The sequence below is a fragment of the Thalia democratica genome, chromosome 5, assembly GCF_965202585.1.
Source record: "Thalia democratica chromosome 5, ktThaDemo2.hap1.1, whole genome shotgun sequence".
NCBI classification, from domain to species: Eukaryota; Metazoa; Chordata; class Thaliacea; order Salpida; family Salpidae; genus Thalia; species Thalia democratica.
In genome coordinates, this window is record NC_139169.1 from 19,012,692 (window position 1) to 19,084,780 (window position 72,089).

Genomic DNA, 72,089 nt, shown 5'->3' on the forward strand with positions numbered 1-72,089 from the left:
CTTTTAGTTTTGTTGGATACTTTATTACTGTTGTAGTTTCATTGTTATAAATGCTTGCAGCAAACATAAAGGATCACCGTTTGCACAAATTGCTTTTTTAACTGTTATATAAGGCAAGATTGTTTATAGTTCTCAAGAATCCGCAGAATTTTTATTTATTTCGTAATCAACAAAATCAATACTTGGTTGCAATATTTAGTTCTATTAAATCTATTTGGACTGACACTTGTTTCTATTTGTTTATCTCGGATCACTTTTTGTATAGTTGCTCTACATTCTTCAGTTTTGCAAATGGAACATTGTTTATCCTTAAGATAGTTTAAAGTAGATTCTTATCACAAAGACAGACGTGCTGTTAGTAGAAAACTTATTGAAAACATTTTTATTTCACCAAAGTTGAAGCTGACCCAGTCATTTGCTGCATTAAAAACTTTAATTTCTGATATAACATGCAGTTCAGATAAAAAATAAATTTTCCCTAAAGTTTGAAATCTAACTTTAAGAAACAGTTTGTTTTATAAATTATGGTAAAACAGCGTTCAATATTAGTCGTACACACATCAGTTAAATTTTTTAATTCAGTAACGCATGAAATCTTGCAAAAAAGGGTCAACTATGTGAAAATTTGTTTCATGTTCCAAACATTTGAAAATAAACTAATCAGGTTTTTTACCTTCAAAAAGTTTATTTCTTTTAAGAGTTTGAATAAAATAGTTGACTTCGTTTTTCTTGCTGAAAAAAAACTTAGTATAAATATGATTTTTTCAATAAAATTTAAAAAAAAATTTTACTAAAAGTGTTTTAACAAAGTTTTTACCTGAACAAACAGAAGTAAAAAAAAATTAAATAAAATTTAATTTCTGTTTTACGTTATTTAAAACTATTAAAACAGTTCAAAATTTACTGTTTTACTTGACTATTTTAATTTAACTATTATACTTGAAAATATTATAATTTGTTCAATCATTCTTTTTTTTTATGTTATAAATAACTTCATACAAGCGTTATTTTTATACAACTGTAAAAATTGTTACTTTTTCTAATTTTATTATTTGCATTTTGTTCATACCTAATACTTTTAACCACAAAAAAATCACTAAGTATTTAAAAGGATATAATAAATTTAACTTACCTGTTTCAATGAGTTCTTTTAAACTTTTCATTCCTGTTGCTTTATCACACTCTACAACTTTTAACTTTTTTATTATTAAAAAAATGAAAATCTTTAAAGTTAGTAAAAATTTCAAAAGCATTTTGTATATTAAAGTTTAATGCTCTCTTAGTATTTACACATTTCACTATTTTTCCTGTGCTGATTTTGTTTTTTGTCTAATTACACATTAACTGCTATTCTATTATCATTATTATTTTTATTATTGTTATATTATTATTTTGAAACATGTTAGAGTTGATCAAATTTCTTTAATATTATTATAAATTTAATAATAAATTTGTGTATTAAGTTTTCATAGTTTTTAAAAGTAAGTAGAAAAATTAAAAATTTATTTATAAAACTAAGTGTTTAGTTAACTAACTAAAAAAATACAAAAGTTAAACACAGAACTTTACCAGCATTGTAGGTATAAGATTTAAATAAAACATAACTTATTTTAAGTGTTTAAATCTAAAACCTATTTTTATTTTGCGAGATTGGGCATAAACTTATATTTAGTTATAATGATAAGCAGGGGTGACTTTTAAAATAAAACGGATTAAAAACCAAATATTTAATTTATTTTTATTAACGCAGTATGTAAAATGAATAATGTTTTTATTATATTTCCCCTTTTATAAGTTGATTGAAAGTTATATATATCTTTAGTTCTATGTTACTAAACAATATCTAAAGTACATTTTTATACACAAAACTCCATTAATTTTCGTTTATTTGTTTTTCTTTCATTTCATTTAGCTGATTGTTTTATTACTAAAGATTTAATTATTTAAATGATAAAAAATTAAATCTAATAGCTCGAAAGAAGTTTTATAAGCATGTGAAATAGAACTCAATGACCAAAAAGTTTATTTGTACTTTAGGTCCTTAGACTAAACTTTCTGAGCCCTTTTTTATCGTTCAATATACAATATATATTGTTATAGAACTTGTTTATTACAATGAAAAATAACAGAGTAATGATAAAATAATCGAAATTACACATGTTTAAATATTCTTAATAGCTTCTAGTGCTTTATAATTGAGATCTGAATGAGACAAGTTCGTTTGAACATGAAACAACCATTATAAAAGTAGCCAATTTATTAATACTAAGCAATGTTTATATGTGTTCTTATCTCTGATTAGTTTTTAGTTTAAAACAGGCCAAAGTTAAGCGTCAGTTTTTATTAAATGTTATATTGCTAATTATTGTTATTTAGTTGAAAAAATATTTATTCTATTCCATTGTATAAAAAAAGCTAATACTTAATTTGTTTTTGACATTTTTTGTTAATTTTTTCAATTTCTTACTTGTACTCTAACATATTTTTATACTCAAAGATAACGATATCATTTTAACTTGTACTAAATGATCATTCTTTGAAGCGAGAAAGTCACCCTGAGTGAATAGAAACCAACCGGAGTTACATTAAACATGTCATTATCAGTTTAAGCCTATGATACGGTTAAAAATTAGTTGCAAAATTATAATAAACTTTTATTTAAGATTGTATACTAAAAAATAACTGTAGAACTTAGTTTTAATAGAATTTTATAATAGTACTGTTCGCTAAACTTATTTTAGCATACTGACACAATCACAATATAAGTTTAGTATCATTAAATAATTTTTGTTTAAACCATAGTTGTTTATTCGGACTTTTAATTTTGCACCCTAATGTGTTACTCTTAGCTACAACTAAGTTTTATAAGAGTCCTTTTTATAAAATCTTTTATTTAGTTTTTAAATATTCCTGTTAAAATCTCTAATTAGATTGAACGAAAAATATCTTCTAATACTTAATTATAGTTTATTTTTTATGAAAGTTTTTACTGTTTAAAAAAAAAGACTTCTTAACTTAATTTATTAAGAAAATTCCAAAAACAAGACTATTAATTAAACTTCATTAATTAAAAACATATATAATAATATAAAGACTGTTCCTAGTAAAAATTCGACAAAAATGCAATTATATCTAGTAAGAGTTTTAGAAATGTCTGATACAGGCCGAATTTTACACGAAAAATTCAAACCAACAGGAGTTTAAAAAAGGCTTGAAAAACCAAAAAAGACACGAGTTGACTTGTAAATTATTATCTTTTCTTTGAAGGAATTTTTTTTAAGTTGATTAATAACCTAGCATAATTAATTTATATATACACCTAATTAACCTTATATTATTTCCTTACAGTATTTATTGTTAAAGAGCTCCGTTGAAGTGTGTTTACATAAAGAAACATGTGTAAGTTTACTAGAGAAAGAACACTGTTTAAATTTGTTATTCCAGTGAACTTGTTTTGCTAGGATTTTTATTGGCAAACGATTAACTTTGAATAGTCTAACTGAATATTTCCATTTATCAAATTTCCATGCATCAAATGCAAAGTGCTGACCTTTTGTGTTTCTGTAACTAGTTTTACATAAAATCTTATAAATTTAGATGGATGAATTAATATTGGCTGCGTAGGAATTTTTTTGTTTATCACAAATATCTTTGAAGTTTGACACACATTTTATAATATTAAAGCTAGTTAGATTTTAACACGCACTTGTACCAACAAACTTTTTCAACGGTTTCTTTTTGTAGCATAATTAAATTATAGTTAGTGTAATTCTAAAGACTAATTTTGAGTTTAGCTTAAGTGCACTAAAAAAAAACAATATTTTTCTACTTTGTAGTAAAGAACATATCTTAAACTTTTATCTTTTTTAAGATTAGTATAGGTCCAAAGTAGATGAAATCTATAAAGTTAAAAACTCATGACAATCACAAACCAACTTTTTTCGAGCAAAGTCAGTTTACTTAAAAAAAAATAAAAAGAGTTAAACAATTATTTATACAAAGAAAAAGGAGATCTTGTCTTGTAGAAATTGATTTTTTTTCTAAAAAAGTTTTAAGCTAAAAGCACAAAAATAAACATAGATAAGGCAATGATATTCAAAAAATATTTATAAAACTAGTTAAATACAACTAAAGAGTTCTAAATATAATTTAACTAAAAAATAAAAAGTTCATCATACGAAAAAGAGTGAAAAAAACTAGTTTAAAATAAGAACTAAGTCTAGAAAAAGATACTTTTCAACAAACGCAATAAAATAAAAACAAGCTTCAAAATTATAGAATGATACACATATATATCGAAAAAATCTATTATCAAAGATGTTTTAGAAGAAAACTGAACAAAAAGGACACTAAATAAGTATTATTTTATATTATAAAAATATAAAAAAATTAAATTTCTGTAAATATTACTACTTGTTAAAGATTTTCTATTTCAAATTAAGAATAGAAATATTTGAAAATACATTTTACACCAGTAATTTTACAATTATTTTTACTCTAATTGATGTTCATGACTTTCAGCTGATTTTGCAAATTGTTCAGGTGAACTTGCTTCTGTTCAACTTCAACGTGAAACTTCTCGACCAATGACAATCGAGCACTCACCTCCTCCGTTGCCTTGGTAACTTGCATGAACTTCTCCGCAGTTTCAATTCCACCTTCCTCCTGAGATGAATAAGTAGTTGAATGTTGAATGTCAGATATTGTAAAAATTGTTTTTTTTTTAGTTTTTGAACAAATAAACTCATGTTAGTAAAGTTGTGAGCTCATTTTAACTTTTTTTCAAAACTTGTTTAAATATTCTATTTAGTTTGTACTCTTTTACACACACTACTTATATTTCTTTAATAAATTAATTGTTTACTTACGACAATTATTTGGTACACTTTAAAAAAGTAAAATTCATACTTTAAAATATAAATAGCTGCATTTTAGAAATATTTACTTATTCAGACATATTTAAACATGTAAGTCTATTATTAATATTATAATAAATATTTTTAATGTAGCTAAAATATGTCTAAGGTATTTATTTACTTTAAACTTTTTTGCAATTCATAATCAAACAGATACCAAGTTTTCAAGTTAATAGAAGACTTAAAATAAAAAAGGCACTGTGTTCTAAAAGTAAAGATAAAGTAAATTTTTAATCATTAAAAATACTATTTTTATTTAATTAATTCTCCGTTCTTTATGTACGCTAGTATACTTGTCTTTTACAAACTAAAACAGCATTAACTACTATTAGTAAAATACATATTAGTGAAAAGTTTTTTTTGTTAATATATAATACTTATTCTTGACAAATGGTAAAAAGTACTACATTTTTTTGCATCAATAAGCAAAACAACAAGACTAACTAAACTAATAAAGTTGTTAAAACGCAAATGTAGCCTTACAAGCTCATGAGCATATTCTAACACAAGTACAAACCATGAGTTTGGTGAACGGTTTGAGCAGCAGAACGTTACATTCGAGCTTGGCGAGCGCGCCTTGCAGTTGCTCGGTGTCCGGTAGGATGATGTCATCAGTCGGCAGGACGTGCCTTGTCGACTCTATTCCCGTTATAAGGTTGTGCAGGTTGTCTGTTGATTACTTTCTTGTAAACTTCATTTTTAAATCTTAAAACTGCTATTTAATGATTAATTGCTTACAAAGTTATAAAGGTTTAAGTGTTGTTGGTGAGTGTTAATTTGAGAATTCAAGCAAAAGCTGGCTGTGTTTAGAAGAAAGTTCTGGAAGGTTAATCTAATTACTTTATTGCACAGCTTTCAAAACTCTTTAATATCAATTACTTAAGCTACTGAATGAGAAGGAATTAAAAAAAAAAATTAAAAAATATTTTAATGTGGTTTAAGGTATTTAAAAAATTAACCATATTTAATCTCAGAATTTAAATAGTAAAGCAAACTCAAAATCTGAAAATATTTTCTTACACAAGCAGTTATTACAAACTAAAAACTTTTAAAAAATCTACTCGAGAAGAAAAACTTAAAATTGAAAACTAAAACCCAACAATATGCAAAAAGCTAAAAACTGATATTTTATCTATAAGTTTGTACGTTTAAACATAAAATAACTGGATAGTCCATTAATACAATAACAAGACCGTCTCTCAGAACAAAGTTTTTTTGAAATTGTAGACAAAATAAATATGTATTTCCAGAAACAGTGTTAAATTTAAGTAGTTATTTGCTTAAACTAAATAAAAAAGGTGCGCTCTGTTATTTAGACAAATTCACGATATCTTACCAACCAAAGTAGATGAAACTAAAATAATAGCCAAAATAGATAATCAAATAAGAAAAAATTGTACTTGAATTAAAAAATAGAGTGAGAGCCGAAAAATTTACCAAACAAACAGAAACAACAAGTAAATCCAAACTAACTAACTAACTACTTCTTAAAACCAAAAATCGTTTAAGTTTTTGAAAGTAAGTACTAATGAACAAAAATCAATACTTGGTTAAAAGTATAAAAATAACTGTAAATTATCAGTGGTGAAAAAAGGTTCAAAATTATAAACTACAACATAAGTGAAGATAAAATCAAACTTATGTAACTCAGTACCTTAGATATCTCAGAAAAAAAACTTGTACAAATGTAATACCTACATTAAAAAGTTATTATCACAGTTCGAACACCTAAATTCATACAGCAGAATATAAGAGTTGTAAATTTTATGGCAATGATAAAAGTTAACAACCAAAATGTCCAGTCAATTTCTATCTACAATAAACACACCAAAATATTGTCTAGCTCAGGAGTCGGCAGCCTTTTTGAAATCGCGGGCTGCACTCTATAAAAAAAATTCTTCCGCGGGAGGCACTTGTTTCAAAATGATTGTAGAAAATAATGTAAAAACATTGTTTTAAACGAAAAATTATATAAACTAAGCAACAAAAGAGCACTAGTGAAGATTAATCATTAAGTTTAGAGGCTAATTGTAAGGTTTTATCACAAAAAATTGAGTTTTTATAACATGTATATTTTTAGCTGGAAAGTACCTCCCGGGCCGCAGTTTATGACTTTGAGGATTAAGCCCGCAGCTTGCCGACCCCTGGTTTAGTTAAATGGTCAGAAAGAAAACGTGGTCAATGAGTTTATACTTAGGAAAACACCAGTTGAACAAAACTTTGTTATATTGAAACAAAACAAACCGACGGACTCATCTAAATTTTTGATAATTGGAACCATCAGATTGTGCTGGAGGTGCAAATCTTCACACAACTTCTTCTCATACTCGCTCTTCATAATTTCAACTTCAATGCTAGTGACTTCTTGCTGAAGTTCCACTAGTTGCTTGGTAAGGTGCGTCAGCGCCTTCAACCCCTGGTTGAAATTTTTATTGTTAAAGTAAAAGGTGCTCATACAATTAGTTTTTTTTAACAATTCTTTTTTCAATCCAATTAATTTTTAAACCTGTTTAATTATTTTTAGTTAAACGCTTGAGAAGCAACTATGAGATAATTAATCTTCAGTTGTACGGGTGTATTTCAAAATACATTCGATACAACTCGATAGTACTCATCACTTTCATAACTATTAATTTTCTAAAAAAACTTAACTGAAAAAATTTATTTAAATTACTTTTGACATAGCTAGACTTTTAACAATCAGTATAAAAAGTTTGGTAAGTTTAAATTACCAACAGGACGCGTTTAAACTACACATTTATACTCAAGAAAACCTTCATTTACTCTAGAAGCTGAACAAATTTATCACATACCTCCCTCTGCCGATTTTCGTACTCGTTCTTCATAGCTTTCTCAATGAGCCTGGTTCTGAGGTATTGCGAGTATATGACGTCATAATCGACCTGCTGAACTGCTTGCTGCTGTTTACCTTCTTTGCCGTCACCGGCTGCTGCTGCAACTGGCTTGTCTGTTCGACACAATTTACATTTTGTGTTTAAACTTGGATATTAAATAAAGTTCTCAAAATTCTTACTAAAAGTACTGTGAGAAACTGCTGATAGTAAGAATTAAACAGCGGTCTCTCGCAACTAATTCTGACTGAAAGATTTTAATTTGGACAAAACCACACGTAAATTGTCTTTAGTTGATGATTGTGAAGGTGCTAATTGTATGACGGCGAAAAGTATTACAATTAGATTTCTAACCACTGCAAATGCTATGTTTTTAAATATTGTCTTTTTTAATTAAATAAATTTTATGCTTTTTATAATCCCTTTATTTGTAAAAGGGACTAAGACTATTATTAAAAATAAATTTATTAAGATAATAGAAAGGTAAGGCACTTTTTTTACATACTGATTTTATTTTAAAGATATTTTAGTTTAATAACAGTTTCTTTTTACGGTATTGTATAATTCAAATTATTTTTTGAGACATAGGGTACAAAATCGGAAAGCACAATAGGTTTATTATGGAAGGACCAAAGTAAAAATGCAAAAAAGACTATTTCATTAAAAACATATCTTCTCCTACAGTTTTCAAGCAATCTTTTTGAAACTTTCTCAGTTTAAACTTAACTACAGTAACCTCTCGCTTTTTTAAGCACATTTTGTCCACTGAAAAAATGCGTAAAGATACGAGATATCGTAAAGATACGAGAAGTACCAAATTTACTTACTATAATGGTTGTTTTTTGATATTGCTTCTAGTTAAAAGCAGACTGGGGTCTTTTCCACTTTTAACATTTTGTTTACTTTATTTATTAATATGAAAGCAAAAGATAAAACTATAAATATATTTAAAAAAATATAAATTAAATTTATATAAAATAATAATACTTGTAGAAAAATTTTACAATTTCAATAATATGTAAAATTTATCTTTATTTTTATTTATATGTGACTTATTTGATACTTAACATTTATATTATATTCTACTTAACAGAATTTTTTTTAAATGTTTATTCATATATAGGACAAGAGTGCTGTATTATTTATTTGTGTTTTAAACTCTCGTTATTTCACTAGACTTTCATTATTTAAAACAGTAATATTTCTTTCGGAATATTAATTTAATCTCTTATTTTTAACAAAATTTCTGATATACTGAGGTATAACTAAATGTTTATCAATTAGTCAAGGAACATAAGTTTACAAAGTCTAAAGATATAGAGAGATGAGTAAGCATTTAATAACATATTTTAAATTAAAAATATACAATAAACTAAATTTTTGCAATATTAAAAAAAAAAATTGTATTTTTGAATATTTCAGAATTCTAAAATACGTAACGTCACGGGTGCATAAAGATTCGAGAGGTTACTGTAAATAATACACACTTTTATTGTAAGATTTTTTGTTGAGTAAAAGTATTTTTTCATTAATAAAAGTTTAAATTTTTTTTTGATCATATAAATTTTAACTTCCATTTCGTTAAATTCTTACAATAGAATTTTTCTAATAATGCAAGCAGCAATTCCTGAAAACTTGAGGTTAAATGACCAAAAAATAAAGGAGAAGATAGATTATTAGTAAACTTATCAAAATTCCGAGAAAATTGGCAGTAAATAGTTTTTCTCAAATGTTTGTATCTTAAACTTTTCACAAAACTAACCTACCTCAAAAGTCATTAGATATTTTTCTATTCTATCAAAAGTATATTATAGTATATAATTAGATCTTGCGTTTAAAGTCTAATGATAATTTTCGTAGAAAAAATGTTGGATCCCCTATGTCCTTAATTAAATAGATATACATTAATGTATACTGAAATACATTAAGAGTCTTCCTAAGCAAGTTATAAAACTGTATATAAAACCGATAATTAAGATTCTGTCATTGACAAGAACATAAATAAACAGATGTGAATCTTTTAAGTACACTTGCATTTTAATTACCGTATAAATGTTATAACTATTTACCCATTAAAAACAGAACGTTCAGATAAAAACCAAAAAACAATTACTACAAAAGATAAACCAGGCCGAAAACTAATTGAGTTACAATTAGTTTGTTATTAATTTAGAGTGAACAAACTTTTTTTCTCAGGCATGACCACCGACAGATCAGGTTCGAACATGGTCTTGTTCCTGGTTTTATTCGGCGTCGACGTCTTCTGCTTGATTGTGACGTCATTGAGCCGAGTCATCGTGACGTCAGCTGACTTCGAAGCTTTTCCTGAAAAATGTCGTTTTTTGTTTAGAAATAAAATTATAACTCAACTTTTTGAAAAGCTTTTCGTTACAATACTTCGAAAATTTTAAACAATTAACTCTTTTCAAAATTACTAATACAGATAAACAAAAACACAGATTTTTCAAAATTTCATACTTTTAAAACTTTTAAAGTGATAATAAACAATTATAATTTTATTAGTTGAATTTATCAACGGCTTGCAAACAAAACCTTATGAAACTTAAACCAAAAAAATATTACATTAAATATATTTTACTACCGGCTGTTGCAGGCCTTTTGGCATTTTTGTTTGCTGTAGTTTTCACAGGAACCGGTTTCCTTCCTACCCTGGGTGCGGCTGATGTCGGACGCCTGAATGTACTAAAATAACAAAACAACAAAAAAATTAATATTTTAAATCATTATAATATTGTAAAATTGTAACTATTTATAGTATTATGACAACAAACAATGATAAAGTTTTGAAAACATCACTAATAAAGTATTTAGAAATAAGTATCATATCAAATTAATTAAACTTATTATGTAAACTTTAATAGTAAAAATATTAATGTAGTTTAATGTACAGTTCACAGTTAAAAGTTTAACTTTTTTTTTTAAATCAAGTGATTGCAATTTTCTAAAGAAAATAAAAATCAACTTCAAGTGTTACCAACTTTGTTTTTTGAAAAAGACAACTAAATATCCATTTAGTACAGTACATTATTTAAAACGAATTCACTTAACAAATAAAATAATATACGTTTCACCTGTTCATAGTAGTGTTCATGGATGAAGCTGACTTGGCCGCTTTTGTTTTGCCTCCATGCAGTGGCTGCCTGATCCTAGGCTGGATTGTGGCTGAAAATATAAATATTTCAAATTACAAACACTAAATATTATCAACAATTGTTATAACAGCGTTTTGAATTCAATAAAAAATATGAAAAACAAAATAACAAAGTATCAAGTGACTCAATTGCAAAAATGCATTACTTTCAGCTTTTTGCGTACAGTTCAACGCTAAACAGGAAGACTCAGTGAAAGTTGAATCAACAGAAACACTACTGCTGGCTTTCACCACTCTGTTTGACAAAACTCTAAACTTGTTTTTGTCTGCACTAGCCGCTGACCTGAAGTACTTTCTTACCGGAACTTTCAGCGGGTTTGAATTGAAGTAAGTGTGACCTGATCGCTTGCTGGTATATGTTTGCTGTTTGGCTGATAGTGAAGTATCTACTATTTCTGTTTTACTGTCTGTTTTTTTTTTTTTAATTTGATATTTTCGGTACTAGTCTGCTCTATTACTGTTAATTTTGCATTTGATAAACTATATTTTTATAAAGTCATAGCTAAACTGAAACTGAACAACTTATACTTGCTATCTAACATATGATCAAAAATTCTGCTCAAAACTGTATTGTAAAAAATGGTCGAACCACAACTACTCAACAAAAAACTAAGCTTTTCTTTTCAAACTTAAACTCTAAACTAAGGCTATTTTAATAATATCTTTTTTATTTTATTAAATTGTGCTAACCTACCTGCTTGTAACCGAACATGCTTTACTTGATTCTTTTTCTCAACTACAAATAAAATTTATTTGTTTAAAATTTCAAACCTTACTTAAACATTTTACATGGTAACACAGGTAAAGTTTTTTTTTAATAATAACATTAACTTCTAAAAATAAACGGCTCTAAATTTTTAATCTGACATTTTTTAAATGTTTTGGATTGAATTGCAAAGTATATTCATTCAAAGTTTTTTTTTTTTGTTTTTAGTAACTAGCAATAACTAACAATGTCATAAATTAACAATTTAAAGTATTATGACATATTATTCAAAAAATTTAAAGAGATAAATTTAAGTAGTTAAGCTGTTTAAAACAACTTAATTTATTTTTTCACAGAATGGTCTTCAGATACCAAGAAATGAATTTAAATATAAACTTTACATTTATAGTCACAGGGTTGCCACTTATTAAGTTAGAAACTGCCCTGAGTTACCAAAATCTTCTCTGAGTCATCCTGAGTTTTTTTTGCCTCTGGTGAACACTACGTATACCTCATGTTAATTTTTCTCTATAATAATTAATAGTAAGGTTGTATGTGTATGCTTCTGCATTAGATTTTTACTCAACTTAAGAGAATACTATTTTCAAGGATATTAATATTTAAATAAGCATTTCAAAACCAATCAATACCATGTTCTGGAACAAAACTGGTTACAAAAATAACAAAATATTGACACTGGATCAAATAAGTCTAATTCTAGACTTGGAAAAAAATTTGCCTTGAAATTTTATAGAAATCTTCAAACAGGGTTCGTGCGCGAAATTTTTTTCATTTAGCCTGACTGAGAACAATTTAGCCTGACATTTTTTCAAAGTAAGGAATATCCCCTTTAGAAGTCAATTTAGGTATTGGTAACTACTTGATTACTACTATTGTAGTCTCTGACTTCAACCAGCTTTATCTCAAAAATATTTTGAGCATTAAAAATCTGCAAAAAGGAACTCATAGCTTAATTACAACTCAATAAAATAAGACTAAATTGTAAATAAGGTGATTTGACCCCCATATACCCGTGCATTGTCGTGTTTTATTAAAATTTAAAATGAAACGCATACACGAGTATTAAGTATTAAAATAAGCAAAAATGTTTATTATAGTATTTTGACTAATACTTAAAGAGATACATAATTATAGATCCTAAAATCTAAATAAATACAGTGATTGTTGACGTCGTATTGGATTTAAAAAGCTTACACTTAAATAAAAAAAAAACCTTAATGTTTTGTTCTTGTAAAGAAAAATTAATTATACCTAAAATTTGTAATCCCACAAAACTTAGTACTTATATTTTAAAGCTAATTTTTAGTGTTGTGAATATCTCTTATAACTTTAAACAAACAGTAAAACTAATAAATAAACTGCTAAGAGTTTTAATCTAAAAAGTATTTGGTATAGTGCCTTTAAATTAGAAATTAAAACAGTGCAACTAACTAAGCTCTGAAAAACATAGCTGACGTAAACAGTTTCAAACAAACAGCTAAGTTGTTGAACTAAATTGTAATGTTAAACTGGTTTTTTTTTAATGAAGTTTCATAATTATGACGTATATAATCTACTCAATACAAAATAATGAAGATTCTTAAAAACTTTTTAGATATTCAACAAAAGGTCTTAAGCATTTATATTTACAAATATTGAATGATTTTGTCTTTAATAACTAAATCTTTGTTTAGAAACATATTCACATTTCAATTTGATCTTAAAAAGATTTCTCAATTTTTTCTAATCAAAAATTTTCAAGCATTTGAACTGAGAAAAACTGAGATTCTCAAACTTTAAAACAAAAAAAACTGATTTAGCCTGACGTTTTTCAACTTTTTTCAAATAAACTGATTTAGCCTGACTTAGCCTGACGCGCACGAACCCTGTTTAAACTATCCTGAGATTTATATAAAAAAGTGAAATTTGTCCTCAGTCACCCTGAGTTTTTAAAAAGTCAAAATATCCTGAGAAATCTGAGATTTCCTAGAATTTCAAAATACCCTGAGTTAAACTGAGTGTGTGGCAATAATAATACATAAAAACTAAGAAACTATTTTTAAATACACATTGTTTAAAAACACAGTTTAAATTTTTAGAACAAATGTTATACAATTTTTAACTAATTTAAAAAAAAAAAGATAATTAAAATATACAACTAAAAAATTTTCAGTTTTTGTTTTTTAAAATAAGAAATCCAAAACTCACATATATACAATCATTTTATTAAAGCTTAGAACAAATATCTAAAATAATATATACATAAGTAACTAATTTTGTTGCAAATAATAATAAACTCAAAACTTTAAAATCACTAATTTTCAAAAACAAACCAACATTTTGTGCTTGAAGTAGTTTTTTTAAGAAGTCCTTTTCTAGTTCCCTGTAGAAATAATTCACATATTAAAATATTTAACTGCTAAGTTTATTTAATTCATAATAAGAAAACATATTCAGGTTTACACATTAACTGTAAAAACTGTAAGTTGAGTGAAAATAAATTATCATAAAATTGTAGCTGTAATTTTATAAGATTCTGTTTAATTATGATCTAAAATAGTAAAAACTAATGAATTCCTGAAACTTTTTAAAATTAATAAGTATAAAACATTGACATAAAACTAAAATGATAATACACAACTATAAGTTAATATAACTCAGACTAAAATTATGAAATTGCTTTTTATATTTAAACAGTCCAGAACATTCAGAAAAATAAAAAATACTTCTTACTAATATTCAAATAAAATTTTATCTAAAGAAATTACTAAAAGTGTACTTCAAAATGTTTAAATAACAAATATAAATTTAAATTGCAATCATACAGCAACTTGTTTACAGATCTAAATAGTACAATATATAAAAATTCTTGTCAATTAATTAAACTTGTTTAAATAAAATTGCATTAACTTACCATAAAAAAATACTTATAAACACAATTACATATTTTAAATATATTTCAAATAGATTGGCTACTTATAGATTGCTCAGGACAATAATAGTAAAATAACAGTTTAAACAAAAAAACTATTCAGGGTTGCCACTTGTTTTTTCTAAAAATTTTCCAGGTTTTTAAAAGTAAACATTTTTGGGTCTATTTTTAGTTTTAAGTTAATTTCTATAAAAGAAACTGTGTTAAATAGTACAAAAACATTTAAAATATGCTGTAAAGTTACTTTAAATGTGTTTTTTAATATAAAAATTTTTGAAGATGACAAAAAAATCTTATTTACATGATCAGGGTTGCCACTTGTATTTTCAAAATTTTTTCCAGGTTTTCCCAATTTCTTGCATGTTTTTAAAAGTAAACATTTTTGGGCCTATTTTTAGTTTTAAGTTAATTTTTATAAAAGAAACTGTGTAAAATAGTACAAACACATTTAAAAGATGCTGTATAGTTACTATAAATGTGTTAACTAATAAAAAAATGTCTTGATGATGACAAAAAAAATTATTTATATGATAGATTTTTAGTATTGAAATTCTAGTACTGAAAATGTTAAAATTATTAAAAATTCCAGGTTTTTCCAGGTTTCAAATCAAAATTCCAGGTTTTTCGAGGTTTAATTCAAAATTAATCAAATTCCAGGTTTTTCCAGGTTAATTTTGCCTAAATTGTCGAATTCCAGGTTTTTCAAGATTTTTCCAGGTTTCCAGGTAAAGTGGCGACCCTGTATGATAGATTTCTTGTGTCAAAAATGAAATCAAAGTACTGTAAATGTTAAAATTATTAAAAATTCCAGGTTTTTCAAGGTTTTTTGATCAAAATTCCAGGTTTTTCCAGGTTATTTTGCCTAAATTGTCAAATTCCAGGTTTTTCAAGGTATTTTTAGGTTTCCAGGTAAAGTGGCAACCCTGACTATTACAAACATTTTTTTTCCAGATTTTTTCAGCATTTCTTATGAATATAAATAACTAAAATACTTATAAGAAGTAAAATACATATAATCAAAAACCGCAGTAATATAATATGATATAAAAATATAATCATTAGAAACGAAACAATTTCTTAAAACTTTATAACATGTGTAGTTTAAAATTATCAATTTCTATAAACTTATACAATCTAAATTATATGTGTGATCAGGGTTATTTTATCTTTTACAAACTGTGTTAAACATATTCAATCCAATAGGGAAGTTAGAAAAATTTTATCTTTCATCTTTGCAGATTTTTAACTATGCTATAAAAGTTAGCTTTTTACTAACTAATAAGAATAAATTTAGGATACAACAAATTTAAGTTGGGGAGTTCAGTAGGTTCTTAATTGAATAATCAAAATAAAACAGTTAAAATACTATTTAAACCTACATTCTCTTCAGTTTTCCAGCTATTGTTTTCAAACATTCTTAGTGTATTCCTTTTAAATAACAAACAGTTGTTTTGTAAGACTTTAAATATAACTTAATTATTAAAAAAATAACTTGGTGATATTTTTTAGTAATAAAACTGTTATTTTTTATATATCTTAAAATGATAGTCTATGCTTTTTGTAATCTATGCAAGAAATGTACTCTTAGATTTAAGGTTTTAGTGTAAAAACTTAGGAGGACTTAATAGGATTATTTTCTGAATTTCCACAAAAACTGGCCATAAAATAACTATCATTTTTACGTCTGTATCAAAATAAATGACAACAATGACTATATCTTGAAGTTAATCTTAAGTTTAATACTATGTAAAAATAAACTTATAATAAGACTTTCATAAAGGATAGTATTTTTTAAGTTTTTACACCTATAACTTTTTATTAAACCATTTTGTAGTAAAAATATTTACGTTTCTTTTTTTGAGTTTTTAATAATGTTGAGTTTTTTAATATTTTTTAAGTGTTTTCCAAAATAGTGAGAATTATTTTATAAGTGTTTTGTATTTATACCTAATAGATTATAAGTTGTAAAGATAATTTTGATTTTTTTTAATTTTGATTTTTTTATTAAAACTCAAGTATTTAAAGATTACTGCCAGAATAACAATTTATTAATGTTATTACACTAAACTTTAATATTGTAATAACACCATATTAGATTAAGGTCATAAGGGGTTCGCAATTTTTTATGTTTAAATTTTTTGAAAGTTTCTAAGATAGCTACCAATTGATTTTACTATTTTTCAAGTTTCAACTCAAAACATTACAAAGTTTGATGGTACTTTATTTAGAAAAACAAACTTAAGTATTAAAAAAGTGTTTTACAGAAAAAATATATCCTCTTCTGCAGTTTGAAAGCATAGTTTATGAACTTATATGGCTAAATTTTGTTACACAAAAGTTTTAAAATATTTTAGTTAAAAACTATGGATTTTTTTTTGCAAAAACTTAATAATAAATAATGAAATTAACATTTTTTTAATTTAAACTCTTCAGCTTTAAAAACCTAAGTAGAAAATATGCATTTCATAAATTTTTTAAGTAGAAAATGAAGAACTACTCACCAATTGTTTCTCAGTTAGAAGCTTATTTACTTAACTGACAATTTATCAAAAAACAATTGAAGGTTTTATTATCTTAAATATCAAAATAAAGTTTATACTAAACAAAAACCAAAAATTTTGAAAAAATAATTTGATCTTTATCCTTAAATTAATTTTTATTTGGTCAAAAACTTTGCTGCTTTTTAAAATCGTAGATCAAATAAAGTCAAGTTCATGGTATATAAAGTTTAAATAAAAAATTTCAAGTATTTTTTAGAGTTCTTGTGAATCCAAAGAAAGTATTAATTACGCATGTACCAAATTGCTTTTGAACACAACAATTTTTCACAATACCTATACCATTAGGAAAAAGTAATATGTCTTTCTGTTTACTTAAATAACTGAATTCAAATGTACATTATAAAGTGAACATTAAATTTATTATGCAGTATTTCAAAATTTTCTTTAAGTAGCCATAGTAACACAGAGAAAATGCTGTACTATACAGAAAATATCATAAAACTATCTTGAAAAAAAGTGTTTGTCATAACAATTCTACTGAGAATTCATCAATTGAAAAAATGTCACTATCATTAAATTAATTTCTATTCAATATTAGTTTTAATGCTAAATTAATAAAGCTGTATTTATTTAAATAATTTTTAAAATGAGGCCATAGGGGGTAAGCCATGTTTTTTACTAGTTGATGTTACTTTATAGAGTTTTTATAAACAGGGTTGACACTTCTTTTTTCCAATATTTTTCAGGTTTTTCAAACTTTCTTCCAGGTTTTTGCAAGCACATTTTTTTTGATAATTTTTGGTAGTAAGTTATTATTTAGTTTAAAAAAACTGCTGTTCAAAAGATATAAATTACAAGAGTTACTGCAAGTATTGCAATTTATTTTATTATGTTGGAACCTGTACTATATTCATTTAAGATGGTTGTTCAAAAGCTGTTATGTTGGTTTAATACAAATAACTAAAAGTCTACTTAAATTTTTTTTAGCTTGAATGTGTTAACTTTTATTAATTCTTGTTTAAATATATTATTAAATGATTATTTGATATTCTAAAAGTTGCTTAAATATAATTAATAATAAATATAACATAAATTCTTAATAATTAGTTAAAATATTATATTTTTTTACAGATACAGCAAAAAAAAACAGTAATTCAATCACCAATATGTCACCTCTACTGCTCTTTTTATAGTATTATATCTTTCTCCGAAGGCTTACCATACTTTGGAAGTTTTTGTTTTAATAAGAAAAAATTTTTTTGATGGCATCCCATAAAAAGTTGCTCTTTCAGCAACAGCGTTATGTTTAAGACATATAGTACCACAGAAAACTTCTGAGAAAAAGTACTGCTCCTGTTGTTGAAGTAAAAAACGCTCTTTGTGCTGGTGCTTCTTTGAAAAACTTATAAAGTATTTGCAATCTTTTATGGAGTTGGTTTAGAACCATTTTCAAAAGCTCATGCACTATGAGCAGAGCATGGCTGCCAATGTTAATAAGTTGTAGTAAGTTTTTAAGATTTCTTTCTTCTTTGAATTTTTTGAATAAAGCCGAATTAACGTTTGGACTGTCCATTAAATCTGTGGCATTTTTTTGTCGTCAAGATCATTTAAAGCTTTATCAAAAGATTGCTTTAAAGCCTTTGCATTATTTCTCTCTGATCAAAAATAACTGGTTTCAACTGTTTTTGTAATTTCATTTCAGAATCTTATAATAAAATCCATCTGATTTTTTTCAATCTGATCATTGAGACTTTTATTGAGTGAAATTGCAAAAAAAAGGAGATTTTTTACAAAAGCTCTGAAAAGAATAATGGTGGTAGACCAAAATTTATTGAATAAGCAAATTTTGTCCTTTGCATTTAAGCATTTTTAGCAATAAAGCTATTAGGAAACATTTTTTGAAACAGCAAAAACTTGTTGTCACAACTATTTCCAGAAAAGTTGCTTTGGACCATTTTTAGTGCCCATAGAATATCAGCAGACCTTGTATCATGGAGAACACCAGATAATCCAGAGATACCATATCAAATACTACTACTAGTAGAAATTCCAGCAGTAAAGCAACTATGGATTTTGCCCAGTTAAATTATTTTATATTAACCATTTTAACCAAATGAAACATCAAGTGAAACTGCTATTTCATTAAAATATACATAGTTTGTAACTAACTTAATAATACTTTTCAAGCTTTATAAAACTTTTTTTTTAATTTAAACAAAAAATATTTGTTTAAAGTATATTAAATTCATCTTGTGCTAAAATAGAAGAATGAAAACATACAAAATGTGCATTGTTTAGTTTACTATATTTTTCGCTAAAAAATTTGAAAATTTTTGAGTTCACTTCATATTTTTATGCAAAAAAATTGTGACATTTTTGTTATAAGTACAAAGTAATGTTTTTATTTCTTTCCTAATGACTTCAACTCACTAATAATATTAACAAAAAGTTAATGTTAAAACATTAATGTTTCCATATCAACAAAGTTAGCTAAAACTACAGATTTATAAGTAATAAAAACTATAGGTATTTTAATTTTATCTATTTTATACAAATTAAACAAATACTTGAACTTAAAAAATTCCAGATTATTCTAGGTTTTTTGTTCAAAATTCTAGGTTTTTTAAAAATTTCTCAAATTCCAGGTATTTTCAGGTAAATTAGCAACCCTGTATTGCTTCAAGTTGCTTTTTACTGTTTAAATAAATTCAAATTATTTTTTGAGATATGACAGTCAAAGCTGGGCTCTATAATAGGTTCCCTGTGGTAAGGGAAAACTAAAACAGCAAAAAAAGACTATTTTATTTAAAATATATCTCCTTCTACAATTTTCAAGCTATCTTCTCAAAACTTTCAGTCTAATCTTTATACAATAACAAAAAAAAACCATACTTTAGACTTTTTAAATTTTAATAAAAGAAATAATAATTATTTTAATTTTAGTCATTAAATTTAAGATAAGGAAAAACTTGAAATAGTGTTTTATATATGTTATGCACTTAAATAAAAACTAATAATGTTTAAAGTTTCAAAATAAAAATTTTATTAACAAAAAACTTGCTTTTTTTTTCTATTTAAAAATTTTATTTTTCAATATTTTGAAATTGCAACATTCAAAGTTTTATAAACTATAAAAATAACGTTTTCTGAAAGTTTGAGGTCTCTAGCTCAAAAAATTAAGGAGAAGATATACTTTTAGTGATTTTCTGAGAAAAATGACCCCAAAATATTTTCAGTTGCATATGTTTGTATCGGATATTTTTAACTAAATTACAATATCTCAAAAGTTAAAAAAGAATTTTTAATTCTATAAAAACTGGTTTGGAGTTTGTATTTAAAGCTTTCATGTAAGAGCCAATGTTATTTTCAGTTTAAAAAAATGTTTGTCCCCCTTCCCTATGACCTTATACTTTTCTCTGGGATATAAAAGTTTAAATTAGTATATGTCTTATTTCTATTTTTCATATATAAAGACATTAAATTTCAAAGAAATATTCCTTAAATAGTTTAAAAAAATTTTCATTTGGAAGTTTTGAAGTATTAAAAAATTAAAACTTTGGATTAGCACAATTCAAAATATAGGGTAGTCTATAAACAAAAACATTATTTTGTTATTAAAATATTTCTTATATGTACGTTGATTGACTACTATTGTAAAAACATAAAAAAAATTAGGATGAAAAATTATTGATTTAGTTTTTTTTGATCTATAGTTTGTGCTTTTTATGAAGTACCTTTTGAACTCAATAACTTTGATATAACCTTCATTTTTTCCTGAATTTTGTTATTATTTTTTTTATTTTACTAACTTTTTCTGACTTAACAACCATGTAACTATTAATATTTAACTTTAAATTATTCAAAAATAAAACAAATAAGTTACTTTCTTTTAAAAATAAAACACCTTTTGTGACACATCATTTAAAGAACACTTACAACTCTAAAATATCAACATTAAAAACCACAAAAAGTAAGAAAACTATGAATCTTGAATCACAAGCAAGTGTTCACAGGCGCTACAATAACAAAATCATAATCCAACCATGTGATCACCATCACCAGAGTGAACTCACAATCAGTTATCAGAAAAAAAAACAATATTAAACTGGTATCATAATGAATGCATTAACAACTAATAACTATCTAAAAACCTATTAAGCAACTATTTTACTGAAATGATATTCAAAATAACAAAATAAATTTTAATTTTTTTAGAAAAACTGAAGTTTTTGAAACTTGTGTTGATAAAATAAAATATAGTCTACTACAAGTAAAAAAAATCAAGTTACTCAATAGTAGATATACATACACAGCTAATAAATAAAACTCAAAAAACTGGAAAACAGCAATTAAACAATTATGCTTACCCATGCCATTACCATTATAGTTATTTTTCCATGTCAACAGACCAAAACTAGAAAATCATAACTAAATTGGAGTAATTTAGTCAATAAAGTAATTAAAACTTACATTAGTAGCTATACAACTGGTGTTCGTTTCAATCCCTTGTACAAGTTTCTTAGAAGCAATAGTGTTTTTCTTCTGAGCAGAAACATATTTAGGTTTATCATCAGACATTTTTTTCAATAATGGTTTAAGTATTATATGACTAGATAGTTTTATAAATTTGTTTTGAAAGATGCTAGTTGATAAAATGGACTTTACTCTTTTTATTACCTTGTTTCAAAAGCTATTTACAACATCAATTAGACTGTATATTTTCAAACTTGTTAAATAGATTAAGTTAACTAGAAAATTTGAAAGTTACACTTAGTATGGATTGACAAAGACTTTTTAAGGTGATTCAAGTTAAAAAGTATTACATGTTAAGAAAAGCACTACTAAAATTAAACTCTAAATTTAAAAGTTCTTACAAAAGACTGCATCAGCGTTCGAATTATTTTTTAGCAACTAATACAAGTAAATTGCAAAGTTAACTATCAACATGTTACTGTTATTAGATAAATGAATAATATATTAACTTATATATTAGACCATTATATAAAGTAAATAGAAGTTAAAACCAAAATAAATAGTTTCAATAAAAATCAAATGTTAAACTAAATACCTTCAGTGTTTTTATTGTTTATGCAAAAATGTTTTCATCATAATTTTAATTGTATTAGCCAACCAAAAATAGTTTTCACTCACGAATTACGGCTTAAAGATTGACGAATTCAAAAAAAAACGTATAAAAAAGAGCAAAATTTTCTGCTACAATGTTTCATTCTTTAAAATAACTTTAATGTTTATTAAGTGTAATAAGACAAGTCTACATTAATATAAGTAAGCTTAAATATAATTTTAATTTCTTATCAATTTCAATATTAGAAAAAAAAGAGTAATTTTGTTTTAAAAAGAGTTTTATTGTACCGATTTATAATTAAAACATTGACACTAAAGATTTAACCTAAAAACAATTTGTTCAAACATGTTTCAGATATTTAAAACTTATCAAAACCTTTCTGTAAAAGATTAACACGAGTTGTAAACTAAACGTTTCTTTATTTACTAGGTCCTCGGACTAATTCTATTCTACGTTCAATAAACTGTGTAACAAAAAAAAACTAAAAACATTATACACTTTTAACTGTATAACTTTATGCAACTAATAGACAATTGGTAAAAACAACCTTGTAGTTTATTTTTTGAAACGGTAAGCACCAGATAATGATAAAAAATGCAACTAAAACTAATGTGAAAATTAATAATGTTGACAATAAAGCTTATGATAATGCTTTGAGAAACTTAAAAAACTTCATTCTGGCAATTGCTGTGATGATTATAATGTAACCAAAAAAAAAAACTTTGTTTAAGCTTTTTAGATTTTTTAAGAATGAATTATTTCGAATCATATTGTAATCTTTTTTTAAATACATTTCAAAGCAGCGAAGAGGCGTTATAAATGTAGTTTAATAAAACATAGCTTTTTTGAATAATTTTACTTAAGCACATCAAGAGTTGATGCTTAAAAATCTATGAAAAAATTGAAAATAGTCGTTAGATTCACGAGATACTAAATACTTGGCATCTTAAAGTTAAAGAATATCTTTTTAAATGTTTAATAGATAAGTATTTAAGTTTGTTAGTATGTTTGTTATAACTGCAATTTGTTTACTAATTGTAAGACATAGTACTTTGTACTTTTGGATTTTCTTGGTTGCAACTGAATAACGAGTTACAATAAAAACATTAAAAAAGTTTTCTAATTTCATGAAATAGATAAAAAGTATAAAACAGTTTTCTAGACCTTATTTAAATAAAGACTATTTGATGCTTTTACTCGTATGAAAACTGACATAGATAGTTTGAAAATAAACTGAGTTAGAACTTTTTAACTTAATTTGTTATATTTTTTCTAAAGTGTGCAATAAATATTAATTTACTAAATAATATGACATACGTCTTACGTTTAAAATTAGGTAAAATTTTTAAAGGCCTAGAAAAAAAAGTCCTGTTGTGTTTGCATATATTGTATGCATGTTGAAATAATAAACACATTAAAGAACACTTAAATGTCAAGTTAAAGTATAATGGTTTTTGTGAGTTTTAGTTACGACAAAAGTAAAAGAGAAAAAAAGTTTAAATTAAACTAATAACCAACTATAGCTAGATAATCAAAAAAAATTTTTGAGATTTACATTGGCATAAAAATGCTAAATTAACGTAAAATTTTTAATATATTTTTAAAATTTTTAACTGTACTAGTATTGATAATCAAATTGATTCGTTTAAAAAAATTGATTCTCCCTAGTTTAAACTAATAAAATTAATATGTTTTTTTAAATTGCTACATTAAAACAGAAATACGATCAAAAGTCATGCTTTTTAGCTTGTTACGTTATTGTGTTCATTACGTATAACGTACTAAACTTTTGAAAATGTTTTGGGCTATGATTGAGCTATACTGAGTCAAAGCAAAATAGAAGTAATCTAACGATCTACTAATTAGGATACATCCGGATCCAGTTCCGCATGTTTTTTAAAATTTAAGATCCTGCCGGACCCGGATCTTTTTTAAATTAGGATCCGGCCGGATCCAGGTCTAAAACATTTTGAGCTTTATATAGTGTTTATAGAAAACAAACTTTAAAAAAGTAAATTTTATAACACTTCAAGTTTAATAAAAAATATCTTACCATAAGTCTTGTTAAAAAATAAAGAAATTGTTACTGTTGAACTATTTCATTTTTGTATACTTACAGATTCCACCTTAAAAAGTTTAAGTTTGAGCTATTATTTGTAGTATACAACCTTTTTTCGAAAGCTCCTTTCGCAAAAACTATCCGCTTTATAATTAAAAGTAATCAGTACTTCTGCATGCCGAAATCCACTTGACAGTAGTGCGTTGTTTCTACTACACTGCTGCTTTACTGTGTATAAAGGTTCAAGCAGTTCAATAATGTGGCTAACAACCTGCTATTCTTTAGCTGTATTAATACATTTGGAGTCAAATTTACTGTAAACCACGTAGTACAGGATGTTTTTATTTATTTTTCAGGTTTTTTTTTCCAGGCAAAGTCAAAATTGTCAGGTCAAGTTCAACTTTAAAATTATATTTTGTTTATTCAACGATAAAAAAACGCACTTAAAAGGTTTGGTCTAAGGTCCTGGTGTACAAAAAAAAATCATTCGGTTATATATTTAAATGATAAAAATCTATATTCTTGTTTTCTTTTTAATAAAGTCAGTATTTACAAAGTTTTTACAAGATTTCACACTTCTTAATTATAATAATATTCTTAATACTATCCGTTTTCTTTTATTTACTCAAGTATTTGAAATATAATTTAGTTTTTTTATATGCAGGCTTCTTTAAGATAAATGCTTATAAATAAAAAAATCATAAACTTTCGACAAAAACAATTTTAATTTATTTTTAAGAAATTTAAAAGGCGCTAAAAAGCAATAAAAATTTCAATAAATAAAGTTTCCTAATCAAAAACACTATAACCTAAATATAAAATTGAAAGCCGCTGATCTCGGAAAGCTAAGTTTTTCCAATCAACTGGATTCGAAACCGAATCTTTTTATTAAATCAGGATTCGGTAGATCACTACAAAACAGTAGGAGCTACTACGAAAATTGCAAACTTTACTATAATTGATAATAATATAAAATTTTTATTTGTTCTGTAACAAAAAACTAAATACACTTTATTATGAAACATGGTCACTAAGTTTATTTGTTTTAAAGTGCTGAAATTGTCGTATAAGTATAGTCCGTTTCTGATGTGTATTAGAGCTTTTCAAACTTGTTAATGCCACCTACACTTATTCTATTTTCTAACAAATTGACGTGAGTTAATCGTTTCTTAGTTGTACCGTACCTACTTTTAGTACAAAAGCACTTAGGGTAGTTTGGTTTGAATGAAAAAACAGTTCATTGTGATTATGTCTGCCTGAATAGTCTTAATTGATACGAAAACAGGCATCACAATGTACCTTAAACTGCTGCTTATGGTCGTGCGGTGCAGTCTTAGTGCTTATTTACTGATGTCGTTAAAAACGTCTTAACTGGATTAGCTTGTAGCTGAAGACTGTCAAAAACGTTTAGTTATATAGTAAGGAAACTTGTTTATATAAATAAGCAAAAATGTAAAATGGTATTTTAATTTCAACCAAGCTGATTTTTAATAACTAAAACTTTTATACTAAAAATAGTATATAGTCTTTCTAAGTTAACAACAATAAATATCATATTTTTATTCTATGTTTAGAACATTAAGTTAATAACAATTTAACCGTTTTAACTTGAGATAGGTTTAAATATTTAAATTTTTTATTAACCAATATCAAATGTTTTAACATTAATTACATTGATTGTGTTTTGAACTTATCTATTTTTAAATTCAAAATACTTTTAAGTACTTATATACGTATTAAATACATTTATTAGTTCTTATTATAGTTTTTTTGCATTTGTTTTTTAAGTACTTAAAAAGTCATACACTGTAGTATTATTTCTTCTACTGTTTGTTTTTATTAGTTGTTAAATGCTTATCATCAAACTTTGATTATTAAAACAAAATTTTTAACTTTTTATCATTATTTATGAGTAATATGTACTAAATATAGTATAATACAATCCTAAAGTTTAAAAAACTTAATTATGTCAAATATAAACGATCTGTTTTACCAAACTCTTGATAATTATTATAATAAACAAGCTTTTACAGCACCTTTTTAAGCTTCGTTACTTGGTAGCTTATTTCAATAGTTAATGAAAATGTATACTATATAACTAAACTATTTATCTTTTTCATTCTTGTCAATTCGCATAAAGTTGTTTTTTAAAATTTAAAATTTAACATTTTTTTGAATAATTAACATTTTTAGTATTAGATTTATATTTTTTAGAAAACAACTCTAATGTAGTAAGTCAAGGTCTTTTATTAGTACTTTGTCATTCTGTATAGTACAAAGTTTAGAACTGTTTCCGAACTTAACAAAGTGAGCTACGTTTACTATTTTGTTTTTGTTTTTTTCTAAGCTTTTTTAGCAAATTTCGCTTGGACTTTGACTTTACAAACAAAAGTATTTTTTTTAGTACTACTTAAATACTTGCTAAGTTGGCTATAATCTAAGATAGGGAATATCATTATTGACATTCTAACAACAAGTTTGTTCGTATACTTGAAACATTTAAAATTTATAAATTATTTTATCGTTTTTGACAGTAGAAAATGTAATTTAAAAAATAAAGTTTGACCTAGAAAGACATCAATTAATTCACAAAATACCTAATAATTAAAATATTCAAGTTTGATTTAAAATAAACTTTTATATATAGCTATAAAAAAGTCTTTCTGTGTATGTTTTAAACTGAAATTATTTTCTATGCAAAAACAATCTTAATTTGAAAATAAGAACTATAATAAGTATTAAACTACAAAGTGATTATTTTGTTCGAAGTAACTAGTAATAGTCGTTGTTGAAAAATTTAATGTTAAATTACAAAACACTTCCAACATATTGTAATTTCAGTGTAGATCTATTTTTAAATAAGTTATTTAGAGCTCTTTTTTATTAAATAACAAAGTAAAAACAAAACAAAATAAGCTTATACTGAAACTATTTGTTTTTGACTACTAATTTCATCAAACTAGTAAAGTTCTCATTTTATTTCTAAATAAAGAGCACATAATTTTTGTCAAATAAATTGTTTTTTAAAATAAGTCTATTAAAAGTTAAAAAACTAAACTTTTCTATTATAAAAAAAAATTGTGGGTTTATTTTCAAAAAGCTGTTTTAAAATAAGTTTTTTTTAAGTAAAAATTTTCTTTGACAGAATGTTTCATAAATATACTTTAAAAACAGAAAAGACCCACAAAGAAATTCAATTGCATTTCTTCCGTGCAAGCTCCATCTTGACCTCGTCCGAAATCATACCGATGATGTCCTGGTGTCCTTCAATGCTCGCCACCACTCCTCCGTAGGGGAATTCACCCGATTCGCAACTGTAATCCACCATTGCACCGTCGCAAGTGGTCAGCCTCCCACCCGCAGCCTGCAGTATGGCCTGCGGGGCGCACAGGTCCCATTTCCTGCAACCCAGCTTTGGGTGAAGCCACACGTCCGCGTCCCCCTCCAAAACCTTGAGAAGTGTTTAAACGTGTTGAAAACAATCAAATTGTACAAGTGTGTTAAATTTGAATAATTAAATGAAGAGAGAAAAAAATGCAGGTTATTAAGTTTACACGTAAAACGGAATAATAAATTGCATCAAATTTTTGTGATTTGTTATTGAATTAGCTAAAAAAAATCTTTTTACATTAACGCTTTTCCTAATGCCAAATTTTTTGATCACTCAGCTAAACTAACATTAGAACAAAAACATACTGCTTTATATAGACAAAAATAGACGCATTAGTATTCAACGTACTACCTCATCTCAGCAATGCAATTTACTCATTATTATTATTTTAATATCATGGTTATATTAAATACTCAATTTCTCACCTTCAGCACCTTGTTCCCAGCTCCTCCCTGTCTTATTAGCTCAACGGAAATTTGTTTGTCTTCAAGCTTCTTCACAACCGAATCCACAGCTTCGATGTCCCTGAACATGGACGTGATGATCCGTTTGCGTTTCGGGGATCTCCCGTCACGATCGCGGACTTCCACCAACCCGCGAACGCCAAGCCCCTTCATCCCCCACACGCACCTGTTCCCGCCATTTCTACAAAAAGGCCGGTTGATCACCCCCGCCACGGGCTTGCCGCCCACCACCAGTCCGATCATGACGGTGACGTGGTCCAGGAGCCCGGTGACGAAGCACGCGGTTCCGTCCAGCGGGTCCACCCACAAGGTGATGTCCTGCTCCTTCACATGCTCGTACTCGGCAGGGCACTCCAAGTCGCGAATGATTTCTTCGGAGTTGCACGCCTCAGTTGGAACGTGCGTCGGGTCGTACGGCTCGTTTTCTTCACCGACGAACGTCACCTAAAGTGGAATTGTGTCATTGGTTTGTTTTAATCCCTTAAACATAATGAAATTGTTTAAATTTTGATGAAAATGTTACCTGAATTAGACTTTTGCATTTACGTCTGGACTTTATAAATATTGTTTAATAAAGAAATTTTAAAAGTCCTTCATTAAGAATTAACGAGTTTTAACGTTTTTTTATGACTATGATAAGTTTTTTTATGCTATAAAGGTTAAATTAAAACTCTCTAAACATTTAGAAACGTGTTTAAATTTTATTTTGTGCGGTTTTAGTATTTTGTGTTGTCAAATGTATTTTTTTTCAAATATAAGCTGCTGAACTTCGTAAAAAAAAAATTTTGACTAAGCTTATTTAAAAAGCAAAAATGATGCTTCATAAATGCACACTAACTACTACACGATTTGTGTTAGGACTATCAAAAACATAAAACAATTAGCAATTAACATAAACTAATTAAAATCACATCAAGAAACCTGTGGAAATTGTGACAGCAGGGCGGCTTTTATGACGCGTTCGCACGAGCGGTCGGCTTCCGTCTGCACGTTCATTGGTCCACCCTTCTCAACTTGCGCCAACTCGTGGCCACCAGAGTGCACCCGTCTGATGGCACCGGCCCCGATCTCAGCCGCTTCTACGCAGGCAGCAAGCACTTTCATTATGGGCGAATTTTGTTTTGTTTTCATAATATTTTGTCTTTAAAAGTTATACTAGTTTAAGTATAATGAACATTTTATGAAAAGCTTCTGCTTACAATCAATTACGGTTACAAAACAAAACTGAAGTTTGATTTGTGTTTTTTTTCTAACCATTAGACGAAAACAGTTTAGTCTAGAAAGCATGAGTTTTTATTTCTAAATAACTTAATAAAAATCACAAACAACAGTTTATAAGGCATATGTTAGTTTAATGCTTACTAATTGACTTATTTGATTCTTTATATAGCTATTTTAACTGATTTTGAAGTATGGAGAAACTGTTCTAAATGTTTATTTTAAGATATTCGAAAGCTAAGACTATATAAGGAGTTTAAACTAAGTCATAAAATTATTAGTAAACAAATCGATGTAACTTTTCATTATTTGCATAACATTTAACTTACAACAATAAGCTTGTGCAATAAACTTCAACTAATTAAAAACCAGAAGCTAATTAGAAAAACGCAAATTAGCTTGCTTGTTGTTACTTGAAATAATAAAATTTAATACATAGTTGTAAAGTAAATATAAGCTTAAATTTTTTAAACATAGCTTAAATTAAAAAAAAAAAACTTAGTAGTACAATTTTTCTATTTAATAACTTATAGTTGTAAGTAAAAAACAGCAGTGCTAACAAAATAAAAACAGAAAAATGTTAAACTGTAACTTCATACAAAAACATTACTTAAAGTTACTTTAAAGAAACAATAATAACTAGTATGATGGAAAGCTTATGCTAATTCTAATTTATAAAATGAAAAGCTTGTAAATATTTTTCTATTGTTAAACTACAGTTGAGTTTTCAAATGCTGGTAACTCAACCAATTTTAAACTAGTCCTAAAGCTGCTTTAAATGTCAAAAGTAATTACTAAGTTAAGTATTTAATTGCTTTATAGAAATTATATTCAATAAAGGCAAATAAAAATAATCATAAGATTCTAAAACAAACAATCATGAGAAACCGTAAATATTCAAAATCATAAGATATGAAGCCAATTTAAAATTTTAATTGCTTATCAAATGTTTTATATAACTTAAAACTTAAAACACATCAAAATATCTAAAAATGAACAACATTATACTCGTTTGGATTCTAAAAAATATATTTATCCTTAAAATTTCTATTTTTTTAGAATTTTGTTTTATAGAGTAAAACAAGTCCTAATAAAGTCTATGTTGATTATTGAAATTATTAAAGTTTTCAAAAATAAGCTTCAACTAAGTTAACTTATTAAAAATTATTTTTGTTACAAGTTTTATTATAAAAAAAAAAGCAAAAACTTTTGAAAATTTATTTAATATTATTAAAAAAGTACTACTTTGACAATAGTTTATAAAAAACATTTCAATTGTGGATTTCAAACAATGAATTTACTTTTCAGTTAGTTTTTAACATTACCTAAACATGATACGTTTTGTATACTTTTTTTATTAAATATAATTTAGAAGTATAAACTTGGTAACTTTAGTATTTTATTTTTAGTTAAACCTTTATAAACAAACTGTAAAAAATAAGTAAAACACTCAACATATAATTTTTTTACATTTTTTCAAAACATAGCGCCGAAATTTTAAAGCTACAAACAAGGAAAAAAGTAGTAAGTTTTTGAACTTAAAGAAACTGATTTTTATGAATATTAAACACTTTTTTGATATAACAAAACAGTTTATAGATTTTAAACTTCATGTTTGCTTAAACTAAATAGATCAATGTTTTTGAAAAGAAAGGAGAAATGTTTAAACTGTTTTTTAAAAGTCTTTTTTATTAGACTGCAAAATCAGAAACAAATTAATCATGCTGAATTTTTAGCATTTGTTTTTTATTATCTGTATTTTTATTGGAACGCAATCGTTAAGTCGCTTCAAATCTTGGAGAAAAAAGTCGCAAAGCTGTTTTCAAATCAAAATTAATTTAGAAACAAAGTTTTTAAGCGATTTTCGTTTGAAGCGGTTCTTAAGATATTTTGAAAACTAAAACTGATGCGGATGATTAATTATTTAATATTTTTATTTGAAATAGTTTAAGAACTTATGTTTAAATAAAACATTAGTAGAAATTTACTTTTTATAAAAACAAAATTAGAACATTGTGCTTAGTCGATAAAATCATTAATTTAGAAAGAAAAAAAAAGTTTATTTTCTAACATTGTTTTACCTTAAGGCTAATATTTTCTTTAATTAAAGACACATGATAGGATAACTACAAGTAATAAAAACATTTTATAGTGAACTTTTAAAAATATATTTTGAGAATAAGAACGTTAAATTTAGTTTAGAAAATAACTTAAAACTCAACATAACTTAATTTAAAATAAATGTTTCCTAAGATTTAAATTTATTATTTTCAACCGTTTTCTAACAACATTATTTTTTTCTAATTTTTTTTTATATTAATTAAAATAAATGTAACTAAATTTTGCTGATTTTAAAAAATCAGTATGTTTAGTTTAGAATAAACCTTAGAAAAAACATTATTATATTTAAAATAAAAAAAATTATAAACTGCTTATTAATTTATTGCTCATAAGTATACCACATTTAAAAAATGTGAAGAAATGAACTATTTTACCATATTTAAAATTTTGTAAATTATTACTACAATATACAGGTTTGTTTATTTTTAAAATATCACTTTTTGGTCAGATTAATTTATTTTTATTTTTGATATTTATTACAAAAAATAAATGAGTATGACTGGCTAGTTTTATAAGTAAATAAAGTTATTTTTTGGTTACAGACTAACTCATTGATGTAGTTAACTAAGGTACTTTCATTAAAAAAATAAACTTAATCGATATTTTTTTATTTTGGTAGTATGTACTGTATAAATTTAATTACTCTGAAAAACGTTAAAAGTTAGTTATAAGGTGTTAATATCGAAGAACACTCGAAAATATTACTTAAACACATATTTGTAGACAATATACCGTAAATTCTAGAGTATTTTTATTTTTAGCGAAAATTATGTTGTTAAACAATACTTTTGTTACATACTTTAACCGAGATAATTACTACATACCTAAGTACATAAAAAACTTCATATATATATTTTTTTGTAACTTGAAATGCTAAACAAGAAATGTTTGTTTTTGCTTAAAATTGTTTTTTTTTTTGTTAACAACATACTTAAAGAACTAAATTTATAAAACAATATAACTTGTTATTATCTAAGTAATAAAGGTTGCGTATTATTATTACACTGTTTATTTTCTGTTTAAATATGTTTTTCAATAACATTGTGCAATTTTTGAAATAATGTTTTCTACCATCAATAATGTAACTCTTAATTGACTTGAAAATATTTAAAGTACTTAAAAAGTAATCTTGAAAAATCTTGACAGGTTTTAGACAATTAAAACTTAAGTACTTTTTAATAATACAACTAAATGTGTACTTGTTATAAAAGTAATAACATTCTCAAACTTAGATTATAGCATACTTGGCCTAATTGATAGCTGGTATTTTGTTTTGCAAATTATATTTTCTCTCTACTCGGTAATTTTAAAAAAATATTTCTTAAAATAACTTCATAAACAAAAAGAGAAAATATAGTCTTTTTATGGGTGGAAACAGCTTAAAATAGTTTATTATATTAAAATACTTCCATGTTCTATTTTTATTTCTTTGTTTGTAATTTGTTATTAAACAAACATAATATATTAAAATTTTAATTTGTAAGGCTTTTTCATAAATGTTTTAAAAGTTTATTTGATAAAAAATTATGTTTAGACGTATTTACAAGATTAAACTAGTTTTAACGTTTTAGTTATATTATGCATAACTTCATCGGTTATTAAAGAAAGCAACCAAGTAGTTAACCTGAATGAAATACTTAAAATTTTAAATAACTTAATAATTATTAGTTTTTAGTAATATTAATTGTTTATAGTTGACATACTTAGTTAAAAAAGTTTGTAGGGTTTTATTATACTAAAATAAATATATTTTTTTATAAATAATGATAAAAAATAAAAAACTTTTGTCATTGTTTAAAAAATGTTGAGTACAAATTTAAGTTTTCTAAATTTTTAAATAAAAAAATGCATAAATTATAATAGTACTGTATATGACTTTTTAAGTGTTTTAAAGACAAATACAAAAAAAAAAACCGATATACGACCTAATAAGTATATTTGAAAGGTTTATAAGCACTTGTAAAATTTTGAATTTGTTAAATAGATGAGTTCAAAATAAATTTAATGCATTATGTTTGTTTATTTAACGACAACTAAAATTGCTTAAAATTTTTTGTTTTAGGATTTGGTTAACCTTAAAACCTTTTGATTTTGGAGGTGCACACCCCTTGAATATCTTATAACGTCATTTACTTAAATTAAATTTATTAAAAATTTGAAATGTAATGATTTATTGAACTAAGATGTTTAAAACTTTGATGAGTTACTCTTTAAAACCTAAAATTAACATTGATATAACTATTATTGCTTATTTAGCAATAATACACACTAATCTAAGTAGAAGTTTTTAACGTATAAAAAATAATTTTATTTCAAACTTCAAAATACTTAATCTAAATTGTTTGCTTATGTTTATAACCAAGTTTCCACAATTTATAATTAGTAGTTATTACGATTATCTTAAGCAAAGCTAAGACGTTTTTTACGACATCAGTCAATAAACACTAAACTGAGCTTCACTACCACTAACAGCAATTCATGTGGCAATCTGAGACATTAGTATTAATAAGGACTCGTCAGGCAGACATAGTCACGATAAACTACTGATACAGTCAAACCAAACATGTTTGAGGGTTTTCGTACTGATTTAAAAAATACACCAAAAATAATTAATTTGCGTCAATATCATCAAAAATAATTGACATATTTATCTTTAAATTAAAATGCTATAATACTCGTTCAGCAACGGATTATAGTTAACAAAATTAATTTCAGCACTATAAAGTCAACAAAATCAAATTAACAAATTAGAAAAAAAAATGTTTTACAGAACTAGAAATAATTTTATTTTTTCATTAAATGCACTAATTTTTATTTAGGATAAGTGGTTGCTGCATTGCTTTTACTCAGTACAGTAAAATATTATTTTAAAGTTTAGTTCGTTAAACGTGATGATATACATTGGGTACACCTAAGAAACAATTAATTCGCGTCAATTTGTTGGGAAAGAAAATCTTTGATGTTGACATTTACAAGTGTCAAATGTTGTTAAACACATCAGCAACGGATTATATAAAAAACAATTTCAACGCTTTAAAACCAATAAAGTTAAATTACTATATTTCTTAATTTACCATAGCTTTACAAGTAATTTTTGTTGGAGAATAAAAAATAATTTTATCTTATCATCAACTACATTAAAGTTCATATTTTTAATAAAATTTGTTGCTGTATTGATTTAAAGTTAGTATAGTACAACTATAGTATATATTTTTAAGTTTAGTACACGTTATAAGCAGTGATATACAGTAGGGTGGTCAGAAAAACGGCGACTTTTGAGTTTTGAGCTCAATTCTTTTACATTTGGCAAATATCACAAAAATTTCTTGCTAGACCTTTGTGTTTTCTGAAAAATACCCAAATAATTATTGTGTATTTATTAGTTGCACAACGACATAGTTAAAATGGCCACTATTATTACAATTATGATGTTTTAGTTCTGTATTTACAACTTTAATAAAATCTAACTATTCTACTGATAATGTAAGTATATAACGCACATTTAAACGAACTAGCTAGAAATAGTTTTTGATTTAATTGATTTATCTATTTTTGCATCTATCTTCGTTGTGAATACAATTAATAGTGATGATTAAAAAAACTCTCGTTTAAAAATAAAACTTTTTTTGGTATCAAAAGATATATACATATACATAATATACGTAAACATAACATAACCTCATTTTTTAGACCTTTGAAAGTTTAAACAACACACTAGTAAATTTTTATATTTTACATTTTAAGTCTTATAGAAATACCTAAGTCACATTTTTATATAGTCTTCACCTTAATATATGTATTTTATTTAGAATAATTATTGTGACTTTATTGAATGCCATCAACTATTTTTACTTTTAAATTATAAGATTTTATAAACATTAGATAAGTTAAAGAAAAAACTACTTTAATTATTGTTTTGTTACTATAACACTATGATAAGTATAGTAGATGTAAAATATTAAGTTAAATTTTCGTTAACTATAAACTATTGTTGTAAATGTCTTATTCTTGCGTTAAAAAAAAAAAACTTTTATGATTAACGTCTAATAAAAGCTTGCTTAAATGTGTTATGTTTCATATACTTTCAAAAGGAAAAAACTATTGTAATTGTTTTATACTTAGCAACGCTGTTTTTTATCAAATTTATATAGCTCATATCAAATTTTTTTTACTTAGTCACTAATTGACTCAACAATCAAGGTAATAAAATTTTTAGCTTAATAAGTTATTGAAATTAAGTTTTTTAATTTTTAAATTATACGTTGTCTTTAAAAAAGTGTATTCTTACTTATATTTTTGTATTTTATGTTTCTAAGAACCTCCTAAAACATTTATTTTAATTTAAAAACTTCAATTAGTTAATTTTTTTTAAAATAGGAATTATTATCCAAAAAATGTTTGAAAATACCAACTCGATCATAAAACCAATCATACTAAGGGTTTCAATAAAAACGAAACCCGGGTCTCAGTCTATTGAAGGTTTTTAGTCTAACAATCGAAACGGTATGAGTATAGGCTAATGATGATTTATGTACTTAATAACAAAACGTATACCTTGATGAATAGAATAAATGACATAATTTTGCGCTTAAAGTTTTAAGTAAATGTTTAAGTCAAGTCAACGCTTAAAGTGATTAAAAATTGTCCTGAACAAGACGCTAAAAGGTACCCGTGGTGTACGGCTCGATTACCGAAAGTTTTTTTTGTGTACCAGGTCTAAAACCAAATATTTTAGGCTTCCTTTTGTCGTTCAATAAACTATTATTAAACATATATATTGTATTCAAAATCCTCAAACTTAAATAAAAAACTTTTTTTTTTATAAGTACAAGCTGGTATGACAACTTTATCATTTGTGAATTTATCCCAAAATCATTAAGAAAGTTTGTAAATATTTTCTAAAAAGGCATATATATTTATGTCTTTAAAAAAACAAAATTTTAATTTTCAGAGCTTTTACTTTCAGAATTTGAATCTTCTATTAAAAAATTTGAGTTGTCGAATCTAAATTGTTAAAATTTGAACTGTTGGAGCTTGAACTGTAAGAATATGAATTGTCGTAGTTTATATCGTCCAAATTAAAAATTTAAACTGTCCCGTTTAAGTTGTCCAAATTTTTAGTGTCATAGTTTGAGTTGTTGGAGTTTAAGTTCTTTTAGTTTAAATTGTCGGAATTTGAGTTGTTGGGAGTTATCGTTTATTGTTTACTAAAAGTTTTATTTAATTTTTAGTTTATTGTTTTAAGTCTTTTGATATAGATTTAAATAGCTTCCAGTTTTGAATGTGTTACCAAAATAATTAATAGTTTTGTATATGCTAGTAATTCTTGTTGTGTTTTATATAAAAGATTCAGCACTCAAAACTGTCGTGTCTGATTATAGAAAGTAGTCTCAGTTAGAATTTAGTATGTGTTTGATATTAATTAAATAAGGTAGGATTTAGTTATGATGGGAAGTACTAATAAGTTAAGTGTACCACAATCAGTCCACAACTTTACTACCAAATTGTCAACCTTTGCTAGCTGTTCTACTGATTATAGATTAAAGTAATTTTTTCAGTTTTCAAAAACCTCATTCTGACTCAGGCTTGTTTATACTCACTCTAGCTAGTTTTATTGACTTAAACAGTGGCAACCCTGCTAGCTTGAAAATTTTTGGGAATTTTAGAAAATCTTGGACTGCCTCAGGCTAGTTTTTTTTTTATAAAAACTCAAGAAAGTTTTCTTTTAGATTTTGAATGAGTTTAAGCTGATCCAGTTTTCAATATTTTGTAATTTTCTAGTTAATTTTGTTCAAGAACTTGATTTCAGATTTTTATTTGTAAATAACACCTAAATTTGTAAACCTTGTGGCTAGCTGTTCTACTTATTATTAGATTAAAGATTTTTTTTCAGTTATTAAAAACCTGATGTACCGGACTCACTGTCCGGGTCCGGCCGGATATTACCATTTTTGTCTGATATCCGGATCCGGCCGGATTCTAATTTGAAAAAAAAGTCCGGATCCGGGTCCGGTACATCACTAATTAAGAGTAACTTTACGTTCTGCCTTGAATCAAGTTTTCTTAAAAAAAATCCGTTAAATTTTTAAACATACGTTTAAATTGTTTCATAAACATTCTAGTTTGTTAGCGTTTAGTTTAGAGTATCAATTTTTTCTTTTCAAAATCGTGAAAAATGTTCACTGAATATAAACTATATCATAATAAATCAAAAAACAGAATATAAAACAAAACGACAAGTTCAAACTTTCTTTACAAAGTTGGCCAAAATCGAGTTCAACTGGAATTAGGAAATTAAGTTTCTTAAAAATTTGATTATTGTAATTTTTTATCATTTTTTTATTTTAATGTAAATAACGTTGTATCTATTAATTTCTTAAAACTAAATTTTAAAATAACTATATAAAAATATTTATCAGACTTTTAGTAGTAGCTTTTACTGTCTATTTTTGTTCTATGCGTTGTTTATATCAAAAATATGTTTGTTTTGAAATTTGAAACAAAGCAAATTTACTCATATCTTAAATAATTCGTTGTGTATAACAACTTGTTTTTTTTTTCGATAACCGAATTGTTTTTTCGTGCATTAGGTCCTAGGACCAACTATTTTGAGCGTATTTTTTTTTCGTTCATTAAACTATCTATTTGGTATTAAATTTAACGTTTAAACAATTAAAAAAATTCTTATTATTAAAAATATTCAATGGAAATTAAAAAAATATGTTCTGTAAGGTGTTTCAAAACATACGTCGGCTAAAGCTAAATAAAATGTATATATTATTAAAATAATCGCATACTAGCACCATGTTTTTAAGCCTGAACTAATAAAACTGAAAATTTCAAATTTCAATACATATATTTTGGTACGGCGTGGATTGAAGTATTTTAATTTTATAAAATTTATTAGAAATCGATTAAAAAACATGTAAGAACAACTTTTTTTATCTATTATTTTCTTATTTTGTAAGGAAGTAAAAAAAAGAAAAAATAAAAACATTTATAAATAAAAAAACTAACTATTAAAGTACCTTTTTAGAATTAAGAAAAGAGTAAAAAAATATGTTTAGGTTAAAGTATTTTTACAACAGTTTTTTAATCGTTGATCCTTTGTTTTTAATAAGAACCAAACATGGACTAGTTAATGTCCTTCAAGTTTCCTCGTGCCATGCCAACATACACAAACTTTGTTATAGGTAATTTTCTAGCTCATTATGAAGAGCTTGATGCGCTAGAAGCTTGGACTGCTGCCAAAAATTTAAAAGAAAAAACGATTTTTTTGTAATTTATAGTTTCAGAACCACTTTGGTTGTATTAGTTTGAAAAGTTGATTTATATATAAGTTTAAAATATTCTAAAAGTTTACATACTGAAATTATAGTTTTAAAAAAATCGAAACATTTGATTGCCGAAACAAAAAGCTTTCCAATTATTACTTGCTGTGCACATTTTAACATATGTTTTCTGTTTACATAAGTTTTACAAATTTATATAACCACACATAGAAATATTTAAGTATTTATTTTCTACTTAAACTAGTTCTTTAATCAATCACCAGCCAAAAAACTAATAGTATTACAAAACTAAGTGTGTCAAACCGTACAAAGTTTTAAGTAAAGAAAATTCGCAAGATGAATGCTAAAACTAAGCAAAAAATAATGCTTTAAGTTTTTGTAGAATTAAACTTAAAGTTTTTCAAGAGCAAAAAACCATGTTAAACTGTTTATGCGTAGTTTTTAAGTTTTGCTTGAATGTATATCTGTATTAAAAAGATGAATACCTTTATTTTAAAATTATAGTTTTTACTATTTGTTAGAAGAAATATATATATACATTCCAAAAAAAACTATACGAATAATAGAGTCTTAAAAACTCAAATAGCGACAATAAATATAAATAAATAATATAACAACGATAAACTATGATTTTTTTTAGTTGATAGATTATGTTATTAGTGTGAAACCTATGAATGAACAAATTAATTAAGTAAAAAGATAAAAAAAAAATGATAAAAAAATAACTATGTTTTTGTACATACATACTTAGAGTACATAGAGTAATTGTATTTTTAGTTGTGATAGTAAACCATAAGATGTTCTAAGAAAGTAAACGTTTTATATATCTACTTTGTACCTAATAACCTTTAACTAGCACATAAAATGTATTACCATTTTATAAACTACTTGAACTTTTGTCACATTTATAAGCTTTTAAACCCTTTTTGCAGCTGGTTTCAACTTAAGACAACATTAAGCATGACTATTTCATGTGATTAGAAAGGTTGAGCTTAATGTTTGGACGTTTAAAAACAAAGTCAAAATTATTTACTGTAAGATTATGAAAAAAGCATCTATAAATTCTATACAATAAACTCTTAAACGATTTAATGAGTGTGTAGCTTTCTATATCACTGTACTTTAAAATTTATATTAAAACTTTAAGTTTGTGAAAACTTGACTGTTTATTCTATATGTATTTATAATAAAAAATAATTAAAAGTGTAAAACTGTTTCTGGTGATTTTGTTAGAAAGAAAAAATTTTGAAAACATTTAAATTTAGGGTGTTATGTTGAAATTAATTTGTATACTCCAAAAAGAACTACACGAACATGATGTTATCAACGTTCTATAAGTAAAAATTTAACATTGTATTCAGGTTTTGTTAACTGTATAAACAAGATAAAAGTAACTATTTATACTAAAAAGTTTCTGCGCTGTATAGCAGTTATTAAAACTAATGCATAATTTATAGCATAAAGCTTTGTACAGTTTGTTACAAATAAAAACACAATTATAGAAAACCATTTATTTTAGTCTCAACGTTTTATATTATTTATTCGTTTTATACAAAAATTTTTTTTTAAAGTTTTTCATCAATGCTCCAAATCAAAGTGCTTTGTAATATTACTTTATCGTTTGAAAAAATATTCGAATAAGCTACAATTAATTTGATTTATACTGTTTTATTTACATTAGTATTTTTGAGCTTAACAAATTTTTTTCAAGTTATGAATAATTTAAAACATTGCTTTGTAGTCCAGTTTTCTCCAAAAAATTACATTGAAATTTCAAAATTACTTAAAGTTTTAAAAATAATATTGATAAGTTAATCTGTATAAATTTAGAAAAGCAACTATGTTTTTAAAACATTTAACATCGTTTAATAAATTCGAAATATTTTTTTACAGTTAATTCAAATTAACCTAAACAAAACAATAAGTTTATATTTATTGTTATTATCATAAAAAATTTTATTCATAAAAAAGATAAAAACATTTATTTAGGTTATAAAAATTTGAAACAACATTAGAAAAAAATGTTGCACAATTGATTGCTGAAACAAAAGCTATCCTAACTTTACTTGATGAGCATATTTTTACTTAAAAAAGATAAAAATTAATTTTTATTCAAATTTTATTTTAAATGGATAAACAATGTCAACATATGGTTTTTATACTTAAACTAAGTGCTTTACTATTTTAAGCAGCTGTTGAAACAGTATCTTAAATATTAGATATTTCAAACCGTATACAGCTTCACATAAAAGTTATACCGGTGACGAATGCTAAAATCAAACATAAAGTAAAGTTTTGATTGAAATTATTGTATATTGTTTTAAGTTTTAAAAACTAACAAAATATTTAAACAAAAAATAATTCTGAGTTAGCTATATCAATCATTACTTTTTGCTAAAAATCTATAAAAACATTCAACAAGAATTATACTTGTGCTACATTTTTTAGAAATATTTTAATTTAAGTAGCGATAATAAAAAAGTAAATTTAATTTTTAACAAAATATAGATTTTTTTGTTTAATTTGTAAACTGTATTATCAGTGTTAAAACTGTGCATAAAAAATAAATGAGACAAAGTATGAAAGTTAAGACTTTGCTTTATACATACTTAAATAAATATAATATTGTGTTATTTTTAATTGTAAAAGGTTAATAGAAGATAATTTAAAGGATGCGAGAATTTTATTAGTTGTTTTTGATATCTTATAACTTTTAGTTAGCACATGATATTTATTACCAATTTTCAAGCTACTTTTTTTTTGTCATATATTTTAGGGTGTAAACCTTTTCTGCACCTGTTTTAACTTTAAAGAAAATTAAGAAGTCAAAACTGTTTACTGTAAGGTTACTAAAAAGAATTTTTATAAAATTAAGCATCTTAAAATACACAATAATATCTACTACAGACGTTTAAATTGATATTATGAAAAATTTGTAGTTCAATTATCTGTATGCTTAAAGTTTCTCTTATAGTTATTAAAACTGTGTAAGTTTTACTGCGTTTTTCATATGTATACTTTATACCAAATAACTAAATATGTTAACTCGTTTTTAGTAATCAATTTCAGCAAATTATGTAGCGAAACTTAAATTAATAATGTTTTCAGCAAAATTATTCTTATACCTTAAAATAAAAATAATATTTTATTTTCTCCTAGTAATAATTACAAGAAAACTTTTTATTTAAAAAAAAAGTATTATAAAACTTTTTGTGCTGTTATAGAAACTAATGATCAATAAATTTTCATATAGTTAGTTAATTTTTATTACAAAATAAAAAATATAAAGTTTATTTGATATCAATTTTAACGTTTATTACTATGCATAGCGTTGTACAAAATTGTATAACATAGGATACTACTTTTTGTGGAACATTTTTATACATTTATTTTATGAGAACTACACAATTTCTTGAACCAAAAAAGATTAAGTAATAAAGTAGAGATATAAAAGAAGTAATAATAACAAAAAAATATAACTAAATTATTGGTTTAATTGGTAGAAAATGTTATTAGTGTAGATGTAATGGGTAAAACATCTATAAAAATTTAAAGATAACGGATTTTAAAAAGATCGAAATTTAACTTTTTTAAACGTATTAATAATAAATTATGATGTTCTATTTTCCCGTTGTAAAAGTTTTATACAGGATAAAAAATCCAAAGGGAGTAAGTTGGTTTATTATTAGCATTATTAAGTATTACAAAAGTATAGTTTTTACTTTTTTTGAATTCTTAAGTATTTGTAATATGTGTAAACTTTTAAACCTTTTCTGCAGCTGGTTTTAACTTTAGATAAAGTTAGAAATGACATGTTGATGTGATAAAAAAATCAAAATAGCGATATTTAGCGACATTGAAATCGAAGTTAAAAGTGTTTATTGAAAGATAACGACAAACAGGTTTAATAAAATATAGCGTCTGTAAAACTTATACAAAAAACTATGCAACAAAAGTTTAAAGTATTTTTAACAAGTATTATGTTTGTACTTTGAACATTATACTTTGAAGTTTTAAAATTGTGAAAATTCGACTGCGTGTTTTATATGTGTTGTTGATGCCAAATAATTAAACATGTAAACTTGTTTCTAGTGATTTTTTCAGGCAAAATATGCAGCGAACATAAGAATTATTGATAATATGTGTAATTCAAGTTGCATGCCTTATAAAGTGATATAAAAACTTACTTTTATTAACGATTTCATTAAAAGCTTTATACTTAAACATTTTTGCACTGTGTAATAGTTATATTAGCTATTAAATAGCTAATGCACTAATGATTAGGCTAAAGTTGGTTACATTTTTTTACAAGCAAAAACATACTCATATATTTTTTTTAGTTTAATTATTTCTACTCGTATTTTACCAGTACAAAAATTAAAATAAGTTTTTGCTTGATTAAACTATAAACAATACCGATAAGTTAGGATACTTTTTAAACTGTTTTAGCTTTTTCAACCCGAAATTAACTAAATATAAAAATCTTAAAATTGAACAAGGGTAAGTTTTACTTATTAAACATTCATGTGTACAAATTACAAATTATTTTTTTGTATGCACCTATTAAAACATTTTTATTTAATAATCATCAATTGTCAAATTTTTCTAATGATAAAGTATTTGAAATGGTGTGATTTTGTTATTGGTATATCAAAAGGCTTAATTGGCACATGATTTGTATTACTACTTCTTTCAAGTACTTAGTATTAGTCATATGCTTAAACTTTTAAACCTTTTCTGCAGCTGTTTTTAACTTAAAATAAATTAGGCATGAGTTTTTGATGTTATAGAAAAAACTTAAATTTAAAGAGAAAGCACTTTTCAAAATAATTTTTGTAAAAACCTTTTAATAAAACATTAGAAAAAAAAATCTTAAACAGATAAAGCGTCTATATTAGTTCTTTACAAATTCTACAAAAGAAGTTTCAAGTAGTTTGATGCTTATCCTTGTAGTTCTATTTATCAATGTTTCTTAAACTCTCTGATAAATTTTTGAAGTTTATTTAATCTTGACTGTGTATTTTTATTTTATTTAAATAAATAAACACGCAAGTGTATTTATGTAATTTAATTTTTAGCGAAAATTTTAAGCAAATAATTTTATTACGGATGTCGTTGACGAGTCGTATATACTAAAATAAACTAAAAAACTTAATACTGAAAAAAAATCATTTTAAAAAACTTATGAATAAATTGTGTCCACAAAAAAAAAACAACTATGTGCAGTATATTAGTTATACAAACTAACATGTAACCAAATGTCTTTAACTACTACTTTTATACAAACTAAAACTTGTTTTTACTAAGTACTTGTGTTTTCTATTTTTAAATTTTATATTTTCAAATAATTATTTTAACACAAAACTATAAAACTTTTACTTAACTAGAACAGATTAAAATTCTTATACAATGTTGCATTATTTAAAAAACATAGATAATTTTGAGAAGCTTAAAAAGCCAAAAGTAAAATACGATAAAGCTGTGCATGTTTTATCTACTCAATCCTCATTATTTTCATAATTTACTCTGTGCTAGAAAAGTAGCACTGTAGCACTATTATTGATAAGCTAACAATAAGTTTGTTATCTTAAAACAAAACCTTAACTTAATATAATAAAAACAAGCATTTTGCGGTTTAATACTTAATTTAAGCTTCAAGCAATTTTTGAGCCTTTTTAAACTATCTATAAATGTAATAAAATTTGAAAATTTTAATAAAATAATAAAACTTTTAAATAAATTAAAAAATCCAAAGGGAGTAAGTTAGTTTATTATCAGCATTATTAGGCACTACAAGGTATAGTTTTTACTTTTTTGAATTCTTAAGTATTTGTAATATGTGTAAATTTTTAAACCTTTTCTGTAGCTGGTTTTAACTTTAGATAAAGTTAGGCATGACTTGTTGATGTGATAAAAAAAGTAAAATAGCGATATTTAGCGACATTAAAATCAAAATGAAAAGTGTTTGTTGAAAGATAATGATAAGATAATAAAATTAAGCATCTTTAAAACTTTTACAATAAATTTTGCAACTAAAGTTCAAAGTATTTTTAACGAGTATTATGTTTGTACTTGACTTTGAACATTATACTTTGAAGTTTTAAAATTGTGAAAATTCGACTGCGTGTTTTATATGTGTTGTTGATGCCAAATAATTAAACATGTAAACTTGTTTCTAGTGATTTTTTCGGGCAAAATACGCAGCGAACATAAGAATTATGGATAATATGTTTAATTTAAGTTGCATGCCTTATTAAGTGATATAAAAACTTACTTTTATTAACGATTTCATTAAAAGCTTTATACTTAAACATTTTTGCACTGTGTAATAGTTATATTAGCTATTAAATAGCTAATGCACTATTGATTAGGCTAAAGTTGGTTACATTTTTTTACAAGCAAAAACATACTCATATATTTTTTTTAGTTTAATTATTTCTACTCGTATTTTACAAGTACAAAAATTAAAATAAGTTTTTGCTTGATTAAACTATAAACAATACCGATAAGTTAGAATACTTTTTAAACTGTTTTAGCTTTTTCAACCCGAAATTAACTAAAAAAAAAAATCTTAAAATTGAACAAGGGTAAGTTTTACTTATTAAACATTCATGTGTACAAATTACAAATTATATTTTTTGTATGCACTTATTAAAACATTTTTATTTTATAATCATCAGTTGTAAAACTTTTCTAATGATAAAGTATTTGAAATGGTGTGATTTTGTTATCGGTATAACAAAAGGCTTAACTGGCACATGATTTGTATTACTACTTCTTTCAAGTACTTAAGTATTAGTCATATGCTTAAACTTTTAAACCTTTCTGCAGCTGGTTTTAACTTAAAATAAAATAAGACACGAGTTTTTGATGTGATAAAAAAAAACTGAAATTTAAAGATTAAGGTCTTTTCAAAATAACTTTTGTAAAAACCTTTTAATAAAGGTTTTCAAAAAATAAACTTAAATAAATAAAGCGTCTATATTAGTTCTTTAGAAATTCTACGAAAGAAGTTTCAAGTAGTTTGATGAATATCCTTGTAGTTCTATTTATTAATGTTTCTTAAACTCTCTAATAAACTTTTGAAGTTTATTTAATCTTGATTGTGTATTTTTATTCTATGAAAACTAACTGAACACGCAAATGTAATTATGTAATTTAATTTTTAGCGAAAATTATAGGCAAATATTTTAATTTCGGATACTATGTTGACGAGTCGTATATACTAAAATAAACTAAAAAACTTGATACTAAAAAAATCTTTTAAAAAAACTTTTGAATAAGTTGTGCCCACAAAAAAAAAACAACTATGTGCAGTATATTAGTTATACAAACTAACATATAACCAAATGTCTTTAATTACTAGTTTTATATGAACTAAAACTTGTTTTTTATAAATACTTTTGTTTTATTTTAATATATTTTATATTTTTTAATAACTTTTTTAACACAGAACATTAAAACTTTTACTTAACTAGAACAGGTCAAAATTCTTAAACAATGTTGCATTATTTAAAAACTTACATAATTTTGAAAAGCTCAAAAAGCCAAACGTAAAATACGATAGTGCTGTGCATGTTTTACTCAATCCTCATTATTTTTTTAATTTACTTTCTGCTAGAAAAGTAGCACTCTTATTGATAAGCTAACAATAAGTATGTTATCTTAAAACAAGACTTTAACTTAGTATAATAAAAACAAGTATTTTGCGGTTTAATACTTAATTTAAGCTTCAAGCAATTTTGACCCTTTATAAACTATCTACAAATGTATAAACTTTGAAATTTCTTATAAAATAATAAAATTTTTATAAAGAATAAAAAATCTAAAGGGAGTAAGTTAGTTTATTATAAGCATTATTAGGCACTACAAGGTATAGTTTTTACTTTTTTTGAATTCTTAAGTATTTGTAATATGTGTTAATTTTTAAAACTTTTTTGCAGCTGGTTGTAACTTTAGATAAAGTTAGGCATGACTTGTTGATGTGATAAAAAAAGTAAAATAGCGATATTTAGCGACATTGAAAATAAAGTTAAAAGTGTTTGTTGAAAGATGATGATAAGATAATAAAATTAAGCGTCTGTAAAACTTTTACAACAAATTTTGCAACAAAAGTTCAAAGTTATTTGACGAATATTATGTTTGACTTTGAACTTTGAACATTATACTTTGAAGTTTGGAAGTTGTGAAAATTCGACTGCGTGTTATATATGTGTTGATGATGGCAAATAATTAAACATGTTAACTTGTTTTTGTAGATTTTTTCAGGCAAAATATGCAGCGAACATAAGAATTATGGATAATATGTTTAAATTAAGTTTCATGCCTTATTAAGTGATATAAAAACTTATTTTTATCAAAGGTTTATTTTAAAAGCTTTATACTTAAACATTTCTGCACTGTGTAATAGTTATATTAGCTATTAAATAGCTAATGTACTATTGATAAGGCTAAATTTGTTAAACTTTTTTTTTACAAACAAAAACATACTCATATATTTTTTTTAGTTTAATTATTTCTACTCGTATTTTACCAGTACAAAAAAGAAAATAAGTTTTTACTTGATTAAACTACAATCAATATTGATAAGTTAAAATACTTTTTAAACTGTTTTAGCTTTTTCAACCCGAAATTAACTAAATATAAAAACCTTAAAATTGAACAGGGGTAAGTTTTACTTATTGAACATTCATGTGTACAAATTACAAATTAATTTTTTTATATGCACTTATTAAAACATTTTTATTTTATAATCAACAGTTGTCAAATTTTTCTAATGATAAAGTATTTCAAATGGTGTGATTTTGTTATTGGTATATCAAAAGGCTTAATTGGCACATGATTTGTATTACTACTTCTTTCAAGTACTTAGTATTAGTCATATGCTTAAACTTTTAAACCTTTTCTGCAGCTGGTTTTTACTTAAAATAAAATAAGGCACGAGTTTTTGATGTGATGAAAAAACTTGAATTTAAAGATTAAGGACTTTTCAAAATAACTTTTTTTGTACTTTTAATAAAACATTATAAAAAATAAACTTAAAAAAATAAAGCGTCTATATTAGTTCTTTATAAATTTTACAAAAGAAGCTTCAAGTAGTTTGATGAATATCCTTGTAGTTCTATTTATCAATGTTTTTTAAACTCTCTGATAAACTTTTGAAGTTTATTTAATCTTGACTGTGTATTTTTATTTTATGAAAAAATAACTAAACACGCAAATGTATTTATGTAATTTATATTTTAGCGAAAATTATAGGCAAATAATTAAATTTCGGATGTTATATTGACGAGTCGAAAATACTAATATAAACTGAAAAACTTAATACTGAAAATATTCTTTAAAAAAACTTATGAATAAGTTGTGTCCACAAAAAAAACTATGTGCAGTATATTAGTTATATAAACTAACATATAACCAAATGTCTTTAATTACTTCTTTTATATAAACTAAAACGTGTTTTTAATAAATACTTTTGTTTTCTTTTATTATATTTTATATTTTCAAAAAATTATATTAACACAGAACTATAAAACTTTTACTTAACTACAACAGATCAAAAATCTTAAACAATGTTGCATTATTTAAAAAACTTAGATAAATTTGAAAAGCTTAAAAAGCCAAAAATAAAATACGATAGTGCTGTGCAGGTTTTATCTACTCAATACTTATTATTTTTTAATTTACTTTCTGCTAGAAAAGTAGCACCTTATTGATAAGCTAACAATAAGTATGTTATCTTAAAACAAAACCTAAACTTAATATGATAAAAACAAGTATTTTACGGTTTAATACTTAATTTAAGCTTCAAGCAACTACATGTAAACTTGTTTCTGTAGATTTTTTCAGGCAAAATATGCAGCGAACATAAGAATTATGGATAATATGTTTAAATTAAGTTTTATGCCTTATAAAGTGATATAAAAACTTATTTTTATCAAAGGTGTTTTTTAAAAGCTGTATTCTTAAACATTTCTGCACTGTGTAATAGTTATATTAGCTATTTAATAGCTAATGCACTATTGATTAGGCTAAATTTGGTTAAATTTTTTTTACAAACAAAAACATACTCATATATTTTTTTTAGTTTAAATATTTCTAATCGTATTTTACCAGTACAAAAAAGAAAATAATTTTTTACTTGATTAAACTACAATCAATACTGATAAGTTAAAATACTTTTAAAACTGTTTTAGTTTTTTCAACCCGAAATTAACTAAACATAAAAAACTTAAAGTTGAAGAAGGGTAACTTTTACTTATTAAACATTCATGTGTGCAAATTACAAATTAATTTTTTTGTATGCACTTATTAAAACATTTTTATTTTATAATCATCAGTTGTCAAATTTTTCTAATGATAAAGTATTTCAAATGGTGTGATTTTATTATTGGTATATCAAAAGGCTTAATTGGCACATGATTTGTATTATTACTTCTTTCAAGTACTTAAGTATTAGTCATATGCTTAAACTTTTAAAACTTTCTGCAGCTGGTTTTAACTCAAAATAAAAATATGCATGAGTTTTTGATGTGATAGAAAAAACTTAATTTTAAAGAGAAGGCACTTTTCAAAATAATTTTTGTAAACACCTTTTAATAAAACATTATAAAAAATAAACTTAAACAAATAAACAAAGCGTCTATATTAGTTCTTTATAAATTCTACAAATAAGTTTCAAGTAGTTTGATGAATATCCTTGTAGTTCTATTTATTAATCTTTCTTAAACTCTCTGATAAATTTTTGAAGTTTATATAATCTTGACTGTGTATTTTTGTTTTATGAAAAATAACTAAACACGCAAATGTATTTATGTAATTTATATTTTAGCGAAAATTATAGGCAAATATTTTAATTTTGGATGTTATGTCGACGAGTCGTATATACTAAAATAAACTAAAAAACTTGATACTAAAAAAATTCTTTTAAAAAAACTTTTGAATAAGTTGTGTCCACAAAAAAAAAACAACTATGTGCAGTATATTAGTTATACAAACTAAAATTTAAATAAATGTCTTTAATTACTACTTTTATATAAACTAAAACTTGTTTTTAATAAATACTTTTTTTTTGCTTTTTTTAAATTTTATATTTTCAAACAATTAATTCAACTAAGAACTATAAAACTTTTACTTAACTACAACAGATCAAAATTCTTATACAATGTTGCATTATTTAAAAAACATAGATAATTTTGAAAAGCTCAAAAAGCCAAAAATAAAATACGATAGTGCTGTGCAGGTTTTATCTACTCAATACTTATTATTTTTTTAATTTACTTTCTGCTAGAAAAGTAGCACCTTATTGATAAGCTAACAATAAGTATGTTATCTTAAAACAAAACCTAAACTTAATATGATAAAAACAAGTATTTTGCGGTTTAATACATAATTTAAGCTTCAAGCAATTTTTGACCCTTTATAAACTATCTATAAATGTATAAACTTTGAAATTTTTAATAAAATAATAAAACTTTTAAATAGAATAAAAAATTTAAAGGCAGTAAGATAGTTTATTATCAGCATTATTAGGCACTACAAGGTATAGTTTTTACTTTTTTTAAATTCTTAAGTTTTTGTAATATGTGTGAATTTTTAAAACTTTTTTGCAGCTGGTTTTAACTTTAGATAAGGTAAGGCATGACTTCTTGATGTGATCAAAATGTAAAATAGCGATATTTAGCGACATTGAAAATAAAGTTAAAAGTGTTTATTGAAAGATAATGATATGATAATAAAATTAAGCATCTGTAAAACTTTTACAACAAATTTTGCAACAAAAGTTTAAAGTGATTTGACGAGTATTATGTTTGACTTAGAACTTTGAACATTATACTTTGAAGTTTTAAAATTGTGAAAATTCGACCGCGTGTTTTATATGCGTTGTTGATGCCAAATAATTAAACTTGTAAACTTGTTTCGGGTGATTTTTTCAGGCAAAATATGCGGCGAACATAAGAATTATGGATAATATGTTTAATTTAAGTTGTATGCCTTACAAAGTGATATAAAAACTTATTTTTATCAAAGGTGTTTTTTAAAAGCTGTATACTTAAAAATTTCTGCACTGTGTAATAGTTATATTAGCTATTAAATAGCTAATATACTATTGATAAGGCTAAAGTTGGTTTACAAACAAAAACATAATCATATATTTTTTTTAGTTTAATTATTTTTACTCGTTTTTTACCAGTACAAAAAAGAAAAAAAAGTTGTTACTTGATTAAACTACAATCAATACTGATAAGTTAAAATACTTTTTAAACTGTTTTAGCTTTTTCAACCCGAAATTAACTAAATATAAAAACCTTAAAATTAAACAGGGGTAAGTTTTACTTATTAAACATTCATGTGTACAAATAACAAATTAAATTTTTTATATGCACTTATTAAAATATTTTAATTATTTAATTATCAATTGTCAAACTTTTCTAAAGATAAAGTACTTTAAATGGTGTGATTTTGTTATTGGTATATCAAAAGGCTTAATTGGCACATGATTTGTATTACTACTTCTTTCAAGTACTAAAGTAATAGTCATATGCTTAAAATTTTAAACCTTTTTTGCAGCTCGTTTTAACTTATAATAAAATTAAGCATGAGTTTTTGATGTGATAGAAAAAAACTTAAATTTAAAGATTAAGGACTTTTCAAAATAACTTTTTTTGTAAAAACCTTTTAATAAAACATTATAAAAAAAAACTTTAACAAATAAAGCGTCTATATTAGTTCTTTATAAATTCTACAAAAGAAGTTTTAAGTAGCTTGATGAATATCCTTGTAGTTCTATTTACCAATTTTTCTTAAACTCACTGAAAAATTTTTGAAGTTTATTTAATCTTGACTGTGTATTTTTATTGTATGAAAAATAACTAAACACGCAAATGTATTTATGTAATTTATTTTTTTGCGAAAATTATAGGCAAATATTTTAATTTCGGATGCTATGTTGACGAGTCGTATGTACTAAAATAAACTAAAAACTTAATACTGAAAAAAAATCTCTTAAAAAAACATATGAATAAGTTGTGTTCACAAAAAAAAAAAACAACTATGTGCAGTATATTAGTTATAAAAAACTAACATGTAAGCAAATGTTTTTAATTACTACTTTTATATAAACTAAAACTTGTTTCTAATAAATGTTTTTATTTTCTTTTATTATATTTTATTTTTTCAAATAATTATATTAACACAGAACTATAAAACTTTTACTTAACTAGAACAGATCAAAATTCTTATACAATGTTGCATTATTTAAAAAAACTAGATAATTTTGAAAAGCTTAAAAAGCCAAAAGTAAAATACGATAAAGCTGTGCATGTTTTATCTACTCAATCCTCATTATTTTCTAAATTTACTCTCTGCTAGAAAAGTAGCACTCTTATTGATAAGCTAACAATAAGTATGTTATCTTAAAACAAAACTTAAACTTAACATAATAAAAACAACTATTTAGCGGTTAAATACTCAACTTAAGCTTCAAGCAATTTTCGACCCTTTATAAACTATCTATAAATGTATAAACTTTGAAATTTTTAATAAAATAATAAAATTTTTACATAAATTAAAAATTCCAAAGGGAGTAAGTTAGTTTATTATCAGCATTATTAGGCACTACAAGGTATAGTTTTTACTTTTTTTTAAATTTTTAAATATTTTTAATATGTGTAAATTTTTAAAACTTTTCTGCAGCTGGTTTTAACTTTAGATAAAGTTAGGCATGACTTGTTGAGATGATAAAAAAAGTAAAATAGCGATACTTAGCGACATTAAAATCAAAATGAAAAGTGTTTTTTGAAAAATAATGATAAGATAATAAAATTAAGCATCTGTAAAACTTTTACAACAAATTTTGCAACAAAAGTTTAAAGTTATTTGACGAGTATTATGTTTGTACTTTTAACTTTGAACATTATAATTTGAAGTTTTAAATTGTGAAAATTCGACTGCGTGTTTTATATGTGTTGTTAATGCCAAATAACTAAACATGTAAACTAGTTTCTGGTGATTTTTTCAGGCAAAATATGCAGCGAACATAAGAATTATGGATAAAATGTTTAATTTAAATTGTATGCCTTCTAAAGTGATATTTAAACTTACTTTTATCAACGTCTACTTTCAAAAGCTGTATACTTTAACATTTTCGTACTGTCTAATAGTTATATTAGCTATTAAATAGCTAATACACTATTGATTAGGCTAAAGTTGGTTAAATTTTTTTTACAAACAAAAACATACTCATATAATTTTTTTTCAGTTGAATTATTTCTACTCGTATTTTACCAGTACAAGAAAAAATAAGTTTTTACTTGATAAAACTATAATCAATACTGATAAGTTAAAATACTTTTTTAAGTGTTTTAGCTTTTTCAACCCGAAATAAAGTAAATACATAAACCTGTGAACCAAACTAGGGTAAGTTTCATTTATAAACATTCATGTGTAAAAATTACAAATTATTTTTTTGTATGCACTTATTAAAACATTTTTATTTTATAATCAACAGTTGTCAAATTTTTCTAATGATAAAGTATTTCAAATGGTGTGATTTTGTTATTGGTATATCAAAAGGCTTGATTGGCAGATGATTTGTATTACTACTTCTTTCAAGTACTTAAGTATTAGTTATATGATTAATTTTTAAACCTTTTCTGCAGCTGGTTTTAACTCAAAATAAAAATAGGCTTAAGTTTTTGATGTGATAGAAAAAATTTAAAGATTAAGGACTTTTCAAAATAGTTTTTGTAAAAACCTTTTAATAAAACATTATAAAAAATAAACTTAAACAAATAAAGCGTCTGTATTAGTTCTTCATCAATTGTACAAAAGAAGTTTCAAGTAGTTTGATGAATATCCTTGTAGTTCTATTTATCAATGTTTCTTAAACTCTCTGATAAATTTTTGAAGTTTATTTAATCTTGACTGTGTACTTTTATTTAATGAAAAATAAATAAACACGCAAATGTATTTATGTAATTAGTTTTAACGAAAATTATAGGCAAATTTTTTAATTTCAGATGTTATGTTGACGAGACGTATATTCTAAAACAAACTAAAAAACTTAATAATGAAAATTTTTTGTTTCAATTCTTTTGAATAAGTTGTGTCCACAAAAAAAAAACTATGTGCAGTGTATTAGTTATACAAACTAACATATAACCAAATGTCTTTAATTACTACTTTTATATAAAGTAAAACCTGTTTTTAATAAATAATTTTGTTTTCTATTTTTAAATTTTATATTTTCAAATTATTATTTAACACAGAACTATAAAATTTTTACTTAACTGCAACAGATCAAAATTCTTAAACAATGTTGCATTATTTAAAAAAACTAGATAATTTTGAAAAGCTCAAAAAGCCAAACGTAAAATACGATAGTGCTGTGCATGTTTTACTCAATCCTCATTATTTTTTTAATTTACTTTCTGCTAGAAAAGTAGCACTCTTATTGATAAGCTAACAATAAGTATGTTATCTTAAAACAAGACTTTAACTTAGTATAATAAAAACAAGTATTTTGCGGTTTAATACTCAATTTAAGCTTCAAGCAATTTTGACCCTTTATAAACTATCTATAAATGTATAAACTTTGAAATTTTTACATAGAATAAAAATTCCAAAGGGAGTAAGTTAGTTTATTATCAGCATTATTAGGCACTACAAGGTATAGTTTTTACTTTTTTTAAAATTTTTAAGTATTTTTAATATGTGTAAATTTTTAAACCTTTTCTGCAGCTGGTTTTAACTTTAGATAAAATTAGGCATGACTTGTTGAAATGATAAAAAAAAGTAAAATAGCGATACTTAGCGACATTGAAATCAAAGTGAAAAGTGTTTATTGAAAGATAATGATAAGATAATAAAATTAAGCATCTGTAAAACTTTTACAACAACTTTTGCAACAAAAGTTTAAAGTTATTTGACGAGTATTATGTTTGACTTTGAACTTTGAACATTATATTGAAGTTTTAAAATTGTGAAAATTCGACCGCGTGTTTTATATGTGTTGTTGATGCCAAATAATTAAACATGTAAACTTGTTTCTGGTGATTTTTTCAAGCAAAATAAGCAGAGAACATAAGAATTATGGATAACATGTTTAAATTAAGTTGCATACCTTATAAAGTGATATAAAAACTTACTTTTATCAACGTCTACTTTTAAAAGCTTTATACTTAAACATTTCTGCACTGTGTAATAGTTATATTAGCTATTAAATAGCTAATGCACTATTGATAAGGCTAAAGTTGGTTACATTTTTTTTACAAACAAAAACATACTCATATATATTTTTTTAGTTTAATTATTTCTACTCGTATTTTACCAGTACAAAAAAGAATATAAGTTTTTACTTGATTAAACTATAAACAATACCGATAAGTTAAAATACTTTTTGAAATGTTCTAGCTTTTTCAACCCGAAATTAACTAAATATAAAAACCTTAAAATCGAACAAGGGTAAGTTTTACTTATTAAACATTCATGTGTACAAATTACATATTATTTTTTTTTGTATGCACTTATTAAAACATTTTTATTTTATAATCATCAGTTGTAAAACTTTTCTAATGATAAAGTATTTCAAATGGTGTGATTTTGTTATTGGTATATCAAAAGGCTTAATTGGCACATGATTTGTATTACTACTTCTTTCAAGTACTTAAGTATTAGTCATATGCTTAAACTTTTAAACCTTTTCTGCAGCTGGTTTTAACTTAAAATAAAAATATGCATGAGTTTTTGATGTGATAGAAAAAACTTAAATTTAAAGAGAAAGCCCTTTTCTAAATAATTTTTGTAAAAACCTTTTAATAAAATATTATATATAGTAAACTTAAACAAATAAAGCGTCTATATTAGTTCTTTTTAAGTTCTACAAAAGAAGCTTCAAGTAGTTTGATGAATATCCTTGTAGTTCTATTTATCAATGTTTCTTAAACTCTCTGATAAATTTTTGAAGTTTAAATAATCTTGACTGTGTATTTTTATTTTATGAAAAATAAATAAACACGCAAATGTAATTATATAATTTAGGTTTAGCGAAAATTATAGGCAAATATTTTAATTTCAGATGCTATGTTGACGAGTCGTATGTACTAAAACAAACTTAAAAACTTAATACTGAATTTTTTTTTCAAATCTTATGAATAAGTTGTGCCCATAAAAAAAAAACAACTATGTGCAGTATATTAGTTATTTAAAACTAACATATAACCAAATGTCTTTAATTACTACTTTTATATAAACTAAAATTGTTTTTAATAAATGCTTTTGTTTTATTTTATTATATTTTATATTTTTAAATAATTATATTAAGACAGAACTATAAAACTTTTACTTAACTAGAACAGATCAAAATTCTTATACAATGTTGCATTATTTAAAAAACTTAGATATTTTCGAGAAGCTTAAAAAACTAAAAGTAAAATACGATAAAGCTCAGCATGTTTTATCTACTCAATCCTCATTATTTTCTAAATTTACTCTCTGCTAGAAAAGTAGCAATCTTATTGATAAGCTAACAATAAGTATGTTATCTTTAAACAAAACTTAAACTTAATATAATAAAAACAAGTATTTTGCGGTTTAATACTTAATTTAAGCTTCAAGCAATTTTTGATCCTTTATAAACTATCTATATATGTGTAAACTTTGAAATTTTCAATAAATTAATAAATTTTTTATATAGAATAAAAAATCCAAAGGGAGTAAGTTAGTTTATTATTAGCATTATTAGGCACTACAAGGTATAGTTTTTACTTTTTTTAAAATTTTTAAGTATTTGTAATATGTGTAAATTTTTAAAAAAACTTTTTTGCAGCTGGTTTTAACTTTAGATAAAGTCAGGCATGACTTGTTGATATGATAAAAAAAGTAAAATAGCGATACTTAGCGACATTGAAATCAAAATGAAAAAAGTTTTTTGAAAGATAATGATAATATAATAAAATTAAGCATCTTTAAAACTTTTACAACAAATTTTGCAACAAAAGTTTAAAGTGATTTGACGATTATTATGTTTGACTTTGAACTTTGAACATTATATTGAAGTTTTAAAATTGTGAAAATTCGAATGCGTGTTTTATATGCGTTGTTGATGCCAAATAGTTAAACATGAAACTTGTTTCTTGTGATTTTTAAACTATTTTAGCTTTTAAACCTGTAATTAACTAAATATAAAAACATTAAAATCGAACTAGGGTAAGTTTCATTTAAAAACATTCATGTGTACAAATCAAAAAAATAATTTCTTTGTATGTACTTATTAAAGTATTTTAATTATTTAATTATCAGTTGTCAAACTTTTCTAAAGATAAAGTACTTTAATTGGTGTGATTTTGTTATTGGTATATCAAAAGGCTTAATTGGCACATGATTTGTATTACTACTTCTTTCAAGTACTTAAGTATTAGTCATATGCTTAAACTTTTAAACCTTTTCTGCAGCTGGTTTTAACTTGAAATAAAAATATGCATGAGTTTTTGATGCGAAAGAAAAAACTTAAATTTAAAGAGATAGGACTTTTCAAAATAATTTTTGTAAAAACCTTTTAATAAAACATTAAAAAAAGTAAACTTAAACAAATAAAGCGTCTATATTAGTTCTTTTTAAGTTCTACAAAAGAAGCTTCAAGTAGTTTGATGAATATCCTTGTAGTTCTATTAATCAATGTTTCTTAAACTCTCTGATAAATTTTTGAAGTTTATATAATCTTGACTGTGTATTTTTATTCTATGAAAAATAACTAAACACGCAAATGTATTTATGTAATTTATTTTTTAGCGAAAATTATAGGCAAATATTTTAATTTAAGATGTTATATTGACGAGTCGTATATACTAAAATAAACTAAAAAACTTAATACTGAAAAAATTCTTTTAAAAAAACTTATGAATAAGTTGTGTCCACAAAAAAAAACAACTATGTGCAGTATATTAGTTATACAAACTAACATATAACCAAATGTCTTTAATTACTACTTTTATATGAACTAAAACTTGTTTTTAATAAATGCTTTTGTTTTATTTTATTATATTTTATATTTGAAAATAATTATATTAAGTTAGAACTATAAAACTTTTACTTGACTAGAACAGATCAAAACTCTTATACAATGTTGCATTATTTTAAAAACATAGATAATTTTTTAAAAGCTTAAAAAGCCAAAAGTAAAATACGATAAAGCTGTGCATGTTTTATCTACTCAATCCTCATTATTTTCTTAATTTACTCTGCGCTAGAATAGTAGCACTATTATTGATAAGCTAACAATAAGTATGTTATCTTTAAACAAAACTTAAACTTAATATAATAAAAACAAGTATTTTGCGGTTTAATACTTAACTTAAGCTTCAAGCAATTTTTGATCCTTTATAAACTATCTATAAATGTATAAACTTTGGAATTTTCAATAAAATAATAAAATTTTTATATAGAATAAAAAATCCAAAGGGAGTAAGTTAGTTTATTATAAGCATTGTTAGGCACTACAAAGTATAGTTTTTACTTTTTTTTAATTTCTTAAGTATTTGTAACATGCGTAAATTTTTAAAAAACTTTTCTGCAGCTGGTTTTAACTTTAGATAAAGTTAGGCATGACTTGTTGATATGATAAAAAAAGTAAAATAGCGATACTTAGCGACATTAAAATCAAAATGAAAAGTGTTTTTTGAAAGATAATGATAAGATAATAAAATTAAGCATCTTTAAAACTTTTACAACAAATTTTGCAACAAAAGTTTAAAGTGATTTGACGAGTATTATGTTTGACTTTGAACTTTGAACATTATACTTTGAAGTTTTAAAATTGTGAAAATTCGAATGCGTGTTTTATATGTGTTGTTGATGCCAAATGATTAAACATGTAAACTTGTTTCTTGTGATTTTTTCGACAAAATATGCAGAGAACATAAGAATTATGGATAATATGTTTAAATTAAGTTTCATGCCTTACAAAGTGATATAAAAACCTATTTTAATCAAAGGTTTATTTTAAAAGCTGTATACTTAAACATTTCTGCACTGTGTAATAGTTATACTAGCTATTAAATAGCTAATGTACTATTGATAAGGCTAAAGCTGGTTTACAAACAAAAACATAATCATAAATTTTTTTTAGTTTAATTATTTTTACTTGTTTTTTACCAGTACAAAAAAGATAAAAAGTTTTTACTTGATTAAACTACAATCAATACTGATAAGTTAAAATACTTTTTAAACTGTTTTAGCTTTTTCAACCTGAAATTAACTAAATATAAAATTCATAAATTCGAACTAGGGTAAGTTTTACTTATTAAACATTCATGTGTACAAATAACAAATTAAATTTTTTTACATGCACTTATTAAAGTATTTTAATTATTTAATTATCAGTTGTCAAACTTTTCTAAAGATAAAGTACTTTAAATGGTGTGATTTTGTTATTGGTATATCAAAAGGCTTAATTGGCACATGATTTGTATTACTACTTCTTTCAAGTACTTAAGTATTAGTCATATGCTTAAACTTTTAAACCTTTTCTGCAGCTGGTTTTAACTTGAAATAAAAATATGCATGAGTTTTTGATGCGAAAGAAAAAACTTAAATTTAAAGAGATAGGACTTTTCAAAATAATTTTTGTAAAAACCTTTTAATTAAACATTAAAAAAAGTAAACTTAAACAAATAAAGCGTCTATATTAGTTCTTTATAAATTCTACAAAAGAAGTTTTAAGTAGTTTGATGAATATCCTTGTAGTTCTATTTATCAATGTTTCTTAAACTCTCTGATAAATTTTTGAAGTTTATATAATCTTGACTGTGTATTTTTATTTTATGAAATATAACTAAACACGCAAATGTATTTATGTAATCTATTTTTTTGCGAAAATTATAGGCAAATATTTTAATTTCGGATGCTATGTTGACGAGTCGTATGTACTAAAATAAACTAAAAAACTTAATACTGAAAAAATTCTTTTAAAAAAACTTATGAATAAGTTGTGTCCACAAAAAAAAAAACAACTATGTGCAGTATATTAGTTATACAAACTAACAGGTAACCAAATGTTTTTAATTACTACTTTTATATAAACTAAAACTTGTTTTTAATAAATGTTTTTATTTTTTTTTTATTTTATTTTATATTTTCAAATAATTATATTAACACAGAACTATAATTCTTTTACTTAACTAGAACAGATCAACATTCTTATACAATGTTGCATTATTTAAAAAACTTAGATAATTTTTAAAAGCTCAAACAGCCAAAAAGTAAAATACAATAGTTCTGTGCATGTTTTATCTACTCAATCCTCATTATTTTTTTAATTTACTCTCTGCTTGAAAAGTAGCATTCTTATTGATAAGCTAACAATAAGTTTGTTATCTTAAAACAAAACTTAAACGTAATATAATTAAAAGAAGTATTTTGCGGTTTAATACTTAATTTAAGCTTCAAGCAATTTTTGATCCTTTATAAACTATCTATAAATATATAAACTTTGAAAAATATTTTGTAAGTATTTGAAACTTTTAAGCACTACATTTAAAAAAAGCAAGTTAGTAATGTTGGTCACAAAATTATTTTATAACGCAACCTTTTATAAAACTTTGTTATAATATAAAGAAACTTATAAGTGTGACATTCTTTTATTGAAACCAATAAGTATTTAAGCGATTTTCAAATTAAACATCTTTAATTTTGTTATCGAGTTAAATTCGAATTTTAGTTTTGTTTTTTTGATCCAACTTGTTTTAATTATTTGTACTCTTTATTCAAATTTAATTAAACGTCTTTTTTTGCTGTCATAATGAAAAGCGGAATACAAACGTAGCAAACACTAGTTTATTATTAGACAACATTTGAACTAGAAATGCAATTGTTTTTACTCGTACGAGTACAACTAAATACCAAGAGACAGAGGTTTACAAATACAAAGAGCTAAACTAGTTGTTATTTAACCTATTTTAAAACAAAACTAATCGTTGCAGAAGTTTTTTGAACAGCTTTGGCTATTAACGTAAATGAATATAACACACATTTAAAAATTAAAGTTCTAGTGATAGGTGTTAGTCCTTTTTTTAAAGAACAACATTTTTGTCACAAAGACAAACAATTTTTTTTAAATAGTTTCAAATAATAAACTTAGTACATAGTTACTTGTACTTTTACTGTAATTACTTTAAGTAACTTAATTTTTTTTTTGTTTGCCTTTGAAAATACATTAAATTGTTAATTTTGCTATTCTCTATATTGGTTTTCAGCTATAAAACAAGATCTAAAAATTTTAAAGCAACTTAAATAGGTTTTTTTGTACAAAATATTTGAGGTCTAAAAATAAAACTTTTTTATAGTCTTTACTTGCATCAAAACGTTTCCTTTGTAGTGTCAAAGCCAATCTTCAAAACGCTAAGTTTTGATTTATTTATCATAAACAGCAGTTGTAAGGTTTTTCTGTAAATTAAAAAAATATGTATTTGTTTTCAGTTAAAGTTTTAAACAAACTATTTAAAAACATTTTTATGTTTAGTGAAAAACTTATATGGTTGTTTACAAAAGAATTGTGAAAACAAAGTTTAAGTTAAAACACATGATGGTACTATCACGTGAAAAATGCAATTATATAATAAAAAGAAAGTTTATACTAAAGTTGACTTGGTAATTATTTTTTAATTGTTTTTATATTGATGTATGTCTAAGCGTTAGCAAATCATTTAAAAAATTGTTTTGAGAAACTAGTTTAAAAAAAGCAACTGTTTTGTTCAAATAATTTTAACTTTATTTTATCCTGTTAACATTTTATTTATCAATTTAAAAACCTAGTTTTATTCAGTTTTATTTGATTTTTCCTAAAGGTTAAACTTTTTTACTTAATGTATTAGTATTAAAATTTTTTATCCTGCTTTTAGATTTGGTTTTGTAACTAGAAGTTTTTGAGCAACTGAAAAACATAATTTAAATATGTTATATTAAGACAACAAATTATTATTAAACAAAAATTTATGAGATAAGTGTTTGTAAGCTTAATAATTTGATTATATTTGTTTTAACTTTCGAATTAGCTTTAGTCTCTCTTTTACAAACAATAAGTAGGCTATGTTGAAATACTTTTCTAGGTAACTTAGCAGCTAAAAAAAAATTATAATGAAAACGAAAATTTCTGTCTTGGTCACAATTATTGTTCTGTTAATGGTTAGTAAAACAATAATATTTTTCTGAATTTATTGTTTAAGATAGTTTTCAGTTTAAAAAGTATACACTTTTTTTGTGATATGTTAAAATTTTTTTAACAGACATGAAACCTAAATTTAACTATTAAATCTGTTCATTGTTTTCCTTAAAAATTCTTACTTGTAATTTTATGCAAAAACTTTTTTTAGTTAGTTTGGAAACTAGTTTAGCAATCAATAAAACACACAAAAACATTAACTTTACACAAATGATTGTATATTTTTTAATGCTTGTAAACTTTACGTCTTTGATCTTTTTGATTTTGTTTGATTAGAAGAATAAAATATTTTTTTAATAATGTTTAAAATAAGCTGTAATTTTATCATGAAATAATGTTTTTAAGTTTTGTTTTTACTTTGAATACTTTTCTATTTCAAAAGCGAGTAAACAATTTTTCATACTTATCAGAAAAATATTAAGTTATAAAAAACCACAACTAAATATGTAGTTATGGTAGATCTTTTACAAACATATAGGAAACACAGTTAATAAAACTCTGACAAATGAAACTCAGACATTACTAGTAGTAAAATTAAATAAAATATGTTATTTTAACAAATTAATTGAATATATTTTATTTTGACAAATAAAGTTTGTTTTATAAACTAAAACCATACAGTATCATTTATAAAATTTTTAGGCTCATTAAATTTAATTAATTAATTTTTTACAAGCAATTTAAGCAAAACAATGAAAGGTTAACTACAAATTTAAAGTTATTTAACGGTATAAATTTAGTAGCCATTTTTATAATACAGTACATGTGGTTTAGGTTTAAATAAAGCTGTCAAATAATTAAATTATTATGTAGCTTTCTGAAATTAGAAGCTTGGTTTAGTGCAAAAAAAAATTGCGTAAAGTTATAAATAACATTTTAGCATTGTTATGTGTTTAATTCTTTAAAATATGTAATAAATGATTTTTATTATACAGCAAAATATTTAATTTTGAATAAGCAGAAAAAGGACTAAGAAATATTTATTACTAAATTTTCATTAAAAAAAAATTCTTAACAAAAATATTTTGCAAAAGATTTTTGTTGAACTTTCTTTCATATTTTGAGCTAATGCTGAATTTATTTTTTTTAATTTTCGCAATCTTTAGTTTAAACAAAGTATTGAAAAATAAATTACTGAGCTACGCTATATGAAAGTTTGATTTGCATAGTATTTTCATTATGTTTTAAGACAAACTTTAAGGTAAATAAATTAAATTTCCGGTTAAAGATATAGAGTCTTTTTTTAATAACAAAGACAAGTAGTTTTCAAATTCTAATTTTAATTGTTATTTGTTTTTAAGGTCGCTACAGGAAGTAAGTTTGGCAGTCGAAAAGGCGAAGTCTTCAAAGCCGGCCAAAACAGTTAGTTAATTTTCATCTAAGTTGATTTTATAATGAAGTTTTTTTGTCTAGCTTCAGCAATCAAAAAAGTTCTTATCTTTGTCTAAATTACAGCTATTTTTATAACTTTACTTGTAATTTTTCTAGTCAAAATCATTAAAAGGTTATTTTGTAGTTGTACTTATAATTAGCAGTTAGTTTTAAAAAAAGCTTGAATATTTTCATTCAATATTGTTTCAATTTTTATTTGACGATATATTTTATATTAAATCAAAAAACGCAAGTAAATTTTATGAGATATTTATAATTATAAAACACAAAATAATGATTGAGGTTTATATATATACTTTAAATCTATTTAATATGAATAACTTTGAAGTTTTTAAGTTTCCCTAAAAAGTCTTTCTGGTACGTCAGTTATTGTTTGTGATTTTTTATCTTTGTATCTTAATTCCTGTTTATACAAAAACATTAAACTTTGTACTAATTTAATATGAAGCGTACAGTTTAAATACTGTTTTTTATATATCTAACTTTAACGTTAATGTATATAGACTCACTACATTTTGCCGCATAGGTTTTATAATTCAAGAACTTTTTAAATTTAACCATTTTTTCGTTTTTTTTATGTGATAATTTATTTTATTTTTCAATAATCCGTCTACTCTGCTTCCATTGCATTAAAAAATTTACAACAATGGTATATACAACAAATTTATGAGCTTAGATTTTGTAATTGGTCAATAAAGTTACAATAGTCTTTGGTCGTTTGTATGTTACCATTAAATTTGGATTCAGTTGTTTCTCTCTCTGTTAATCTCATAAATTTAGAAAAATTGTCTTTCAAATGCTTACTTTTTCGTTACTTTCTTTCGATCTTTAAAATGGTGATCTGAACAAAAATTTCCACTAATTTGTTTGTTCAATCATATCTACAACTAAATTCTTCCAAAAAAAAAATATATATTTTTTTTACTAGTCAATTTTACTATAAAAAAGTTTAAAGTTGAACGTGAGGTAATACTATTATGGTAAAAAGTAATAAACAAAATCTGAGAATGAATAATTTTAATTTTTTATAAAAAGTTCAGCCTTTTAAACAGAAAATTTTATTTTATATGACAGTATATAGAGCATGCCGCTCGTTCGAGTTCAAACACCGCTTCACTGACCATTTAGGTTGCATTTATGTACGTCTCACTGAAGATAGTAAGTTCATAGCAAATACTCGTTTGAAAAAGTTTTCTTATAAAAAATATATTTTAAACTTTTTTTTAGCCTAATAGATAATTATTTAAATAAATAAATATGAAAATAAAAATAACTTTTTGAAAATTAAAAATTTCACATAAGTAATTAAAATAAGGTTTTATAAAACAGTTTTTTTTATAAACATTTACAGTTTTTGAGTTAAGTAAGCAAAATTTTATAACCGAAATTTTTCTAATACCTTCAAAGTAAATCCAATGATGTATAAAATTTAACTGTTTACAAGTTTATTCGGTAAACATAATTTAATAAAAAAATATGCATATCGGTATAGATATTACAAAAATTAATGTGTATAATAGAGTATAAAACAAAAGTAGAAAATAATTTTCGTTTAAGATTTTTTGATTTATGTACAAATTCTTTATTTGTTTTTTCGGTATTAAAACACTACTGATAACTCTCAGAAACTCATACTTAAAACTCAATTTATATAAATGAAAACTAATATCCTTATATTGTTTTGTTGAACAGAAAGCCAATGCAGTAATTACGTTAGTCACAAAATATGCGCCAAGTTGGTGCACAAACATGTGCACCAACACCTTACTTTGGACTACCAGGTTGGCGTAACACTGCCTGGTAAGTTTAAATAAACTTAAAAACATGTAGATAAGTAATGATAAGTGCTTAAAAACTAGCTTTTTAATGTATAGCTAACATGGTAGAATCAAAGTTAATTAGATTTATTTTACTAAATTTATTTAAAGGAAGTAAAACAACGGCAGTAAAAAAATAAAGCTACTTAAATTTAACAGTACTGTATAAACATTCCTCATACTGATACAGTTGAAATATTGTTATAGTATATGTAAACTGAAAAACATTTTTAGTTTAAATAGTAATATAAGTTTTTTGGAGTCTCAGCTGTTGATAAACATTGAGTTTTAAAACTAAGTTTTAGAAAACGTTTTTACCTGTTTTTCATAGGCAATTACTAAGATGCGTCTGCAGTTTTCATTGTTCAGTAAATTCTTAATAACGCTTGTTATTGTATTTCCGACAAAACTTTTCAGCTAAGAAGTTTTGCGGTTTTACATGTCAGCAAGGGTTCCGATGTACCAACAACACACTCTCTTACTCGAACTTCACCATCGAAAGTTGGTACTGGTGTATGGATGATCCAGAACCTACCATAGAGGCCACTACTGCTTCTGAAACAACTACGTCGTCTAAAAAACGTGAGTGAAGTAAAATTAAGACATAAAATCATGAAATTTAAGAACTGTTTTTGTCATAGTACACGTAGTTATAATAACTTGAACGTTTTTTGTTAAACTCATGGTTATCTCATGCTAATTCACATAAAGGCTGCGGGCTACAGCAAATCAATAAATACTACTTTTAAGTGTACATATCAAAATTGTGCTTTTTATAGTTTTTAAGTGGTATAGTTAAAACTAACTTATTTTAATAGTTCAACGCTACTTCATAAATTTTTTTTTGCGTTTTCATAGGTGGCTGAACTTGATTTTAGAGTTTTGAATCTTTAAAAATCTGCTTTAGTTTTACTTAGAAAAAGATACATGTTTTTTGAATGCATATAGTTGTGTCTAAAATTATGTATCAAAGCTTATAATAACTAGAATAAGAATTTATAATTCGAGGTACTTTTTAATATTTCCGATTGTTTATTTCTAGGAAGCAGCTGTCTATTTTTTTTATGTTAAGAATATATACATATAAAAATATGTGTGTGAAATATAAACGTGTGTCGGTTAAAAACCATATAATTGAGCTAAACTCTTTTAAAACTTTGATTTACTTTTTAGCGGGTTTGCAGGGAGTTCACCTTCAATTGGTAATCTGGTCAGCCGTAGCTGTTTTAGCCGGATTAATATTTTGTTGCATTAAATTTAAATGGTTTACGTGTTTTTGCTTTGTAAAAAACAAACTTGCCAACATGATTAACAAAGACAAATAATTTTTATACTTAAACACCTAAAAATCTATAAATAAATTTTGATAAATTTTATACTCTCTTATAACTGTTGTTTTAAAAGTAGCTTACCTAAATTAAACTATATAAGTTTATTATAATCATAGTTTTGTTATAACTTTCTTTTAACTTTTTACCAAATGATTATCTTTTTTGTGTAATGAATCTTATTTGAAAAATAAATGAGTTTATTTTTGTAATTTTTGACAAAACGTTATGTTTTCTTTAAATGTCTAATTACAACAGCTAATCAGCTTTTAAGTATTAGTTTACGACTAACTGGTAAAGCCTTTTTTATCAGATTTATGTATCGTAAATTCATGTTTATATAGAATTTTTTTTTTTTGATTTATCATTTTTTACTAACGGTGTTTTGCTTAAAAAGCTAATCAGTAGAAATAAACAAATTTTATTCATATAGAACTAAATAGAAATTATTTGTTTTAATTAAAATATCTATTTTCGTTTGATATTACTTTTTATTTTTGTACAAATAAATTTTTTAAAGTTTTCAAGCTGTTCAAAAAAACTATGCAAAAGATTAAGAAAATGGTTAGAAATTATAAAATTAAAATATATAATTAAAAAAAAAAATTTGAAAAATTATATTCAATATATAAAAAACGTATTTTCTCAATATTTATAAAATATGATGACTACAAAAAACTTAATAAGTCACTGCGACTCCATTAAGATTGAAAACCTTAAAATGAAGCTCTAATTTAAAATAAAAATTAAAAGAATTCCAACAAATTCAAAAGGGAAGCAGAGTTTAATATCTAGCAAGTATCAGATTATAAAAAATAACAATTTACTTTAAAAGAGAAATCATTACTTAAATACGTTTAAGTAACATTACTTTGTACTGAAAAAAAATAAAAACATTATTTTTTTTTAAATTAAATTTTTATGAACAAGTTATTTTAAACTAATAAGTCAAAAACTTTCCAATCCCTAGTGTGAAAAAGTATATAAAAGTTTACTTGTTTATTTTAAAGCAAGAAAGTTTCTACATTTTATATAGCTAATAGCAACATTCCAAAGTTTTCTTTATCAAAGTTTTATTTTTACGAAGCTAAGCGATATGTCAGCCCTTAATTTATTTATAATGAGTAAAAAAGCCTATTAAACTTAAATACAAAGGTATATTAAAATAATGATCATGAAAAAAGTAAACTATAGGAGTTAGTGCTTTTTTACTCAAACTTGAAAAAATGTTTAAAGTAACAAATGTTTTACTTTTTATTACTGCTATATAAAAAAAGTTTTTTACTTCAAATTGACTAAAATGGATTTATTTTACGCTCATTATGTTGCTTGAAATACTTCCAACATGCAAATCGAATGAAAACTTAAGGAACTGAAAATTGATGCATGTAAAAAAGTAATAAAAAAAAACTTTATGACGTTATTATAAAAATTAAGGTTTAGGCATACACTTTGAATAATTTAAATTACAATGTTTAGTTTTGAAACTTTGAAAGCTATTAAAAATAATAAAGCATATTGTTGTTTCAAGTTAAAGCTGAAAACTTTAATAAAAGTAAAATTGAAGACATGAGACTAAACTTAACTTAAAAATTTAAACTTTGACTTAAACGTGTTTGATATTTTAAAATATACAATCATAACTTCTAAAATTTTATAAATGTAATGTAGTTTATTATTAGTTGTAGTTTAAAATCTGAAAAAATAAAAACAAAGAGAACGAACTATATATAATCAAATTGTATCTTTTTAACTTTAATGAAATAGGATATTTTGAATTGTACAGTTAAAAGCTTTAAAAATAAATAAGAATCATTTTATAAATTTAATTAATTATTTGTAAAGCATTAGAAACAATAAAGCTTATTTTGGTATGTAGTTTAAAACTAAAAGATTTAAGTAATTAAAGTAAAATCAAAGACAAGGGACTTAAATGTTGTCATTAACGTGTCAAAATTTTCTGGAATATAAGATTAATACTTACAAAAAATAATATAAACAATAAAGCTTTTGTTTTTTTTTTAATCAAAAATAATATGATGAAAACAGGGGTAAGGAACTAAAAAATCTCAAGTTAAAATATTTTTACTTTAACTTATAAAGATATTTAGAATTGTATAATCAAAAATTTAAAACAACTTTAAAAATCATTTTATAAATTTAATTTAATTACTGTAAATCGGTTATATCGTTTTGTTTTTATTTATTGTTGCTTGCAGTTTATTAACTTTTTTTTTATAAAAAGTCCATGTTTTAATATTTTTAGTTATGTCTATAAAAACAATGGGAAAGGTTTCATTAAAATTATTTTTTGATGCTATGTGTTATTAGTGTAGTTTAAGTGCTGCTCTATCACTTACATTATGTATGATCAAAATTTTTTAGTTGTGTCTATAAACTACTTTGGGTCTCGACTTAAAACTTATCGCTTTCACTTTACTGCAGAAATTTTAAAGTTTTACAATTTAAATCTATTTAAATTTCATTGTTTTTCCATTTTTTATTTTCACAAAAAATGTTTTTTCGACCTGTATATCTTTTCCGGTCGGTTGCATATCAAACACTTACCACAAGGGTATGGACTTATCTCTCCAACATTAGCTTCATGAGCTAAGATCTTGTAATTGTTCTATAAAGTTACAATAGTCTGCGGTTGTTTGTATGTTACCGTTGCATGTTTGTTCAGTTGCTTTTCTCTCTGTGTTAATCTCACAAGTTTAAAAAAAATTTCGTCCAAATGATTATTTTTCGTTACTTTCTTTCGATCTTTTGGTTGCTGGTCTGAACCGAGCTTTCCACTTATCTGTTTTTATCAGCATCTCTACAACTAAATCCATACAAAAGTTTTATCAAATGCACTTATATTTGAACACCTTTAAAACTTCCAAATAATCGCAATTACCCAATTACGCTCACCCAAACTTCTTAATCTTATCGACTCGCCAAACAGATCATACTTTTATATTCAGCAAGTATAATAAAACATTTTGTTAGTGTAAATGTGAACCCTATTGTTAGCAGTAGGTTTTAAGTAATTTTTTACATAAATCCACCTTTTTCCTTTTCATCTAGAATGTGATTGATATATGAAAACTCTAATTCCTTTATAATACTTTGATGAGAAATTTTGCTTAGTCATACTTTTTGAAGACAAACTTAAGTTTATCTTTGATATTATCTGCGACTGTTCTTTTCAAGTTTCAAAGTATTTTAACAAATTAAAGTCAAAATTTAGAAGTTTTAATTTCGTTTGAGTCCGTTATTTTTTATTTTTTTTTTATTCTTTCAGTTTAAAACTACAAACGACAATAGACATTAATTTTCTAATCATTAATAGATATTCAATTAAAGTAAACTTTTGCAACAACTGTTAATAATTTTAATAAATTTTGACAGTAGATTTCAAAATATTCCATTACGTTAAAGTTAAAATGTTACGACTTCAGTATTTATTGTTCGTTTTTTTTTATTATTATATTTTTTACATTTTAAAAGTTTATCTACACTAGAAGTTCTATTATTTCTATAGATGTTTAAAAGTTTAGGTTATACCTATCTTATTATCTAAATACGTTGAAGTCAAAGGTTAACAGTTAAATTTCGTTTAGTCCCTTGATTTTGATCTCAATTTTAACTTTTGGGTTTTAAACTAGATACAACAATATACTTTATTATTTTTAATAGTTTTCAAAGTTTCAAAATTATACAGTGTAAACAAGTTGTTAAATAATAATCTATATTTTTTTTTTGTAATTACGTCAAACATGTTTTTTATATCTTTCTACGTGCATAAAAATCTGTGCTCCTTCAAAACATACTCAATCTGCTTGCTTAAGAACATTTTGAAAGTACTTAAAGCAATACAATGATTGTAAAATAAAAGCGTTGATTTTGAAGTATAATAAGTGTTTGTTTATAATTAACAAAAACAAAATCACAAAGACAAAGTGACATACATATAAGAAGACGATTTGAAAAGCTTAAGTATTATAATATTGTTACTTTATTGAATTAACAGGTTTTAAAGTATTATATTCGATTGTTTCTTTATAAAACTTTTCTTAAGTTCAATTTTTTAAAAGAATTTTGAAACAAAACTTTTAGATACCGAAAAGAAAGTAAGTTACTGTAAATAAACTTTATTTGCCGATTTTAACCTTTACACAAAACAAAGCTTATTACTATTTCTAACACAATAAAATTAATTTCTCTTCATAATTTTATATTCGATAAAAGACTTTTGATGTTTATTTGCATTTTAAACTTAATTTAATTAATAATATTCTTCCACACGTATCAATACAATTGAAGTCATATTACAGTAACCTCTCACATCTTTACGCACTCGTGGCGTTACGCACTCTCGTTTAGTTACGCATTTTAAAATTCTAAAATTTTCAAAAAACAAAAATCTTTTTTTTTGATATTGCACAAACAAAGTTTATTGTATATTTTTTATTTTAAATGTGTTTTTGAATGCTAACACACCTCTCTATATCTTTAGGCTTTGTAAACTTATGTTCCTTGACTAATTGATAAACATTTAGTAATACCTCAGTGTATTAGAATTTTTTTTATCAATAAGGGATTTAATTGAAATTTCTAAACACAAACAATTTTTATTAAATATTTTTCTCAGATTTTACATATTTTTGTTCAAAATAAGAAATCCATTACAGTACCAAATGCAGCTTTTTGTAAAAGGCTACAGAAACAAATTTTAATACAGACACCACACCATTTCTAAGTTGTAAACAAATGCTTAATTATAAATTGAATTTGCTAAGTAGAATGATATAAATGTTAAATATCAAACAAGTCACTTATAAATAAAGATAAAATCTACTTGTTATTAAAAATTAGTATTTTACTTAAATTTAAATCTTTTTATTTTAATATATGTATAGTTTTATCTTTGGTTTTCATATTTAGAAATAAAGTAAACAAATTGTTAAAAGTGGGAAAGTCCCCAGTCTGATTTTAACTAGAAGCAATATCAAAAAACAACCATTATAGTAAGTATATTTAGAACCTCTCGTATCTTTACGATCTCTCGTATCTTTACGCACTTTCTCTATGGACAGAATGTGCGTAAATAAGCGAGAGGTTACTGTATAGTACTTAACTGTTGTTTTAAATTCAGATTACTAATGATATAACAATAACATTCATTATACATGTAAAAAGCTATAAATTATATTAATGACTACTTTAACTAGCGTACTTGATAAATTTTTCAAACACCCTTTCACTAAAATGAGAGACTTGAAATATTCACATTTTTTTTGGTAGGTAATTTTATTAGTTTAATAAAATGTTTGTATACCAAAATACTTCTCTTGATTTTCCATAGACTACGATTTTTTTAGTTTTAAAACTCAATTAGTTTATTTCTTATTGTTCTAGGTATTCAAATTTCAAAATTTATATATAAAAAATTTGGTTATATAAAAAGCCAAACTAAAGCAAGACAAAAAGATGTAAGTTAGTATATTGTTTAGTTTTAATATTAAGTTAACAATTATTGTGATCTAACTATTATACTTTTTTTTAATATCTATGAAACCAAACAAAACGGTTAAGTATTGAATACTTTTGTAAATTTTTAGTAAAGTTCGCTTTGAAAA

At 24.1% G+C, this 72,089-nt stretch overlaps 2 protein-coding genes across 2 annotated transcripts; both read right to left on the reverse strand.

The window, feature by feature from the left end:
* Positions 1-4,497: 4,497 nt before the first annotated feature.
* LOC145836310 (uncharacterized) lies at positions 4,498-21,657 on the reverse strand. Its single transcript, XM_082944124.1, has 9 exons — positions 21,550-21,657; positions 13,984-14,029; positions 10,861-10,951; positions 10,371-10,462; positions 9,953-10,093; positions 7,730-7,884; positions 7,161-7,332; positions 5,434-5,585; positions 4,498-4,665 (listed from the first exon to the last, which is right to left on the reverse strand). The coding sequence occupies exons 1-9, from the start codon at positions 21,655-21,657 to the stop codon at positions 4,498-4,500; spliced, it is 1,125 nt and encodes a 374-aa protein (XP_082800250.1).
* A 5,760-nt stretch (positions 21,658-27,417) lies between these two features.
* LOC145836311 (3'(2'),5'-bisphosphate nucleotidase 1-like) lies at positions 27,418-29,183 on the reverse strand. The gene is made up of 3 exons (XM_082944125.1): positions 29,001-29,183; positions 28,041-28,523; positions 27,418-27,675 (listed from the first exon to the last, which is right to left on the reverse strand). The coding sequence occupies exons 1-3, from the start codon at positions 29,181-29,183 to the stop codon at positions 27,418-27,420; spliced, it is 924 nt and encodes a 307-aa protein (XP_082800251.1).
* Between the last annotated feature and the right edge of the window lie 42,906 nt (positions 29,184-72,089).

What these genes read in the sequence shown, in the direction of transcription:
- LOC145836310 (XM_082944124.1), bottom strand. Translation starts at nt 21,657, where the DNA reads ATGTCTGATGATAAACCTAAATATGTTTCTGCTCAGAAGAAAAACACT. An exon ending in CCAGTTGTATAGCTACTAAT is followed by an intron (nt 14,030 to 21,549) that starts GTAAGTTTTAAT and finishes TTATTTCTACAG; the next exon opens with GGAACTAGAAAAGGACTTCT. An exon ending in AACTACTTCAAGCACAAAAT is followed by an intron (nt 10,952 to 13,983) that starts GTTGGTTTGTTT and finishes TTATATTTTCAG; the next exon opens with CCACAATCCAGCCTAGGATC.
- LOC145836311 (XM_082944125.1), bottom strand. Translation starts at nt 29,183, where the DNA reads ATGAAAGTGCTTGCTGCCTGCGTAGAAGCGGCTGAGATCGGGGCCGGT. An exon ending in TGCTGTCACAATTTCCACAG is followed by an intron (nt 28,524 to 29,000) that starts GTTTCTTGATGT and finishes ATTCCACTTTAG; the next exon opens with GTGACGTTCGTCGGTGAAGA. An exon ending in CTGGGAACAAGGTGCTGAAG is followed by an intron (nt 27,676 to 28,040) that starts GTGAGAAATTGA and finishes ACACTTCTCAAG; the next exon opens with GTTTTGGAGGGGGACGCGGA.